At 41.3% G+C, this 52,822-nt stretch overlaps 4 protein-coding genes across 4 annotated transcripts; 3 read left to right on the forward strand and 1 right to left on the reverse strand.

The window, feature by feature from the left end:
- Positions 1 to 19,606: 19,606 nt before the first annotated feature.
- On the reverse strand, positions 19,607 to 25,777 carry LOC121183615 (fibronectin type III domain-containing protein 7-like). Its single transcript, XM_041040762.1, has 13 exons — positions 25,724 to 25,777; positions 25,538 to 25,553; positions 25,110 to 25,370; positions 24,268 to 24,528; positions 23,472 to 23,732; positions 23,047 to 23,310; positions 22,275 to 22,529; positions 21,889 to 22,146; positions 21,413 to 21,667; positions 20,827 to 21,081; positions 19,871 to 20,131; positions 19,755 to 19,784; positions 19,607 to 19,638 (listed from the first exon to the last, which is right to left on the reverse strand). Exons 1-13 carry the CDS (start codon positions 25,775 to 25,777, stop codon positions 19,607 to 19,609), a joined length of 2,463 nt encoding a protein of 820 aa, XP_040896696.1.
- Positions 25,778 to 26,566: 789 nt separating this feature from the next.
- Positions 26,567 to 35,325, forward strand: stxbp3 (syntaxin binding protein 3). Its single transcript, XM_041040216.1, has 19 exons — positions 26,567 to 26,625; positions 27,597 to 27,646; positions 27,889 to 27,970; positions 28,119 to 28,195; positions 28,362 to 28,434; positions 28,559 to 28,659; positions 28,973 to 29,118; positions 29,634 to 29,727; positions 30,064 to 30,188; positions 30,316 to 30,414; positions 30,502 to 30,559; positions 30,653 to 30,718; positions 31,178 to 31,258; positions 31,532 to 31,667; positions 32,010 to 32,116; positions 32,251 to 32,346; positions 33,821 to 33,906; positions 34,390 to 34,538; positions 34,725 to 35,325. The coding sequence occupies exons 1-19, from the start codon at positions 26,580 to 26,582 to the stop codon at positions 34,826 to 34,828; spliced, it is 1,776 nt and encodes a 591-aa protein (XP_040896150.1). The 5' UTR covers positions 26,567 to 26,579; the 3' UTR covers positions 34,829 to 35,325.
- A 1,931-nt stretch (positions 35,326 to 37,256) lies between these two features.
- Positions 37,257 to 46,674, forward strand: ankmy1 (ankyrin repeat and MYND domain containing 1). Its single transcript, XM_041040428.1, is given in 18 exon segments — positions 37,257 to 37,505; positions 37,775 to 38,221; positions 38,612 to 38,850; positions 39,007 to 39,223; positions 41,224 to 41,385; positions 41,485 to 41,630; positions 41,811 to 42,318; positions 42,413 to 42,594; positions 42,689 to 42,872; positions 43,097 to 43,237; positions 43,332 to 43,439; positions 43,789 to 43,896; positions 44,001 to 44,120; positions 44,510 to 44,611; positions 44,931 to 45,096; positions 45,225 to 45,327; positions 45,515 to 45,669; positions 45,921 to 46,674. Coding segments are annotated over 18 exon segments (3,540 nt in total). The 3' UTR covers positions 46,124 to 46,674.
- A 339-nt stretch (positions 46,675 to 47,013) lies between these two features.
- On the forward strand, positions 47,014 to 51,382 carry LOC121183239 (E3 ubiquitin-protein ligase RNF14-like). The gene is made up of 7 exons (XM_041040215.1): positions 47,014 to 47,410; positions 47,676 to 47,806; positions 47,959 to 48,972; positions 49,190 to 49,268; positions 49,437 to 49,649; positions 50,512 to 50,684; positions 50,838 to 51,382. The coding sequence occupies exons 1-7, from the start codon at positions 47,257 to 47,259 to the stop codon at positions 50,979 to 50,981; spliced, it is 1,908 nt and encodes a 635-aa protein (XP_040896149.1). The 5' UTR covers positions 47,014 to 47,256; the 3' UTR covers positions 50,982 to 51,382.
- Positions 51,383 to 52,822: the final 1,440 nt, after the last annotated feature.

A 52,822-nucleotide genomic window follows, 5' to 3' on the forward strand; every position in this document is an offset into this window, starting at 1 on the left:
TCCACAGCTGTGACCACATACATGTCAGCGTACAGGGCAGGGTTCCAGGTTACATGGCCCACGTTACCAACACACTGAAGGGACACGTGAACATTTGTTGGAGGACAGGGGCCTGTGGGGGAGAGATCAGAGGATCGGAGTTTGAGTTGAGTTAGCATCTAGCAAACATAACTGTTAAAATAACCACAGAGAAACACTCTAGAAGAAGTGAAATTAGCTACTGATATCCACAAGTGAAGAGTTTGAAGCTAGAAGCACTGAAACCACTTTGTGACTCCCGGAGACAATGACTAACATCCACAATGGGCAGTAATGACCTTCATATCTTGCTGTCAGTCTCCAGAATTTGATTTCCCTTGGTGGATCTATGTAGTGCTGATTACACAGGATGAGAGTCACCGAAATTTTACCTGTCAGGGTTACCTGTCAGTCCTTTTTATGTTTTTTCATCAGCATGAACACACACACAAATGAACTAAAGGGCAACACTGTATTATCATCTTTGGTCTGAACAAAATACAAAGCAACCTTTATTTACCCCATTTAAAATGACATCATTAAAACATATACTGTTAAATACAATAATATTGTAATAGATGACAAAGTGCAAATGTTAAAGTGCATTATTGTGGTCTTCCTCACCTGCAATGAAGGAGTGTGGGTAACTGTCGAAACCCTTGCATTTACTGGAGAACGGAGTGATGGTGATCACGTAGGTCTGGGCGCAGTGCAAGTTGGGTAGGTGACAACTTGTGTCATTTGTTGTACACTCTTTGGCATCGCCGTTTCGGGCAAGGGCTGTCACTTTGTAGGAAATCGCACCGCGACTGTGCTGCCATCTCACCGCTGCTGTGTTGTTGTCGCACACCAGGGAGGCACTCACATTCATGGGAGCACAGGGGGCTGATGGGAGAGCAAAAGGGGAAACGTCCATGCATGGAAGTGTAAACCCACAGAAAGTTTTTAGGTTGAAGTTACCTACCTGTATGTATCTGTGTTACGCCAGGCACACTGCTGTTGCAGTGGTCAGCCACAGCTGTCACTTTCACGTCATATGTGCGACTGCAGAGCAGCGACGGCAGGGAGCAGTCGGTTTTGCTGGTGTTACAGGAGGTCATGTGCTCTCCAGAGTGGACGTGGACGTAGAAACTCTTCCTGCCCAAAGTCTCGTCCCATCTCAGGAAGGCGATGCCAGTGTCACAGGAGTATGTGTACTCCACATTTTTAGGGGTGCAAGGCGCTGAGTGAGAGAGGAGTACAGTCAGTTCCTGAACACCTAGTTCACCTAACGATTTATTATAATCCAATCTTAACCTTAAACCCAGTCCTGAATTCTAAAGTAGCAGGTAAAGGAGGCTGTGAGCAGCAGAGTGCCCTCACTTTAAAAGACTGTCATATTTGTGGTGTATTACCTACATTAAATAAAACAATGTGCCAGATTTGTGCAGGAAGTAAAGACAGTCTCACCTGTGACAATCTGAAAAGTAGTGCTGGGTTTGCTCAAACAGTGGACTCCTCGTGCAACAGCCTGGACGGTGTAGGTGTGTCCACACTGCAGTTCATCCAGGACACAGCTGCTGTTGGTGGATGAGCTGCAGGATGTTGAGTGTCCCAGGCTGGAGGTTGCGTTGACTGTGACACTCACGGCATCCTCGTCCTTAACCCAGGTGACCAAGGCGTGGTTGGAGACACAGTCCAGAGAGTGATCCTGGATCACAGGAGCGCAGGGAGCTGGACACAGGATTGTCACACATGACAAATTTGTCTCGCAAGAAAATTTTAGTCTTTATTTTTGTTAAGGTCTTGGTTAAGGCTTCTTTATTTACTTAATTTTATGTCTAATTTATTTCCTAATCTTCTTTTGCTTGTTCAAATATCAGAGTATTTTCCCTTTTTCTGACCATTTAATTAATTAAATTGTTCACTCTAAAAAGGCTTCCAAATTCCTGCACACTGCTGTTATAAAATCAGTTCATCAAAAGTTTTTTTTTTCTTCAGACCCTCATCAGAATATGAGTTCTTTGTCAATATGACAAAGATTAGATTATACATAATATCACTGAAGAAGGGTTTCAGCTTCCACATGAAGACATAAAGCTCTGGGGTGTTTTTTGTATTCTCAGTGGAGTTTACATTCCACAATTAAAAATGTGCACCTGACGGATATCTCATTAGCTGATTTCTGTAGTTTTAAACTTAACGTGTTTAAATTTGTCAACTTTTAGGCCAAGTTTTTTGTGTTTCTCCCCCATAAACACTATGTTTATGTATTTTTAAAAATTGTAAACACCTTTCTTTTTAGCTGTCACAGTGTCCAGCTGAGAATCCAAAACTGTAGACACAGTAACTGATAATAACAATCTTAAAATTGGTGACTCAGTATATTCAAAAGGTTCAGCTTAAAGGGTTTTTTCCATGTAAAGTTAAACATAAGAGCTTTTTGCTTCTATCATGTCTTTCTTTACCTGTGGTTACGTTCGTTTTTGCGAGCGCTTTGGAGCTGTTGCACTTCCCGTCCCCTGCAAGTACAGTCACAGTGTAGTCCTCCCCACACTGCAGCTGGGTCAGTTCACAGGACGTGTTGGTGGAATTACAGGAGCCAACGTGTCCACTGGCCTTGGCCACGACTTTGTAGTAATCTGCTCCGGCGCTGGCCTCCCAGGTCACAGTCACCACATCGGAGAGGCAGTGCAGGGCAGCGGTCACGCTTGTAGGATCACAGGGTGCTGGAGAAGGACAGGGAAGATGAGCATCGTGACTGTGTTTATTTCACAACTTGACAGAAAAACATTATTTTCAACTAGTGGAATTCAAAGTCTGAGTATATTTTGGCAGTTCTAGTCTGACTGAAGCATGTGCTCTGCTTTGTTGACTGTACTCAGACAAAGGTATAGGCATTAAGTAAACATCCATCCAAGTACCAGATTCGTAAAAGTTTAAATTATGAAGAACTGTAGTTTAGTGAACTTTTTCACTGCTGTTTTATATTTTGAATACTGTGGGGAAAAAAATCCTATGGAAAGAGCAAAACTAACATCAGTCTGTCTCTGTATCCCTTCCTTCTGCAGGTCACAAATATGTAGTTTTATTTGTTTTTAAAAGGGCTTCGTAATAAAAACAGCTTGGAACTGTAGTTTTCAGTAAATGTTACTCAAACAGGAGGAAAGTATGAATTTGTTGGGGACTGTTTTCAATAGTGTATAAATACACCTTTTTTTTTTACAGCTGCAGGAGGGTGATAATGGACAAATCACCATCTTTATCCTTTAATGTTTGCTTTTTTTTAACATGTTCAAAATAACAAGTCTCAGATTTACTTGTAACCAAAATGTAAATTTACCAGTTCTTGCTGAGATTATGGCGCTCTTAGAGCTGTTACACCTGTCGTTGAGGGCCACCACACTGAACATGTATGTCTGAGCACACTGGAGGTCAGGGAAGAGGCATCTTTGGTCAGCTGTGGGGCAGGAAGAAGAGAAACCTCCTGCTCCCTTCAGTGTGGAGATGTAGGACACTGCTCCGGCAGCTGCATCCCAGGACGCCTGCAACGTGTTAGTGGAACAATCCACAACACCTTGGACGTTCACAGGAACACAGGGAACTGAGAGAGAAATGAGGAAGGAAAAAAGCAGACAACTGTTTTAACTATTAAGAGAATTCACGTCCTGTAAAATCCAAAACTTTAGTTTGCTGCATTTTCTGTTTTTACATCAAACACCTTGCTGTGTTGGGTCAATGGACAAACTTACCAGAATTAACAATCACTGGGGCACTGCTTTGTCCTTCACATGTGCTGCTGATGGCTTTGACCATCACGGTGTACTGCTGTCCACACGTTAAATTAGTCAGCGTGCAGCTCGAATTCTCTGTGACGCAGCGAAGTGCTGTTCCATTTCTGGCCGTGGCGGTTGCACTGTAGTTCACCGGCATCGACCTGGATGTCCAGCTGATGGTTAGTGTGTTGGTGCTACAGTCCAGGGTGTTGAGCACATTCTGAACGGCACATGGGGCTGAAACAGGAGGCAAAGAGTTAGACTCAGTGGTAATTTGATCACAAATTTAAAAATAGAACCGGAGTAGTTGTTTAATTGCTTAAAAATGCATGAATTGACCTTGAAAACAGCAGTTTACAAAACAATACACAAGAGACGAAGCCCATTTAGTCGCTGTTCTAAACTGCATCACATCAGCAGCAGATAGACTTTTTGGATTTGGATTTTTAAGGAGGAGGGAGAGAGAGAGAGAAGAGAGAGATTTTAGGAAACATCCAGGAAGAAGCAAAGGAAGAGTTAAAACAGAAGGAGGAAGATGAACAGGTAATGTTAGCGTAAAGGTTAGAGAGAAAAGTAAAAGGGAGATGTAGACAGGGATTAGAAGGAAAGTGTTCAAGGAAAGGAGTAAGAGTAGAAAGAAAGAGGAGATGCCACTCCCTCTCACCTGTTGTACGGACGACCGGCTTGCTGTCAGGAGTCTGACAGTCGCCATCTGAGGCTGACACAGTGAAGGTGTACTCTTTGCCACAGTGCAGACCCTCCAACTGGCAACGAAGCTCCGCTCCTGTGTTACAGGTAACATTATGTCCATCTGTGCTCACTGCCTTGCCAGTGTAGGACACTGCATTGGGGCTTCTGTTCCAGGTTAACACTGCAGAGTTACTGCTGCAGTTCACCGAGGCAGTGAGCTGAGAGGGAGGGCAAGGTGCTGCAGAGGAAGGACACGGAACATTTGGATGGCGTGAGTTGGCTTGTGAGACGATATACGTATGTCAGAGTTTCAAAACACTGATTTCTGCTGATCTTTACCTGTCGGTCGTTTCACCACAGGGCTCCCTACGCTGGTGCAGGTGTCGTCCACAGCGACCACGCTGACATTGTAAACCTGTCCACACGTGACGCCCTCCAGGCTGCACGATGTCTTATTGGAAACACATTTCAAACGACTGCCATCCTCACCCACGGCGGATGCGGTGTAGTTTTTGGCGCCACGGCTTGCTTGCCACGTCACTTCCACATAACTCTGGCCGCAGTTTCTCTTCGCCGTGACATTAGTAGGCACACATGGCACTGGGGGAAGGAAAACCTCACATCAGCTCGGTAAGTTTAGTTTAATCTATCATATTATGAAGGAACTGTTTTTTGTCAGGCTCACTGGCCAATTTTTCCCAACTAAATAGTGTCACATGAAAAACTGAAAACTCTTCACAAACTTAACTTCTCTTACCTTCCCTAACAGGTAAGACTGAGGGAAGACTGACACAGGTGCGATTGAAGGACATGACCTTCACTGTGTACTCCAGTCCACACTCCAGTGTGCTGATGTTCAGCTTCGGCTGTGTGGTGTTATAGGACTTCTTCATGCTGCTGTCTGAGATCACAGTGATGTAGCCCTCTGCGTTTCTGGATGCGTTCCAGCCGATGGTCAGTCCACCAGACGCACAGTCCACCTTGGCCTGAACGTTGGCCGGTCCACAAGGAACTGGACAGAGAGAGGAAAGGTGGGTGAAGGCTGGTGCCTAAGAAATCAGTTGGTTATTCTGGCAATGTGAAAATGTTCACAAAGACCTTGCGTGTAATTCTATATTTAAATCTTGTGCTGGTCTCAGATCCTGATGCACAAACTGTAAAGAAGAGAAAAAGACTACACATTGGTAGCCGAGCTGTGGGTGTGCTGAGGAAACAATTTGTTGTTACAGTAAATCAGAAGGAATCATTCTCTGTCAAGTGGCCTTTTTAGGACTTCTCAGACTGATTCTACATAGCTTTCATCAGTGTGGCTGCATTTTGTTAGCTAATGCTGGAACTAGCCTGAGCTGGGCTTTGAGCTGAATTCCAGCTTGTTAAATTTCAAGTTAGGCAAAGTAAAATGATCAAGTAAAATTTCACACAGGGCCCATCTATCAGGCAGGGTTTCATGATAAGGTAATAAAGCAAAGCTTAGGGTCAGTTCGCCCAAATCATGAAAAACAGATTTTAGGATTTACCCAGGTAATTGTATTGGCACACAAAGTTATCTAGGAATGCTCCTCAAGTCAACCAACACACTGAGTTTGGGGTCTGGTAGCTGCTAGTGATCTAAGAGGCCATTTTCTAGACTATTTGTGCTGTTTATAGCTTTGAACACACAAATTGCATATTATAAGCAGAACATGTTCCTACCAGAGTCCAAGTAGATGGCCTTGGATGGGAGACTGGGACAGATGCCATCGTGGTGGCGGACAGTGACAGTGTAAAGCTTGCCGCATTTCAGATTTGGTACTCTACAGCTGGTTCTAGTGGAGCTGCAGCTGAGAAGTCCTTGTTCTTCATCCACAATGGTGGCAGTGAAGGAGTTCAATTTGGGCTGGCCGTACCATGAAATCAGTGCCTCATTGGCTGTGCAGTCGAGGAGTGCGGTAACATTGTCTGGTGGGCAAGCAGCTGAAATGAAACAAAAGAAATGCTATGAAACACTGGTACAGAATTTAATTATGAAAATCAGCAGCTTAAGATTCAGATTTTAACCTGAAGATATCTTTAAAAATATTGACATTTTAATCTTTATCCTGACTCAAAACCTCCTACAGATGAAAGATGCATAGTCCTGCTTCCACCTGCCGTAAATTTGAAAGGTCATCTAAACAGCTTTACAGTAAAATAACCCAGAGGAAGGAAAACAAGTGTCCTCTCAGTACCTGTCTCAATGGTGACCGTCTCGCTCTCAGAGCTGTTGCACATGAAGTTGGAGGCAATGACGTACACTGTGTAGTTGGTGCTGCACTTCAAGCCGCTGATCTTACAGTTCAGACCAATGGAGTTACAGTTGTGAATGGCGCCGTTGCTGTCCTTTGCTATGGCGACGTAGAAAATTGCACCATGGGACAGGTCCCAGGTGGCGGTGATGGAGTCTGCTCCACAATCCCTCACTGCTGATACGTTCTGAGGAGTGCACGGGCCTGAAAGAGAGGGAACGAATCAGAATGAGAACAAATCCAACCTTTAAACCCTGTACCAGTTAGATGGCAGCAAGAGTCAAGATGGGCAGTCGCTTCAGAGGTAAATACTCACAGTCAGCTTAATCAACTTACTCACAATCATACCTGACCCCCCCCCCCCCCCCACACACACACACACTGGTAAATAGACAGTTTCCCTGCATCTGGATACTTTTTCCACCACTCACCTGTCTCAGCCACAGGTCCCAGTGTCTTCGGACTGGCACATTCATCATCAAAAGCTGTGATGTAGATGGACAAGTGCTGTCCGCAGGAGATGCCCTCTATAGCGCAGCTGTTGGACAGTGAGCTGCAGTTGTAGTAGCTGTGGTTTCCATTGTTACCATAGGCCTCCACAGTGTAGCGCAGGGCCCCCTCCGCGAGGTCCCACTTGCTGAGCAGAAGAGCTGATTTGCAGTCGGACGATGTTTGCAGATTCTGGGGAATACAGGGCGCTGGAGAGAGGCGAACGAATCGAAAGATTATGTCATTGTTACTTGAAATGAAATGAAACTAAATGTTTTTCTTTTCAATTTGAAAAGAAATGTAGTTATATTGCAGTGGCTCCAGAAAATATAGTTTCTATTCATCAGATTGTAATTAGAAAGACATCTTTGCTGTTGTCAGTGAGGATCTGTATTTATCAAACTCTGTGTAGGAGTAAAAAGAAATAATGGCTAAACTGACACATTTATGAAGCAACTTACTGTCACATCACATGCCGTATGCACTCAGAGCAGTAACAGCCAGTCAGAGACACAGATTTATCTTACATCTGTCATACTGTTCATTTCTTAGGAAATCCTTCCATTTTACTTAGTAATAAGTTATTCTGCAAAAATTTATGTAGTTTCATTTTTTAAAATGTTCATTTTACTTGTGTGAAATCTTTAAAATCTTCCGCAAATAGGGATTAGAATAAGCAGCCTGATTGGGTTTTTACAAAAGTGTCCACCAGAGGGCGCTCATGTGAGAACGGACAACTCAGTTCAGCTCCTCACACATCAAACACTAATATTTTAAATTGTATTGCACAAAGGTTGCAGCCACTTTAAATTATGGAAATGTGATTATAACCAATGACATTCATATTCCTACTGTAAAGATATAAACTTAGAATCTAGCTTTTGACATAGCTACAGAGAGGATGTACTGTAGACACGTGGGGTCATACCTGTGCGAATGTCAACAGTAGAGCTGATCTGGCTCCGGCACTCCCCTGTGATTGAATATACTGTGAAGTAATAGTGTCGTCCACACACTGTGTTTGTGAAATAACACGAGTTGTCTTGAGTCAGACAATCCTGGACCATTCCCTGGGTTCAAAGAAATCACACAATATTTAACACACACACACATATATACATTAATTACAGAGTGTAGTCACCAAGTGTTGTTCGATCCCTCTCATGTCTGTACAGAAAATATGAAGCTGGCAGTTTGTCTGACTGAAAATGAGGGGAAACAGCATGTCTCTGTCTAAAGATAACATAATCTGTACCAGCTTTACAGTGACAAAAAAAGAGTTTAAGCCCTGGACTAACCCTTCTGTCCATCTCTTATTATCTAACTCTCAGCAAGTAAGTGAATAAGTGTATTTTCCAAAATGTTCAAAATGTATTTATTTTTAGCCCAGAAAAGCCCAGTACCTTGGAGTCCACAGCTCTGGCCAGGTAGTGGTCTGTGTTGTTTGTGCGCTCCCAGGAAAAGATGATGACTTCGCTGGAACAGTCTCGCAACAACTCCAGATTCTTGGGAGGACAGGGGACTTGAAAGAAATAGATATTTATACATTAATGTAAACCTGTTTTCTAAATGTTGTAGATAGACAGATGGATAGATAGATCTCATTAGGGACAAGAGAGGCAAGAGAAAAAAAGCAAGTAAATGGGGTTAAATGTCAACATCAAAGGGGAGCGTCTCAATTCCCATTTCAGGTTAAAACGCCCTGATACAGAAGATTACGCTCCAGTGTTGCTTTTCACTGTATGAGGTTTCAGGTTTAACACAAACACAGGCTCATTATAAACAGCCTGAACTCAACACAATATGATATAGACAGTGGAGCTCAATAGGAGACCCAGTTTTCAAAGGAGACACCTAGTGATGCACTCAAATAAACGTGTGAACTTAGGCGCCAAACAAAACTAGGGAAAGGAAAAAAAGTTGTAAACAGCTATTCCCAAATGATTGCTGACTGACATGACCTCAGTAATCCTTACCCTGAGGTAAAAACAAACAGATTTAAGGTGTATTATATTAAAATAAGAATTTAAACTTGACAGATTGTGACCATATGACCTTGGGCATTTCAATTCTGACAAATACATCTTTATCTTTTAAAAATCCAATTTTTTTTTTTTTTTTTCAAATCTTGGATTTAATTATCAGCTTTGTGTGATATTACTGCCCAAATGTGAGATATATCTGAGAAAGAGAACTGTGTAAAATCTTCTTCAGAAAATAGTCACACACTTTATTCCAAGGCTATAAAAGCTCAATGAGAGCTGTGTTATTACAAAAACAGAATAAAATCATCTAAAAAATGACACTGTTTTCGTTTTCCTGTATCTATAAGCTTTTCTAAAGAGTTTTTCTTAATCACCAGATTGAGTTATTTATGGTCTTCATTCAAGTATTGAATGGCTGTAGCCTATACCTCACATGCAACAATTACTTGTCATAAAATCATATTCAGCATCATCCAAGTCACAACAGCTGAGAAGTGCACAATGTGGCCCCGGGGGTGGGATTGAATGGAAATCTCAACCAGGCTGTTTAAAAGAATAGAGTGATATGTGAGATGAAAGGATTAACTGCCTGCACAAAATAGATGGCAGGGTGGAGTGGTAAAATTGTTCGTCATCCAAAAATTTAATAGACCAGTGCCATTCAGTTACCAGACTGGCACTGAATCACAATTGAATCTAGAACTGAGTTTGAGTTTGTTTGTTGGTATTTTTCTCCTGTGTAATCTGTTGTTTTCCTGCACTTTATAGAGAGCTTAGTCTTAAGCTTTGGCTGGAGTTCAGGCTTGTTTTGTGCCAGCCTTAGATTTGAAATGTCACTCTGCTGACTTTACACATGACTTTCAGTTTGCTCTGTGAAAGCTGTTGTATAAGGTCCTCTATGGCTCTGGAGGAGCCTTGGAAAATAACACTGATGATATTAAAGTGCTGTCATTGGGTTTTGTCAGTGTGGGTTTGGAGACAACAAATTGAAAATAGTAAGTGTCAGCTACAAGCTGGTAAGTGTAGAGTTTCAAAGATGTGGGCGTTCATCAGGCAGTGAGGGTCTAATGAAAGATGCTAGTGATAATATACAATTTGTGGGATCGTTTTTAGAGCTTTCATGATATCCCGGCCTCTGCTGCTTTGATTTTGACCATTCGTTCTTCTTATTAATGTGCGTGTCACAAGTCACAGTATCTCTACTGAACAAACTTAATCAAAATGGACTTTGGAGAAGATGCCAGTGTGCGTGTGCGTGTATTTGTGTTTGTTCTTTTTATATGTGTGACTATGCGTGTTTATGTCTGATAGGTCTCCTAATGAATAAATTGATCCTTTTTTTCTCCTTTTTTTTGTCTCACCTGTCTGAAAAGTGGCCGAGGTGTTGTTCAGCATGTTCTTGCAGTTCTGGGTTATGGGTATTACGTGCACCACATAGCCCTGACCACAGCTCAGTCCAGTGATCTGACAGCTGGTGCGCTGGCTGGTGCACGTCAGCTGCGTGCCGTTTTCGCTTGTCGCCGTGGCCTTGTAGGAGTCGGCCCCTACCACAGCCGACCATTGCACCGTGGCAGAGTGAGTGGTGCAGGTGTAGTCCACCGATATTGATGAAACCGGGGTCAGCTCTGCAAGTAACACAGCACATCTGAGCATTATTTTTTTACGATTTCAATGTCATTGTACAAGACAAAAAAAAAGGACAGACAATTTCTATACTTGATCAAAAAGTGTCTAGATGGGAGATACACATGCTAAATAGAGATAATTACAGACTATACTTTGCTTGCAGAAATGAGAATTTCCTCAAACTAAATTTTGAAGTCTTCATTTGTTCGGTGGTGATTGGATAGTTGTTTGTGTCTGTTCAGAAGTATCAAATTAACTCTAATAGGGGCTAATGCACAGTATAAATGCTGTGATAAAAAGCAGATACATGTCTCATAATTAATATATTGTAAAAGGACCCAAAAACAGCTTTGATTTCTATTTTTTCTCAGGTTTATGTTTACATGACCGCCTCAACAACAAGTAGGTTGTCAGGGCATCTGAATCCTTTTCCCCTGAAGATCGTATTCTGCATGTCTGAAAGGAACGCCTCAGAGAGAATAGCTGACCTAGATCCTAATCACCAAGTTATTGATATTGTTTTGGCTCTGCTGACTCACTGTTGGTGGTGTATGTGTGGTCTGTGGGCTCGCTCGGCACCAGGAACTTGCTGAGTGAGGACACTGATATCAGATAGGTGGAACATGGGAGGATGCCTTGGACATCCAGCTTGGTGTCTGTGACGTTCTGTACAGACAACAATTTGGTGGGTTCATCGAGGTTCCGGATAGCAACTTGGTATATCAGGACGTTCTTCACCGGCTGCCACGTCACCCTCGCCGTGCTCGGGCCAGTCTGTATGGCTGTAACGTTCAGTGGAGGCTGCACCACTAAAAGCAGACAGGGAAATATCACACAGTATAACAGTGGACATTACTGATTTATTTTGGACCAAAAAAAATCACTATAATAACTAAATACATTTATGAATGCTGTTACAGGAAATGACAAGTCAAGCAGTATGTTAAAGGATCAGTTCAAACAAATCACAAAATACAAACCTCTGGAGGTAACTAGATTAGCAATTTAAAACGTGCCATTGAGCGTTGTGTTGCCAACCCAATAAAATGGAGTTGAAAGGAAATTGGTTTGTGCAGCTTAAAGTGAACAACAACAGGTCTTTCCAGAAACCGTGTCCCTGTTACTGATAATCCAAAACACCTCACAGCAGACAGAAGTTTTTAGAGAAACTATTTCTTCTGAAGAAGGTAGATCAAATGAAAACTGTCCACAGTCAGGTCTATATATATTGTAAATGCTGGACATATTGGAAATGTCGCTGTTAAGATTTTCAGTGTAATTTTTCAGTGTTTTGAGCAACACAAACATATATCCAGTCGCCTCTGTTAATAACAAAAATCTGATATCAAAGAACCAGATATCTCAAAACCTGGACAAATACACCCAAAACAACCCAAAACCAAAATCCTGGACAGAAAAAGTGATTTGTGTGAACTGGCCCTTTAATAAAACATGGCAGCTGTAACTTTCCCAGAGTAAGAACCAAGAATCAATTGGAGAACAAGAAAGGTTTGTCAAAGGAAGATACTCTTATGCCTCATACATCAGTGACCCCATATACAGTCCAACCCTAAAATCAAGAACTACTTCTTGTGGAGCATTTGACACCAGGACTAATACTAAATTGAAAATTGTAGTACTTTTAATTTTTATTACCCAGTGTACTGTAGGTATATGATATTTCAATTGGAATTTTTTGTCACATGGATGTAATTTCAGTATCGTCACAGTAACAGTAAAATGAAGTAAAGCTCGAGAGCTTGAGTTATTTGACTACCTGTAGCTTTTTCAGCCATAAACTGATTCAAGAAATAATGTTTGAATGGATGAGTTGTCATCTCAGGTAATATCATTTAAAAATCAGACCAATAACATTGTTTATTGTCCACATAAATTTAGAACATAAGAAGTTTTGGTGTCAAGTGCGTTTTGTTCTTGCAGAGACATGTCTTCAGATGAACACACCGCTGTGGGTAAAACATCCACCCGTCCTGTAAAGTTTTCAAAGCTCCAAACAGACTGAAGCTGCTCACTCACAGGTCGTGACGGTCTTCACTTTGCTTCCGCTTCCCTGGCCCACCTGGTTAGCTGTGAACACGTAGCAGTCGTAGTTGGTGAAGGGCTGCAGGTTCCCCACCACGGCGCTGCGGTTGGTGGTGGTGAGATTGAACGTTTGTCCAGTGACCTGAGAGCGCACCTGCAGGTAGTAGTATTGCGCCGACGGTACCTCAGTCCATTTTACTAAGATTGAAGAACTCGACAGCGCCACGCCAACTTCTATCTGCGATGTGTCAGGGACTGCGAGTAAAAAGCAGGAGGAGAAAACGTCGTTTAGGATGCTACAGAGCTGCGTGCAGTCCGTGCGTAAAGTTGTGAGCGTAAAGACGCAGACTGATGGGACTATAATTCCATGCAGGTCGTATCATTAATGCTTGGCTATTCAAAGTCTTTTGGGAGCATTTTACATACATACATGTGTTCTACGTCTATTTCGCTTACTATTTGTTTATGAATGTGTGTCACAGTTTGACCCCTGAGGGCGAAGTTCATGATGATGCTGCCAAAACCAAAATTACAATAATTCTGCTCACTACCGCGGTTTGAGAGATGTCACTACTGTTTTACGTGAATGTTATGTTAGCTGTCTTCTTCTTTACCTGTGGACGCCAGGGTTTTATCCATACACACCACAAAGTAGAAATGGAAGACTTTGAGAGTCACAGTATACTCGGTTCCTGGTCTCAGACCCTGGACATCCTTCTCTGTCTCTGTCGCTGGCAGTGTCACCACAACCGGAGCAAAATTTGTATTGTTTTTCACCCGCAGGTCCAAAAAATAGTTTATAGCCGCATCGTTTTTTTCCCATTTTACCAGAATCGATGAGGGGCCCGAGGGGGTTGCTGACAAGATTTTGCACCCTGTAAGAGATGGAAACACATGGCACTGAAAACCTCGTTTAAAAAAATTAAATTTGTTGTTAAAGTCTGAAAAAAAAGTTATAAGTAAAGTTATAAATAAATTATTTTATCTTGTCTAAATTACACACAGTGACTTCCATTTAGTGTGACATCTTTAGCCTCAGTGATCCATTCTGATTTATACATACTGACAATATAATTTTTACTTATTTGAAATAAATCCAACTTATGCAGACACATGAATGGGGCCTAAAATATTATTTCAACTAAATTTCTTGGTTTACTTACCTTCTGCACTATTAGGTATCTGTAAACAGCAAGAAAAATATAATCAGTAACATGGTGAAAATATTTTGAGACCACATTATATCCATATTCTTGATCAGTTTTGCAGATATTGCCATAAAAATGATAATTACCTGAGTTAGAGATACCAATGCTAAAGAAAAGCCTATGGCTCCCAACAATCCCATCTTTGACATTGACTGCGGGATTACATTTAGTTTAGTATACAAGGGAGTCAAATACAAAAGGTGTTCTGGATTCTTTTGAGCTTTTTAGCCCAGTGTGCATGGGAACCAATCAGTATTCCCCAAATGGGGACAGGCTGTCCCACCAACCGCCCCAGGCAGCCAGAGCTGCCCTGAGAACAGGAGGGAGGGATGGAGGGCGGGATGGATGGATGGATGAGAGTTTGGTGAATTTACCTGACGTGAGAATGACAAGAAGATCTCTCTTTCTGCCCTTCTCTCTCTCTCAAACACACACTGCTTGTCACACATCAGTTTGCATAATTTCCATCGAGGCAGTTTGGTCTCATAACGGATTAGTCTTCCTGTTTGTAGTATCTCAGTGTGAAAGTGGGTAATAGTCTCCTGCAGCGCTGCCATGTGTCATGTGTTACTGTTATTTCTGACTTTTTAAAAACCTGAACAACTCTTGTCTTTGTGTTTTTCACTTGGTAGTCTCGAACAGATTAAACAACATCTCTATCAAGAATGTAGAATAAGTCTATTATCTCAGATCGTTAATAGTCTTCAAGAAGTTGTGCACTTTTCCGTTTTACCCTAATGTTTTGAGACTCTGGAGATCTATATATGCTTAATGGTCAGTTCTGCATTTTGTTACCTTCATCAGAGGGAATGTTTACCACTTTAATTCTTTTTTACATACTGAGGTTAACAGATCAGATGAAAAGAAGAACATTTTTACACATCTCAACACCAGAGTCTGTGGAATCTCAAATAAGGAGGAAGTAAAGCCAATGTTAACAAAAACACAAGGGTTAGTGGGATTTTTGCTTGTAAACAGACTTTGAGATAAGATTTTATCATCATAATTATTATTATTATTTTTATCTTTATCTCAAACTTCTGTTTCCAAGGTCAAGAATGAACTCAACACTGAATTTATAATGAGCATAACAGAATGTGGAAATAGATGGTAACAAAGTCAGAATTTGGGGTCCAATTCTCTGTGTAGGCCCGTGGGCTGTAAATATCCCTTCCTTTTATTTTTATCCATAGATATTGTTGTGACATTTTGGTTCATATATCAACAACTAAAGTTGTGTTAGGTCATGAATTCTTGGTGTTGAATTTATGGTTGGGCTACAGTGTGAGATGGAACATTTTTCCAGTCTTAAAGTCCCCCCCATCACCAAACTGTGAAATGCAGTTTGTTGAGCTTTACTGATCAATAAATGTAAAGCTGGTGATGACAACAAATGACTTAAGAGAAGAAAATCTGAGATGATCCACGTTAAACTTCAGTAATTCAGTTCAAACTGATCACAGGTGCCTGACCAACATTGATCTTATCGCTGTAACATCATTACTTTTGTAGCCAGAGGCCACAGTTTGTATGCAACTTGACTTTCCTGACCCACTGACACAACCTACCCGCCTTGAATAGAGACGTCATGTCACTCATCGCGTCAACCCAAGAGTGTGTCGCATAAAAACTGTCAAGACATTAAATATGTAGTCCATCTGTTTTCTGTCTGTTTGTGATTGTTCTCTGTAGTCGGTGGTCCACATTTTGTTTCTTTCTCTTTCTGGCCCTCCCCCACCCGAGTTACTGTAAAAATCAGAAAACACGCTGTGACTCAACACATGGACATGTTTCTGCGTTAACTGTTTTTTTCATCCCTGTAACAATACATGAGAACACAGTGAATGACCTGAATCAAAGAGATAAAGGCTTGGGAGGGGCCATCCGAGCAAAGAAGACAAGTGCCACTGAAACCAAAGACAAGAATGCAAACTTGGGAATTGGGACTTTGTCTAAATGGGATGTGCTTACAAAACACACGAAGCTTGGCACTGTTACTAAGTTGGGTCTCTCTTAAACTGTTAGCTTTCGAAGGTTTGAACACGTTTGGTGATGGATTTCATTGAAAAATTAGAAAAAAAAAAGTTAATTTCAGTCCAAGATAGACTAATCCCTAAGCTGGTTTTATGTAGGCTGAAAGGGATCTTCTATCACAGGAGAATAAAAGGCTATCACCTTCTAGATCCTCCATCGTGTATTAGAAAGAAGGAAGTCAACATGAAAGCGGATATGGGCGCAGTGAATAAGGACAAGTGATGTGAACACCTTGATATTTCATTGTATTTTTATGCAGCTGTGATATTGTCCTGAAGTAGACAGTGTTACAGGTCACAGGTATTGAACATCTTATGATGCAACTTCCCACAAATCTCTCAAGTCATTCAGTTCCTAAAAAATGATATTACAAAACAATAAGTTTAAGTTGTTTTTTTGCTGCTGACTCATCTGAAGCGTTATTACAAAAGGCATCAAATATCTCCCTAATACCTGAACCTTTCAAACAAATTCACCAGCTTTTAAGCTAAATGTCTCAAAGTCCTTTGACCTCCAAATCACAAAATCAGTGCTTTAAGGGCAAAATTACTGTGTAAATCCATCCATCCATTTTCTATACCGCTTAATATGTCAGGGTCCCAGCTTCCTGTATAAATCCTCTAAAGTAATTTTACAAGGACTGCTGCTGTTTGTGTACTATCCTCATAAAGACCAACACTCCAAAATTAATCTGAATTTATAATGAGCCTAACAGAATGTGGAAATAAATTTTAACAGAGTCAGTGTCTGTGTAGGACTGTGGACTGTAAATAACATTTTATCTGTATCCGTTTTTAAGGTAGAAAAGTGGTCACACTGAATGTTGGTTTGATTCAGTTTTTTTCAGTTTGTTACACTTCGACTGAAATTAACTGAGATTTTTTTTTTAAATAGATGTTATTGTTTTGAAAGCACCCTTACTTTACTTTTAGTGCTTTTGCACACTACTGTTTTACAGCACAGAATGAGATGGGGAGCGTCACTTTTCCAGTGCAAATACAGCTGCACTTGAGTTTCCGGGCAACTGAGTGGCTTACATGACTGTTATTGTCAAAAGTGATTTGGATTGAGAAATTGGGTGATGGTCAGCTTAGGTGAGATTTCAGCTTTAATACCTCCACCAAGGAGGTTATTTTAGTTTAGTCAGCAGGACGTGTCAAACTGGGATGTGTCAAACACTGGTAGAGTTTTTCTGAAAATTTGGTGGAAATTTAAGGTATGTGCAAAGGTGCCATCTAAAGACTTGTTAATCGACATCTTTACATTGTAAGATAGGGCATTTTTGAATATTATTGCTGTATAATAATCTATAATAATACTACACTCACTTGAATGGACAATCTGGCACATGTACCCATGATTGTCTGTCACTGTCTATTGAATTGAGGAGCCTCTCTAAACACAACTTCATGAAAAGAAAAAAGTTATAGAGACTGCTCAGCCTCATTATAAATGAGGGGGGGGGGGGGCTGCGTTACCAGAATTTACTCCTGAGATTGTGTGGCTAAATTAAATAAATTAACTTGGGGAGGTGCCCACTGACATTAAAACCCACCCTTCTAAGCATCCAAGTCCTGCCTTAAACATTTCTCCTTTGAGATCAAAATGTTTGAAATGAAACTCAAAAATTCAGTTTCACAAGAAATGCGTCGACATTTTCATGCCATACCAAAAAAAAAAAAAAAAAACAAGCAAAACTTGAATGTGAGAGGCATCTGATCAAATTACTCATTATACTGTGACAAAGCATCTTTCCAGCTTACCATGATGGCATGAGGTCAGGTCAGATCCTTTCAATCAGCTCTCAGGAGACTGACACTTGTATAAAGCATGAGTCCACTCAGCTTTGAATTGTATGATTTTTCCTTTTTTAATTGTCTGAAATTGTCCTATCATTCTGTAAAATCTATTTCCCAGAAAGGCAGAGACATCACGCAATAAAAAGAAAATCCAAACAGGAAAGGTGTTCATGTGTACATACATGTGTCTGTCCTGTAAAGACACCAGACATTAAGGTGTTTTGTTATCCAAAAACTCATTTGGTAATTCTTCCTACAGTGGGATGTTACGTAAGCAGCTGAAAGAGCTCCAGATCTGGGTGTGGAGATCTCCAAGGTCTGTGTTTGTCTCACAGAAATGCCACTTTGGTTTAGTCGTGTTCCATGTTTTAGCTGTGAATGGCAACCATTCCCCACTGAGAGCCGCCACAGTATCATTATTCATAGCCTATACTGTTTACAGTTCACTGGGGATAATACCAGAACCATCCCTTTTGTGTTTTGAGGGACTTGAGCCAACTGAAACCTGTGTTGTGAAAAAAGGGGGGGTGCAGGGCAGCACATATTTCTGGTGATAGGTGCCCTGTGAAGCTGGTGTGTTGTAAAGTAAAACTGCTCTGAAACAACTATGCATATTTTAATTGTCAGGGGTGCAGTGAGCTCAGTGTAAAGGCAAATGATATGATGACCTGAGTGATGCAACTTTATATTTATGTCTGTGTGCAGAACAAACCACAAAACGCACAGACGATGCTGGGAATTCTTTATTAGCAGAAATATGCACAAGGTTTGCACAACCACAGTGACGCATATTCCACAGTGTTTAATTCATCCTGAGAATGAGCAACAGCACACTGAAGAAGACGGTGTAATTTAACAGAGTGATGTGTCTCCCACAGGAGGCTTCCTACTTAGGGCCCGAACTACGAAATTTATTTAATTTAGTCAATTCTCAAATTAAAGCTTCTTAAAATGAATGGCCTAAAGGTTTCATGGATGATGTTAAATGTCTTTTGGGACTCTACTACTGTTTTGTTGATTTTTTTTTTTTTCAATCAGATCATTTGTTTGTAATGTTTTAAATCCAGCAGGTTGGGCATGAAATCAGTTTACAATTACCGAAATTAGACTGTCACAACTTTATTAGTACAGCATGTAAATTTAGTTTTGTTTGTTTGTGGATAAAATGTTTTATCATCAAAAGGCTTTTCCACTTTTACAAATTCATACAATCACACATATTTTGAACAGCAAACACAAACTGTGCTCCTGTGCTTGTCTTTGTTTTTTCTCATATTAAAGTGTTTGATCGTGTCTGTTGAGGGCACAGTGCATGAACATAATTTAAAGGTAGGTTTACAACACTGAACAATATCTAAAACATTTATTTTATCATCATTTTATATCATGGCCAACAGACAGGTATGTTTCTTCTTGGTTATAAGTTGTTCTTCTATTTATTTATCAGACTGGCTTCATCTGGGTGAGCAAGGATGACGCAGGAGGAAGAGGAGGATGAAGAAGATGGAAGTGTTTGTTGTATCTGTGGGGAAGAGGCTGTGAAGACAAAACAACAAATATTACAGTAAGTTTGCTGGATGGATTTTTAGTGTTGGCCATTTACTTTTTTATTTATTTTTTTTTTTTGATATATTACAACAATTAGGATGATTATTTCCATCATTTACCAGGTGCAGTATATTCACTCACCATATGCTAGTCCACGCTTCTCTTCCCTCTGTAAATCACTGAACAGATTGATAGTGATATTAGAAAAATCATCTGTCTGTAGGTGGAAACCACTCATTTTAACGATCTAAACTTCAAATAACCAAATAAATCTATATAATGGTAACACACTCACCTGTGCCAATGCTGCTGTCTGAGCAAGTTACTGTAAGAACAGAAACAACAACAACAAAAGTCAAATTACATCAAACCATTGTTCATATTCATAATGTTACAGCTGGATTGTCATACCTGAGTACAGCCTCTGAGGACAGAACAGCACATTGCTGCCCTCTGGTGTGAGTGGGGCCACCACTACATGATAGATGTCCCCGCACTGGATGTTGTCAATATCACAGCTGTTTTCCCCAGGTGATGCAGTGCAGGTGTAGTTGTTGCTGCCACCCACTATCTCTGTGATGTAAGTGTGGCTGCTGCCGGGGCTGCGCCAGTACACCCGCAGGGAGTTACCGGCCATCCTGTAGAGCCTGACACCCGAGGGACAGCAGGCACCTACGACAGAGGGTGCACAGAACTTAGAGAAGGCGTTTGAAAGTGATGGACAAAGTGTAATAATCTTCACTAATAGATTTCATGATGAAACTTAAAAATGCAATAATTAGCATGTTTCCAGGACAGAAATCTGGAATGAAGCCAGGCTCAAAATTCTTGTTTCATTTTGTTAACGCATTAGAGTCAAATGTTTTTACAGAGAGGATTTTTCTTTGCTAAAAAGACTTTCTTTTTGTCTTTCTTTTTTCTCTCTCTTTTTTTTAAAATCATGCTCTGAATCATAAAATATTGTCAACACCAAAAAAAAATTTTCAAATAAGATGCTACATAAATCGGGCTATGAATAATGTATGAACAAACCCCTCAGTAAAACCTTTAGAATATAAACAGGAATAAAACTGGAGAGCTCAGTGTCTGTAAGTGCTACTGAAGCAGAGATGGATCAATTAAACACACTCAGCAAACATATTTTAGCAAGCTTTGGGTAGATATTACTGTTCACTAACTTTCTGAATCTTATCCACCTGTGGTACTGTTACACTTTTTAATTTGACTCCCTCCTTCTTCAACTGTGGTCAAAATAACTAGCCTTGTTTGATTCTCTGTGGACGAGCTATAATTTGAAGTTAACTACTCCAAAAACTTTTATAAACGTCTCTCTTTCCTTCTCATTGGTGGAAAATATCCTCACTCACTGGACGAGAAGCCCTGATAGGTGCAGTTAGCTTTGCGCCCGCTGTGGCTGATCGCCTCCATGGTGACGGTGTAGTTTGTCCCACAGGTGATGCATCCCATGAGGCAGTGGGAGTCCTGAGTGTGGCAGCGGGCATGACCACGCGGTGATGTCAGAGAAGTGATGAACGAACGTGCCCCTTTGGCGTGAGACCATGAGACATTGGTCATTGCTTGAGTCACCTGAGCCACCGTTAGATTCACCGGGCAACAGGGTTCTGTAAGAGAAGATGATATGTGTGGATGCAAGGGAATATCACACAGCTACTGTCTGTATCTGTATCTGTTTATTTAACATAAATGTCTGTATCTGACTTTGGATTATACCATAAGTGGATGCAGCTTATACCAGAAGTTGTTAATAGTCTAACTGGTTTCATTTTCTGACTTAATCTGTTTACAATTGCTATTTATACTCCTCAACAGATTTGATCCCCACCTTCACCTTAAATAAAAGCTGCGGTCCAGATTATCGAGGTCCAGATTAAAATAAATTTTATTTGAAATGTCTGTTAAAAAGAAGATCAGTCCAAACCTTGGGTCACTCACCTGTTTCCAGAAAGTCAGAGTAGCTGGGTAAACTCTGGCCGGCGGCGCTGCTCGCTATGACACTGACTTCATATGTGGAGCCACAGGGAAGGTCAGTGAAGTCGCAGCTGTTTCCAGGGGAGGTGCAGGTGAGTTTGCCGTCACCGCCCATCGCGCTCACAGTGTAAGTAGCAGCCCTGTTGTTCGCTTCCCAGCTGACAGTGACGCAGGAGGAGTTTTTCGGATTCAGACTCAGGTCCGTTGGCATGCAGGGAGCTGATGGAGACGAGGGACAGGACTAATTACATCCAAATCATCCAAAGCAAACACAAACTATTGTTCAGAACTATGATTTCCTGATATACACTCTCTGGCCACTTTATTAGGTACACCTGTACAATCTAATGCAATACAATACAATACAACAGCTCTGCCACCAAGTCTGCTTGTTAAATGTAACTGGATATTAGCTGAATATATGAATAGATGTTTTCTACCTGTGTCTTTGGTGTGAGCTTTGCATGCACGGTTGCATCCGCTGATTTCATTGCAGGGTGTCACCACCACTCTGTAGGTGCTGTCACAGCTGAGGTCAGAGAGGGCGCACACCGGCGCCGTGTCGTTGCACAGGATGACCTCTGAACTGTCTGCAGCCCGAGTCTCATACAGCTCTGCCCCCCGTGAAGCTGTCCACATGATCTCCAGAGTGTCAGCGCTCACGACAGAGACGGATACACCCTCTGGACAACAGGGCACTGACAGACACAGGTGACACACGTAAGTAAACATAAGTAAACATATAACAATGATAAACAGGAAGAGAAGAAAATCCATCTCATGATTTCTCATAATCTTAAAGCATGTCACTTCCACTGCTCCTTACAGGTGGTATAGTTGAGATTCTCTCCTGGAGGACTGGCGCCAGCCTGGTTGAATGCGAGCACAGACATCAGGTATGTGTAGCCGCACTGGCAGTGGTAGGTACAGTTGTTGCTGGTGGTGTTACAGGTGTCTTCACCACCATCACCTCTCTTGATGAAGGCCACGTAGCTGTCAGCATGAGGCACTGTGTCCCACGTCAGTGTGCAGTTTCCTTCTGTTGACTCCACAAGGGCCAAAGACTCTGGGGGGCAGGGGACTGACAGCACAGGACAGCAGGGGGTTTAGTTACTGACAGTGCTTTCAGAGTTGCCTAATGCTGTGACAGTTTGGATCCATAACTATCACTGATGTGGTAATGTGTTTTTTTTTGTTTGTTTGTTTGTTTTTTGCAATCATTTCTCTCCAGTAAACATAAATTAAAGATTTCAGTTTCCATGAAAAAAATGAAAACTTGTCATAATAACTCTTATTGTAGCATATAACGCTTATTGTAGCATATGATAAAAGCATCCTTATTATTGCATCATAGTAATTGTTAGTTTTAATTTATTAAATTGATGAAAAAAGGATCAGAGAGAAGCAGCATGTAATTTTATCTGGTGAAGGATGTTTGGCCTTTTAAAAACATCCTCTTCTATCTTTTATCTTAGAAGAGAATGTGATGGTAAATTAAACTAACGGTTATCTAAACGTCAAAAATGCAATGTGTGCTGCAGACCATAGAGGTGTAGACATTTTGTTCACGTGTGTGTCTATGCAGAGCTACTACTCACAGGTGATGAAGACCTTGGGGCTGGATGGATAGCTGGGCCCGGCTTCATTTGAGGCAGTGACCTGGATGACGTGTACCTGTCCACAGCCCACTGGAGACAGGGTGCAAGAGCTGGATGTGGAGTTACAGGTGAGGTTCTGGTCACTCATCACAAAATACTCGATGGATCCGTAGACCTCCAGATCGAGTTCCCAGGACACTGACAGTCCGGCCAGACCATTACTCATCACCACAGAGACATTGACAGAAGATGGTGTTGGAGGTCCTGTTAAAAGACAAAACATAAAGACACAGCCAATGATGCATCAAACGCATACTAAGTGCACATAGGAACACACAAACACCCATTAAACCCATCAAAAACATACGCTTTGCTATGCAACATTTCAAAAACACACACAGAGAAGTGTCTCGATGCCTCCTTACGTGTTGTCTGGTTGATGTACAAACTGCCCTCTCCCTCTCGGCCCTCAGGGTCCCAGGCGAAACCCCTGATGATGTAGAGCGAGCCAGCATCCAGGCCAGAGATGGTCAGATTGGTATTGGAGGTGTTGTGCTTCATGTTGGTGTTTGAACCAAACTTGTATATGGACAGGGTGTACTGGACAGCGTGAGCTACGGGGGCCCAGGATACAATGATGCTGTCATTGCAGGGGGAGGAGGTGGAGAGCTGAGGAGGAGGCAAAACTGTGGAAGAGAGGAAAGTTTTACAAAAAATGGTGAAACTGCTCGTTGAATGTTTTTTTAGCTCATGAGGATCAGATTTTCCCCCTGAGGTGAGAGGTGAGCTATTTACTTGCGATGAGGTCAACTCTTTGTGTGTTTGACATAGAAGGGTCAGGTATAGTTACCACCAATACAGGAGAGGCCCTGAGGGATGCTGATGCATTTCTTGGGTAAGACAAACCTGGATTTGTACAAACACTGAAAGCGCATTTGACTGGAGATGATGCATGTGTACATTCACTCACAGTGCTATATATACTGTGGCTCTGCTATGGGACAATGAAGCAGATCAAGTGACTTCTGCAGGGCATGGGGACTGATTACAAAAGTTCTCAGTGTCTCTCAGTGAATGTGTGGCTCATTTCTTGACATAAACCAGCCCCTGGGTGGTATTTTCCCCACTGAATTCATTTTTGTTTCCCAGCTGTGGAAGAAGAAAAATGTGAAACCGTAACATTCTGCACACAAACACAGATAATGTGAGAAACAACAGTACCTGTTTTTGCTGTCACAGGAGAAGATGGCTGGCTGCGGCCTCCGCTGTTCACAGCCATGATGCTGAGAGTGTACTCAGTGTACGGTTTGAGGGACTGAATCTCAGTGGGGGAGAAAAACACGGTATCTTCTCTGTAGAAGCCATTGGAGTTCTGGATGCGTATAATGTATTGAGTCGCCCCGGTCCTCAAGGCGAACTCTGCCATCAAGGTCCTGCTATCCTTTGGCTTCACTGTCTCGATGGGATCCATCATCTCAGGGGCTAAAATAGTCACAATCCGTTCAGATCACTAATGGCTTCTAACAAGAGGACACATATTGTAATGGCCCCCAAACAATCTCCCATGTTGACTGTGGATTTTAGGTGTTAAAAGTCTCCCTCTGTAAATTTGGTTGAATCAAACACAAGATGTAACTACAAAGATTTTAAAAGATTTTTATTCTAATTGAAGAGTATGATTTTCTATTTTACCCTGTAAACCAAATCTAGGTAAAAGAGAGTGACTCTGGTCCTCTGCTCAGTGTACATAGGCAACTGCCAAACATCAGCCTTAGGTTCTGAAAGAAACATTTAAGTGTTAAATTAACATTGGACTATTATGCTGGACTCACTACAACCTTTTGCAGACTCCCTTCTGTTTTAACAATAAATATGTGTGTTTGAATATGGCAGTATAAACTTGTACTTTACAAATTTCAGAAGTCAAGCACACAACACCAGAATACATACTAAAAAAACAGCTTGTTCTTGAAATGGAAAATTAAATATCATTGAAGCACATAATAAAATATTCTGTTATTAAGTGCTTAAACCATACAGGTTTGAACAGACGTGTACCTCACCTGTTGATGACTCAGTAGTTGCATTGCTCAGTATTGCTTTGGAATCGTCCAGAGCTTCAACTGTGAAGATATAATTGACGTTTGGGGACAGAGAGTTGACAGAACCCATCACTGTGTTTGGACCAAATTGGGCAAAAGCGATGGTGCTGTCTGGTGAGCTTTTGGGGGCAACAGAGATCTTGTATGAGCTGGCTCCAGAGTACCTGGTCCATCTAAGAATCACAGTCTTGGATGTTGTTGAGAACACAGATACTTGGAAATCTGATGAGAGAGATGAAAGAAATTTTTAGCACATACTTGCCAACCTGAGACATGTTTTTTTTTTTTTTTAGAAATAAATGTATAAAGTTTTTGTGCCCTTTCATTTTCATATATGACAGCAATAAAACATCTACAGTGGAATGTATATAAAAGAGAACATACAGTACCTGATTCTGTTGCAGCCTGCAAATATTGACGAGAACACATCATTAATAATAGTTTTATGTAATTATACAAAAAAAGTTGCTACTAACTAGTTAACCTTTTTGAATGCCATTTTTCCACTGCATTATGCTCTTCCATTTTCTCAACAAAGTTTCAGTGAATGAAATAAACTCATTTCATTACTGTACCTGTGAGCATATGCCAAACAAGATAAAAATCACCAGCCACTTCATAGTGCCCATTCTTCACGTCTGTCTCTGGAAACACTCCTCTCACTGCTTCTCACTCTTTGCAGTTTCAGTTAGATTTTTTTGTAAATTCTTCACGCTACCTTTTCTTAAACGTATGTGGTGTCTGTGTTAGCTGAAATACCTGCATCTGTCCCCTCCCCCTGGGTGCAAGTGTCCAATCATAGCGAAGCCGAGAGATGTAACCTGGGGCAGGTACAGCTTGGGTAGCATGAGAAGGAAACACCTTTGTAGCTAACGGCATGATATTCTATATTCAAGGATGTAGTCAAGGAAGAAGAAAATGTGAAGTGTGCAGGGGCTGGCAAAGGAACTGGACTCAAAACTTAAAATTTAATAACTGACCTAATTAATCATGGGTCTCACTTAATACATCAAGACTATTACATTATTTTGACTTAAGTTAAAATCTTTACTTATATTTCATACTTGACATACTATCTCAAGATTATCTCATTATAGTACAGATAGTTTTGTCTCATTGCCCTATAATTAAAACTCATAATTTTGACCTGTTGTCTCATTTGGCTTAAAATTACCTCGCATAGTATTTTTATTTATTTTTTTTATAACTTTTTAATACTGATGTTTAATGTTAATCACAATATCTGCAGTTTTTATGAGACTAAAATTGAAACTACAGATGTTTTATCTTATGATTGTATGCACTCTGCCTAAATATTTGTAAACAAATCTGAAAAAAATAAAAAATACGCCAGACCGCGGTCGCACACTTGTTGACGTCAGAGTCAGAGGACATGGGACAGGAAGAGGCGCAGAAGGAAAAAAAAACAAGATGGCAGCAGGTTCGGATCACGGGCTGAAAGGAGTAGTTTGGAAAAGTAAGTTTAATCCAATGAGAGAGTGTTTGTTGTCCATGTGAAACAGCGTGACGCTTATTTTTCAACAAATATCTACGTGCTGTTTTTATGAACTGTTTATTCTCCTGTGACTTTGCATTTTGCCGTGGCACTGAACGTTTACTCTCATTCTGAAGTTTTGTTTTTTGTGTTTTTGGAAACGGAAGGTTAGAGATGTGTATTGAAGGCAAGAATAGACGAGGAATGCACCTGGGTGAACACTCGATGTTGTTCTTTCACCATAACTTTACATCGAGTAAAGTGAGGTCGAGGTTTCCACTGCCTGGTGCCCCGCCTTGGGTCTACAGGCTGTCTTTAACTCAGCATTGATAATGTTAAATCGACACAAACCTAAAACCAGCCTGTGTCAAAGTCTGTTTGTGTGTTCCGAGGTGTTGTCCTCTGTGGCTGGTTGGAGGAAAGCTGCCAACCGGGAAGTGTTTACTCCCGGTTGATATAACTTAATCAATGGAAATATTGTTTTAAAAAATGTACATAACTGAAGTAGAATAGCACTGAGTCCTTGTCTAAATCTGCTTTTCACACCCATTTTGCTTGAGTTTATATTTAGTTATATTGATTTGTTAAGGTATGCCTTGTCAAATTGCTTCAATTTTGTGTGTGTGCGTGTGTGTGCGTGTGCCTGCGCGTGCGTGAAGACGGTAACGGAGAAATAAATTAGTACTATTCAATTGTAGAAGGAATGCAAGGCTGCAACCAGTCTAACAGCTGTTTTCTTTAATAAATGATTGATCATTTACTGCATGCACCACATGACCGCTACTACTACCGCCACTACTACTGATAAAGTTTATTTATGTGGCACCTTTCAAAACAATGTCATAAAGTGCTTCACATTCCTCAAAAGTTCCTCAATCGAGAGTAGGTGGACTGACTTTTTTCTGGTTTCAGTCATGTTGTTTTTCATGAGTCATGTTCTGTGTTTCTTACAGGAGTAAAAGAAACAATTATTGCAGACTGCAGAAAATCGAACGTATGGAAGGTAGGACCACACTCAGTGGAGAGTCCTATGAGTTTAACTGCATGAATGGACAACTTCCACTTCCTTTATTACAGATCCAACTTTTTCATGACTGATGTCTGTCATGTGCTGTGACTCAAAACATTTTTGTTTGTGCTTTGGAAGTACCACTGCTTTTAAAGTGGAGCTCCATAGCCTAGCAACATACTGTAGCACAGTGTGATCTATAATTAGACTGACTGCTATCAATATCTTCTTCACAGATATTGATTCTGGACCCTTTCACCACAAAGCTCCTGTCATCATGCTGCAAGATGTCCGATCTGATGTCAGAGAAAATAACAAGTAGGCCATGTTTCCGTAACAGTGAAACACTTATTTTTACATCATATTGGTAATAGACCGAACAACTGAAGTCTGTGTCTGGATGCTTGTAGCTAATATCTTAAATTAGAATTTAAATTAAAGTGAATATCTTGTTTCACATATGTAGTTGTGGAGGACCTGTACAAAAGCAGAGAGCCTGTTCCAGAAATGAAGGCCATCTACTTCATGCCACCAACTGCTAAGGTTTGCCATTGTAACCCTGTAATGGTCATCTTGAATTTGGATTCAAGTATTCATTTCTTTTAAATTTACTTTTGTTTTTTTTTCCCAGTTTCATTCCAGTGGTTTTCTGCCAAACTGTTTTCTGTTTTTTGTTGTTTTTTTTCTAAAATTGCATTTTATCTTATAGTGTGTGGAGGCCTTTATTTCAGACTTCAAGACCAAACCCAAGTATAAAGGAGCCTATGTTTATTTCACTGACTGTAAGTAACAAACAAATAACTTCTCAATTCTACTTAATAAGCAAAATAACTCAACTAAACTGTTATTAATGATTTTTTTTATTTGGCGGTTTATCTTCAAACTAAAAACATTTTGGGTCCACAGACTGTCCTGATGACCTGTTCAACAAAATGAAGCTGTACTGTGCAAAGTACATACGTGTCTGTAAGGAAATCAACATATCCTTCATGCCGCAAGAGGCACAAGTGAGTGTTTTCAGTGTGTGCTCTTTTAGGGTTTTTGTAATGCTCCATTTCCTTTTTTAATGCAGGTCCTGTGGTTACTTGCTAACTCGGGGGAAATTCACTTGTTTTAGTGAGTCTTAGGAAATGTTGCTGCTGGGAGGAAGAAAATTGTAGCATTCTCAGTGATTCTTTAATGGGTGTTGGCCGCTTTAAGCTGTGATGTAATGATGTTATAAACCTTGTATTGCGCTAGTGGCTTGGGAACTGTAATTTGTTGTTCTCTGTATTTTGACGATTTCTCATTGTTTTGACGGCTGTGTTGAATTATTTTCAGGTGTTCACATGTGATAATCCAGGGGCTTTCCAAAGCATTTACAGTCCCAACAATCAGGACAAACAGAAGACACTGGAGACACTGGCAGACCAGCTCGTCACACTCTGTGCCACGTTGGATGAGTACCCAGGGGTCAGATACAAGAAGTAAGCCAGAGAAGAGTTAGTTTCTCAGCTTACAACAGACCACAGCCCCCAGGCACAGTGAGACTTTTTACTAGAAAAGCTTGAACTGAGACCATAGAACATTACCTGACTGTGACCGGGTTATACTAGAAGACAACTAGTTGGTATGATATATTGTCTGACCACATCAGAAATCAAATGTGTTTATACCTGCTCACATTTGAGAGACGGAGTAAAAAGTCATCAGTCACAGAGAGGGTGGAGACATGATATCTCTCCTGGAAAGCATTCATATTGTTGCACTCCTCGCTTGCCCTGGCCTAACGTGTAAGGTGACAGATGAAATTTATGAATTAAATTACTGTTTCTGTGGACATGTAGACTGACTCGAGTGATTTGACAACATCAGCATATTTCTCTAAAGTCAGTTTGATGTCTGATATGTTACAACTGCTGGATTAACTAATACTGGTGTCAGAGCAACCTCAATATGTTGACATTGAAAAGTCATGGAAAACTATTTATATCATAACTAGAGACAACAACATGGAGAACGCCAAGATCCTAGCAGAGCTGGTGGACAACAAGCTGGCCAGACACTACCAGCTGGATGACAGTGGCAAGAAAAAGGTGAGACACCTGCACCTACACCTGAATGTTGACAGAATAAACAAGGTCTTAGACCAAGGAGTGAATGGGAACCTGAAAATACAGTGTTTTTTTTTCCACTGACAGCTTAACAGAAGGTATCATGTAAAAAGAAAAGAAAAAATGTTCCCTCCTTTGCCTCAAGCAGATTAAAGCGTTGCCCTTCACCATAACCTTTGAAAGGGGAAAAGTTTGCGGTCATTGCTCGGTAGCAGCGAGGAATAACATCTCACTGACAAGCAGTGATCACTGTTTTTATAGCAAAAGTGAATTGTTATAGTTCATGTTTTTATTTGTGTATTTCCCACCCGTCCCCAGGGAAAGACCCAGGCCCAGCTGCTGATAGTGGAAAGAGGTTTTGACCCGGTCAGCCCCATCCTGCACGAGCTGACCTACCAGGCCATGGCCTATGACCTCATTGATATCCAGAACGACACCTACAAGTAATACAGGCTTTTCTTCATATTCACATTTATCCATCAAATATTCATATGGCATATAAGCTTTGTTTCAAATTTAGGCAGTACATCTCTGGTTGAAACCAGTTATCTGGTTATTTTTTGTGGCCAGGTATAAGTCTAAAGATGGCTCAGAGAAGCAGGCCCTGCTAAATGAGGACGACATGCTTTGGGTTAAACTGAGGCACAACCACATTGCTGAAGTCTCAGCGTAAGTGTGCAAGATTTGAAAGATAGATGTGTGCCATTTCTGTCTTCCTCACCCCAACAATGACCTTATTTTTTTTTCTTACAATAGACAAATCCCCAAGATGGTGAAGGAAATATCTGCTAGCAAGAAACAGCCGGATGGGAAGGTACAGTGCTGTGATTTCTTCACCTCATGAACTGTGCATTTCATTCTTTAAATGAATTCCTTCAGCAAACATTTCATTTAATTTTCTTCCCAGATCACAATTAGCCATTTGGCCCAAATGATGAAGAAGATGCCTTCATTCCGTAAACAGCTGACTGAGGTATGAAGCACCATTATAGTTACTGTTACTGACTGTTGGAGTGGTATCTCTAAGGCCTTGCAATCATTTGCCTGTACTTTAAAGTTATCTATTCAACACGAGCCAACTTTCAGGGTAAGAATGGGCAGTTTTTAGCAGCACCTTTTGGAATCTGACAGGCCACAGGTTTAAGGACAAATGTAACTAATATTATTTTCCTTCTACCCGTAATTATAGAGCTAAGTGATCATTATGTTGTGGTTGGGTGTGGTGCTTTAAAAGCCTGTTATTATGTGTGGTTGACTTAAGCATGTTTTTAGCAGCGAAACTGAATGTGAAATAATATTTTTGTATTGTATGTATATATTGTATGTATATTTTTTTTTATTTCTGGCTTCTACGGCTATCCTTCAGTATCTCTGTAACAATACATATACATTATTGCGGTTGTACTGTCTTTTTTCTGCGTCTGAATTCTAGAAAACCGTTCATCTGCAGTTGGCCGAGGACTGCATGCATCATTACTCAAACAATGTGGAGAAACTCTGCAAAGCAGAACAGGTCTGTCTGTGCTCTGTCATCTGTTTTGGTGGAACAAGTGCTTAAACATGTTTACCACTCAGCCTTGATTGAACAACTGGGCAAGTGGGTGGTCGGTTGTTTAGTGAGTAGGGGCGACACTTAACACTTTACAGAGTATCCCTGAGATGGACATTTGTTTCCAGTCTGACCTCTGACCATTTTCATTCATGAGTAGATGTTAAAAACATACAAAGATTCAGGGTATTCCCAGCCTAAACAAGATAAGATAAACAATGATTTGTCTCTGTGTAGGACCTAGCAGTGGGGTCAGACGTGGACGGGGTGAAGGTGAAGGATCCCATGAGGACCCTGCTGCCTGTGCTGCTCCACCCATACAGCACCCACGACAAGATCAGAGCTGTGCTGCTCTACATCTTCAGCCTCAACGGTACACCTTTCTCTACTTTGAGCAGACTAGTCTCCTTTCACCGTCTGAGCATTAGCAGTCTGTAAAATAGTCTCCTGCTTTGTAGCAGTATGTTTGTGGCGAACACTCAGAGTGCAGACTGTCAGAGATCCAGATACACTTAAAGAGCATTAGTGAGTCAGCCAGGATATAAATTGTTGCGCTATCCTATCGTTTTCTTGTTAAGACTAATAGATAATTCCATAAAATGGATGTTAAACCTACAGTTTCCCAGACTCACAGCCCATTTAACTGAGAAGATACAGCCCTAATTAACTATTAGAGATTTTTACACCACTTTGTTTGTTTGTTGTGTGTAAACAGGAACAACAGATGAGAACTTAAGCAAACTCATCCAACATGTAAAGATCGAGGATGAACGAGAGTTTATCCTGAACTGGAAACAACTGGGCGTCCCTATCATCACATCAGTATGTGGAGAAAGGAAAAGATTGCAGAGTTCTTTATCCCATGTGTTGTCATGTTCTCATCTTGTTCATCTATTCAGTTCTGTCATCAGTCCCAACTGAATCCTGCTCATTGTTTGTCGTATTTTTGTTTCTAGAGCTCCGGCTCTCGCAAACCCACCAGGCGGGATCGTTCCCAGGAACAGACGTACAACCTTTCCAGGTGGACTCCTGTCATAAAAGATGTGATGGAGGTCAGTGAGGGGAGATTACTTTATTGCATAATTTATTTTTTTAGCAGTCATCATTTCTGCTTTTTCACACAGCCTTAATACCTTTATTTTATCCAGTTCACATACTGTGGGTCTAGATAGGATGTAGACAAGGAAAACAAAAAAGTCAGACATAATGTATGTTATGTGTTACAGATCATACATGCAGCTCGATCTAGGTCACTGTGCTACCCCCAGTCTACCTTTAAATGGAATTCGTGAGAAAAAATAATGAACAGAACTGTGAAAGCCCCACAAAAGGAGGTTATCAGATTCAGGTCATGCGATAGGCAGTGTTACATGTATGTTTGTGTTATGTACTTCTTTATCCATTTGTAAAAGGCAGCATCTTAGCATCTATAAGGTACAATAAGGCACCACTTGTGTGTTGATCCCTTGGGATGATCCTTGTTTCCCTTTGTACTGATCCTCAAATGCTTTTATTGCATGTTAAATGCATTCCATATAAGAGGCTATTATAATAAGGTGAGGTTATGTTTTGTGTGAAAGGGGAGGTAGGATGTCACAGTCGCCTCCTGTTTTGTTAAAGTCATACAGAACATGTAGATTTCTCACTCACCTTTTCACTCTGTCTTGTGATTAAGTTTGCTTGTGGCCGTTTGTTTTGAATCAGGTAAGTTATATGAGCTGTAAGCCACAAAACATGGAAGAAATAACACATCTGTATTATTTAAAACTCTGCTGTTGAGTCCAGTTCTCAGAAATGGAATAGGGAACTGAGATACTTCAGTGCCCTTTGGTTATAAACTCAATTTTCTAAATCTCAGTTCTGTAATTCTTCAGATTTGAAATTCCACATGCTGGTATCAAATGAAACCTGATGAACAGGCTAGAACAGAGACTCTTGGCCTCAAAGAAGGTTAAGGTCGTCCTGCTTTTTAGAAGCAAAATCTGAAGTCTGTGGCTCAGCAGCTGGCATGGCTCATTTGTTTTCTTTGCAAATGGGATTCGTTGGCACTAATTTTAATGTTATAAAACAGGTCAAATTAGATTTAAAATCATCATTCAAAACGAGCGAACTCTTGTTGATCTGTGACATAAAAAGTTCTTTTATGTCTCCTCTTCATTTTTATTTTCCTTCCCTTTGATTACCTGAACAGCCGTCTTTGCCACCTGAGCACCTGGTTTCCTAAGTGGCAAAAAAATTTTTTTAAAAGAGCCTTACAGCTGAGAACCAGAAGTAAAAATCCTGGAGACTGAGAAGTGCTTGACAGCAGGTTGTTTTGACTTCCCCTGGTGCATCCTGTAGTTAGCAGCAGAAACTTTCATATAGCTTTGTACTTCCTCCATAGTTTTGAATGTAAGTGGATGCCTCACAATATGTACAAACAAAATCAATGCCCAGATCTATGATAGTGGCTTTCCAAACTGATTTGGTCTCAGTGGGACTTAACTTCTACAAATGACAGATAAATTAAAGATCTGTTACTTTCAGGATGCTGTGGAGAACAAACTGGACACCAAAGAATGGCCCCACCAGTCTGAGTGTCCTGCTGCCTGGAATGGCTCCGGAGCTGTCAGGTGGGTTTTTGAGTGATCACACGAGACCTGGGTCAGTAAGTGTCTGGAAAAAATTCTGCCAGAGATGTTGTGATCAGGGTTGATCCCAGTTATGAGTTTAATTTCAAATACTCAAGATTATGTGACAAATACTTAACCTTGTGACGAAGAACACTACTGTTAGAACACTACTTTAAAATATCTTCACAATTTTCTATATTACCTATCACTCAGGAGAAATAGGCAGCCGTCTGAATGTCCCCATTTGATTTTACAGACAAATGCAAACAGTATGAGGGTGATACGTTTGCGCCCTCCGGTGATGATTTGTGCTACTGCATTCACCTCCAGCTTGGCAATGTGGTGTGTTTGGGACCCAGAGTTGTTTCTGAACATCTGTTCATCACCCTTTCCTGATTCTTTTCACAATGTGGACATGCAGCCACCTGTTTTTCTTTTAAATTTGTCTAAGTGAGTTTCTGCTGTCCATCCTCTGCTCCACAGTGCCCGTCAGAAGCACAAAGCCAGCGCTCAGGACGAACGCCGGACCGGCTCACGCCTCATCATCTTTGTTATAGGAGGAATCTGCTTCTCTGAGATGCGCTGTGCCTACGAGGTCACCCAGGCCGTCAAATCCTGCGAGGTCATCATAGGTGAGCATTAACACATGACGACACAGATTATGGGTTAAATCACCTTTTTCACCCACTGAATTGTAAACGGTCACTGCCTGTTTTCATTTCCAGCTGTTTCACACCCACTGCTACAACCAATAAGAATTGTGGAAGAGTTTTTTGGTATAATTTGGGATCTAATAGTTCCTTTTACTTTGATTCCAGGGTCCACCCACATTTTGACCCCCACCAGTCTCCTGGATGACATCAAGGCCCTGAGCAAGGGCCCGATGGAGACTTTAACAATAGAGGAAAGGAGCAATGCCTGAGAAACTTGGCCCTCCAGCTAACCCCCCCGATATCTCATATCATTCAGCACAGTGCACTCAATTCAACTTCGTGAATCGAAGACTGAAGGGAATTTACCTTATACTTATCTTTATGTTTTAATACTCTTTTCAAACCTAATTTACAGTTGCAGTAGGAATGAGAACAAATTCTCTTCTAAGCCTATTTCATTATCGAAAAGCTTTTGCCCAGACTGTCTAACCTCGCCTCAGTGTGTGTGCCTTTGTCCTTAAGAAAAATGCTGGCAGTGTTACAGTGTTACATGTTGAATGAGCTCTGAGAAACTCTCAGACACAGAATGTTTGGAGGAAAATAGCACAAAGCTAATGTATATATACTGTATGTAAGTCCCTGCAATGCCCTTTGACTTTGTCAGTCACTGCTGTTTATAAACACTTAATATAATTTTGAACAGTGTTTTTAATATAGAATATTTACGTTTTCCTTGAACAACTGACTAATAAATGGATGAAGTGGTTCAAAATTGTGGACTGGGATGGAGTGAAAAACAACTGTTTGTTTGATGGTTACAGAATCATCTCTGTCACTTCACTTGGTTCCATAATGCAGTAGACAAAACAATATATGGGAATTATTTTAGCATTGGAATGAGCTTAGCAGTGGCTTACTTAAAACCTGATTCTAGTTATTGCTTTGACTTTAATCAACAACACACTAAGAACTCAGGCACAGTAAAAGCACTTAATCATCATGTCCGGTCAGAACAGTACTAACTTAATGTTTCTCACTGGAAAAATCTCGATCAAGTCCTTTTATTCACAGAAAAACATGTTCATTAGACAATCAGCAGGAGCATCTGGTGTCCAATGAATATGCTGCACTCATACCTGCTGAAGAGACAATAGGTGAAACAAGGGCATTATGGGGTTTCTGGAATGTCATTGATCACATCTAACCTACTTTTCCTACATGGATTATGCTTTAGTTACACAGAATTGAGATCGCTAACTACATACTGAGGACATTACACAATACAGGAAAGTACATATTTCCTGTGTGTTTTCAAAAGGCTAAACATGAGACGGGTGTTGAATCTTTAGGTTGGGAGGAGGCTTTGTGCTATTAGCAGTACATTGGATTTATAAAAAGTGAATAGAGGGATGTTTTACTCCAGTTTGTGGTGAGATTCAATAACAACAAATGAGAGGTGAGGGATGAATTAAGATCCTTATTTAACTTAAAAACAAAAATTACATTGGTGGTTAAAACAGATTTTAAACAAACATATTTTTCATTGTGCTTTAAGAGTACAGTTGTTGTTTTTTTGCCACATGATTCACCAAAACTTCCAGTTATCCCAAAGAACAGGATTTAGTCAAATTCAGTGTTTACAGCCACGCTGATGTATGTTCAGTCTCATTTCCTTCATGGAGTTTTTAAGGACACTTGTACATTAATATTCTGAAGGAAGAAACATTTAACAGAAATAAGTGTGCCGTCCAGCACCACCCTCACTCCCACAACATTAAGCTGAAACCAAGTGCACCAGTGTCAGTTACAGGAAAAAGTATCAGGTAACATACTGTGTGAATACACACACTCACAGGGTGGTCCTGCCTCGTTGGTCCTACACAGAAGAGCACTTACCTTTAACAAGGTGACCTACTGTCACTCTTATCTCCCATTTATATTTAATCATCCCACTCTGTTACTCTGTTACTCCACCTCTAGTCTTCATTAACAAACTTTAACAAATGTGACTGTTTGTTACTTTCAGTTTGTGAATGCTTAATTTTTGATGTTAAAAAAGCAAGGCAGCAACTTCCCATGAAACCTACTGTTCTCTGAAAACACCCCATGTCTTGGCATGGCTGGATCACCAAAGAGCGAACCTGCCCAGGGCCCCCAGAACATCAGGGGCCACAAAACCCCCAGTTTTACTTTTCTCTATTTCTCTTTACATATTTTTTATTATTTGCAGATGTCTAAGAAAATTGCACCATTGAAGTACAAAAATCATCTACTCTATGTGAAATCCTAGTTTAAAGACTTCAAGACTATATTGAACTCATTTGTTGTAAAGTTGTGCTTTATCAAATTTGTCAAATGTGTTAAGTAATTAACAGACAAAACACTTGCATTACATTACATTACATTTATTTACGCCCTGCGCTCGAACTAAAAATCACTTGTTTTAAAACTTTTCTTGTACTTTGTTTTACGTCTGCGCATGCGTGAGAGCTCAAATCCACTGCCCAAAGGTTTCTACCGTTGTCATGACAACCTTTTCTTTAGGTTACGGCAGGTTGGAACTTAAATCTGGTTCAAACGGTTATAGTTTTCTCCTCTAACTAAATCGTCTGCTGTCAAGTTAACTCTAAAGTAGCTGTAGCTGTACTCATATGGATTCAGGTGTGTTATTTTCAGAGAGAAAACGCCCCGGTTGAAATGCAGTCGACGACCTGCATAGGTATTGCTGCAGCCTCGGTGGCCGAAAGAGGGGGGCGAGGAGGAGGAGGAGCAGGTGCGGAGCCGGGAGCAAGGAAACAAAGCACCGGTCACAGAGGAGCTCAGAGCGGGGAAGAGAGACGAGAAGGGCTCGGTGTTCAGGAGTGGCCCGACGGATCCAGATATGAAGGAGAATTTGTGAACGGATTGAAACACGGCAAAGGAAGGTACACCTGGAGAAATGGAGAGGTAAGTAATGTGAAGCCAACACGCAGTGAGAGTAAATATACTTAAAGTACCAAAAATAAATATGTAGTAGAAGTATCATATCGCATAACATGGAAGTACATATACAATAGTGTGTATAAACGATGGTAGGATGGTCATCCTGGTATTATATGTCCTGTGTGAATGGCAGAAATCACTTCTATAAAACATAACATTTTTTCACTGTCACCTGGAGTCACTGCAAATTAAACAAGTCACTATTTGATTTCCCTTTCTGCTCCTTTGTGTAGTACTACGAGGGCTCTTTCTACAAAGACTACAGGCATGGGGTTGGAGAGTACTGCTGGTCCACAGGCCACAAGTTCACTGGCAAGTTCTACCTCAACAGAAAAGAAGGATACGGACAACAAGTGTTCCCTGATGGAACCACCTTTCAGGTGAACTGGATCGATGCATGGTGACAGATATTAGGATAGTTTGGTTTGTTTTTTTTTAGTTTAGAAATATCAGCAAATAACAATGAACCTCCTCGCCCCCCTCAGGGTTTGTACCATGCTGGCCAGAGGTTTGGTCCAGGAGTGGCTAGTTATCCAGATGGGTGTCAGGATGTGGGTCTGTGGGTCAGGGAGCGCCTGCTAAGGCTCTGCACCACTGTAGAAGAGGGCTTTAGCCTGAAGAACTTTCCTGAATATGCTGTCTACGTGGACCCAGCTGCCACCACAGAGTCCCAAACTCAGGTACATGTTGATCACTGTGTCACCCACAGGTGAACTGGCTAAAGCACCTACATTTAGTATTTGGTTACAAACCATGTTTTATTGGTTTTAAAACAATGAGGTCCTTTGCCCCAGCCAAGAAGATGTAAAACATCTCTTTTGACCATAGGTCCAGAAACATAACATCTTTGAGACTCTAAATCATTGAATTTGGAGGATTTTTTTGTTTGATACTCACACCTACTGTAATGTAAGCAAAATAATATTTTACCATGAAGAATATGCTAAATATTTTTTCTTTCTACAGACAGATGCCAAGACACACTCTGAGGTAAAGTGCCCCTATACTGAACAATTGTTAGCTTTGTGACTTAGCTCGAAACAGATCAGTTAATTCATCATCCTCTTCAGGTGCATATAGACAGAGATCTGATGCCAGATGAGAAATTTATTTATCCACCTGGCATGGAGAGTTACTCAACAGATGGCGACCACTTGCCGCTGCCCCCCGGCCGAAGAAGAGAGTTGGATCAGCACTTTTATGGCGAGTTGTGGGAGCCAGACGATTATCCGTACCAAGGCTACGAACGAGACCCACTCTCCAGATTGCCCCTACAGGCGTGCATGCAGGCTCACATACACAAACACAGGTCAGATACAGATACTACATCAAAAAGTGTTTGAATATTGGTGCCCAAGCAGATTGTACTGAGAAAAAGAGAAAGACCCACACATTGCGTACAGATATTACTGCAAACAGTATTGCAAGCGACTAATATGTGGGTATTTGTGTGTCTGTCTCTCAGACTGCAGGCTGAAAGTGTGGGCTGGGATGTGGCTGCTGTTCTCTCTCTGAAAAGGGAAAGTTTTGGTCCTAAAGGGCCTTTGGAAGTCAGGTCAGAGCAGCTGATCCAGTGGGCCTCCCAAGGGGAACTGCAGACTGTTTCTCAGATCCTCCGGACTGGTTTGGTCCACCCTGATGTAGCAGATTCACAGGGACACACTGCACTGATTGCTGCCACAGTAACTATAAATAACTAATTATTATTGTTTATTCATTATTATTCATTATTACCAAGTACAGTACAGTTGCAACACAATAAAACATTTAGTTTTTAGTCTTATTCTTTGTTTTTATGTCTGTGAATGTTCTCATTCATCCAGGTCATAGTTCTCTCTTTGAAAATTGAATCGAAGGCAACTGGACATATGTTTGTCTGGGAAGACGTTTCGCCTCTTATCCAAGGGGCTTCATCAGTTCAAAAATTACAACAAGATGGAGTAATTGACCGACCTCAGTACCTCCGCCTCTACCCTCAGGATACCATTCCATGCCTATATGGACTCCCCAAAGTCCATAAGGAAGGGACACCACTCAGACCTATTGTTAGCAGCATCAATTCAGTAACCTACAATATCGCTAAGCATGTAGCCAACATCTTAGCCCCCCTGGTTGGAAACACACCACATCATGTTCACAACTCATTAGACTTTGTGAACAAAATCAAAGGTTTGAAAATGACACAAGAAGAAACCATGGTGTCATATGATGTGACCTCCTTATTCACTTGCATTCCAACTAAGGAGGCGGTGGAAACAGTGAGGAATCACCTGAAACAAGATAACACACTACATGACAGAACCAATCTCACACCAGACCAGATCTGCCAGTTACTGGATTTGTGCCTCAACACCACATATTTCCAGTTTAACAGCAAATTTTACAGACAAAAACACGGCTGTGCTATGGGCTCACCAGTGTCCCCCATTGTGGCTAATCTATACATGGAAATGGTAGAACAAAAGGCCCTCAACTCATTCAAAGGTACACCTCCAAGTCACTGGTTTAGGTATGTGGATGACACATGGGTAAAGATCAAAACCCAAGATTTACAAGCTTTCACTGAACACATCAACTCTGTGGACAAAAACATCAAATTCACAAGAGAAGATGTCAAAAGTTCCTGGACTGTGACGTTCACCTTACTGAGGACAGGAGCCTCCACATTGGGGTATACAGGAAACCCACACACACCGATCAATACCTACTTTTTGACTCACATCATCCACTGGAGCACAAACTGGGAGTTATCAGAACCTTGCAACACAGGGCTGACAACATACCAACCTTCCATATGTGTCTGGGGTCTCAGAGAAACTCAGGAGGATTTTTAACAAACATCAAATTCCTGTATGTTTCAAACCCAGCAACACTCTCAGACAGAAACTGGTACACCCCAAAGACAAGATACCACACAATCATAAAAGCAACCTAATATATGCGGTCAAATGCAGTGAGGAATGCAAGGACCTATATATTGGGGAAACTAAACAACCTTTGAACAAACGCATGGCCCAACACAGAAGGGCTAACTCCTCGGGTCCAGTCTCAGCTGTCTACTCACATCTAAAGGAAAAAGCACACTCCTTTGAAGACAGCAATGTCAAAATCCTGGACAGGGAGGACAGATGGTTTGAGAGAGGAGTCAAAGAAGCCATCTATGTGAAAGTGGAAAAACCATCACTAAACAGAGGAGGGGGTCTGCGACACCACCTATCCCCCATTTACAATGTAGCCCTTTCATGTGTACCCAGGAGAGTAAACAACTTAACCTCAGACGACTCTCAACGAGCGTCATCCACCAGGGACTCACCTGACCCTAAGGACTGTCGTTCACATGAGACACAAACTAGGTCACATGAGCCTGACGACTGTCGTTCACTGGGGACCACAACAAAGGTCAGGTGAAACCAGTACTTTCACAGGTACTTTGGTGGTCCCACCCACAACAGGTTAAATACCTGGGTCTTACTCCACTTTCTTGGTCAGACTAGTGCGGACTAGATAGACCGATGCGTATGAACTGATGAAGCCCCTTGGATAAGAGGCGAAACGTCTTCCCAGACAAACATATGTCCAGTTGCCTTCGATTCAATTTTCAAAGAGAGATCTTTGTTTTTAGTTTTCAGGTTTGTCCCTCTGACTGCTTTGTGTACTTGCTGTCTTTCCTTTTGCCCGTCAGGTAAACTGCCATAATGATGTGATCCATCTGTTGTTGGATATGGGTGTTGATATCAACAAGCTGAACTGTGAAGGCATGTCTGCCCTGGCTGTGTGTCATGTCCTCTACTACCCTTTTCACTGTCTGCACACCACTTGGGCTGAAACCCCTGCAAAAACTCAAGTAAATCTGAATGTCGTTTTTAGTCATACAATAAGCATGGCTTTCTCATTAAATTGAGACAATTGAAATGAAACAACTTGCACTGCAATGTCTCATCAGGTTCTGAGGTCTCCCTCTGCATGTGGCGGCAGTCCCCAGATCAGCCAAATGGGCTTCACTACAGACACATCTGGGCTTCACAACAGACCTCAGACCACTAACACAACCCTGAGCTATCAAACCAGCCAGAGCCACCTCTCTGACCAGTAGGAATCAAGCTAATATCAGTTCTCTTATCAGCTCTCACATAATATTGAACAGAAACTGTGTATATTGTGTTGTCATGATAGAAAATGAATAAAAATGTTTTATTTATAGATTTGTGACTTCTTACAACAGTTATGAAGTGTCTCTCTAAAACAAGCTATTTATTGTGTTTTTTTCAGGACAGCAGAAGAACTAATGGAGCACGTGTCATATCAGAGCAGTAAAGTGTCCAATCACAGTGAGCTCATCACTGAGCACTGGCCTGGCTTAAATGAACCTGAGACCCCCGCAGACACTGAACACCTGCAGGAGGCGAGACAGGAAGACAGCAAGGAGACAGAGAGAGAGGGAGAGGTTCCAGAGAGAAGGGAAAACAGCCATAGGCAGGATGAGAGAGAGAACAAAGGGGAGGAAAGAAAGATTGTGGAAGAACTTGGTCAAACTTGGGAAAGTGAAAGTGAAGTAAAAGGCCGAGAAATAGTTGTTGAGTCAAGAAAGGAAGGTGTGGAGTTGAGAGAGGAAGGTGTAGAGGAGAGAGTGAGACTTTTTAATGAAGAGGATAAAGAGAAGAGAGAAAGTGAGGATGTGCCCAGGGTGGAGCGTTCCATTCAGGTGTTCGATGGTCACATTGCGCTGGGCAGCGTGCAGTGGAAGGAATGTCGAGCTAAGGCAGCAGCAATGGTTCAGGTATAAAGCACAGAGGTCCCATCCTATAATTGCTTTGATAAGCTGATATTTGTTTGAACTCACTGTTGTCTACTCATCTGTCTCTCTGCAGCAGGGCAAAGACAGAGAACTGAACCAAAAGCAGACCTTTGACTCTGCTCGCTCTGTCAGCAGCTATAACATTCAGGTCACAGAGGAAGTGATGCAGCGCTCAGCAGAAGCTCTGAGTCGCACAGGGATTCCTCAATGCTCTGACACACAGGAGACTGTACGCAAAATGGCTGCCATGAAAATTGAGTCAGTGCTGTTTGTTCTGTTCTGATAGTACTTGATTTGTTTACATATATGTGTCTCTCTGTGTAAGTTTTGTGTGTTGTATGTATCTGGCCAGACACCGTGTTCGTTTGAACACCCTGGAGCTGTTACTGGAACGGGGAGCTGACCCCAATTTATCCAAGGTTCCCATGCCTGTCCTGTTTTTAGCAATTATGGCAGCGGACGCTGAGGCTGTCAGGAGACTGCTGCTGTGTGGAGCTCGTACTGACATTCCCCTTCCACTTGAGGTGGGAATTAATGTTTTATTTCCTGTGAGGGGTTTACTGTGAGGGCTTACAAGTTTGTTAAGTTACAGAGAAACCAAATGATATCTCAAAATTCAAACAAACAAAAATATGTAAACACACACAAAACAAAATGAGAGCATCTGCTGTATGTTGCACCCCTCCCTCTCTCTCATAACCCTCTGCCCATCACTTCCTTAAACCCTAAAATTCCTCTCAATCTCTCATCCTTTTTGTAGAAGAAAGGCCTTTATCCCCTGCATGTAGCTGCAGCACTGCCAGGTTCAGCAGGTCCCATAATCACAGAGCTGCTGCTGCACGCTGTCACCGACCCAGATGCACAGGCATGCGACCAGGACGAGATCTATGAACGTGATAGGGTACATGTGCTCTTGCACATTAAGCTTCATTTGAGTAATTGTTTCGGTGATAGTTAACTGAAAAGAAAAGAGTTTCCCTCTTGGTCTTTTACAGATTTTTATGAAGGCTCGAGAACCACTGAGCACCGGTGAGAGGCCACATCTCAAAGAAGGAGGCAGAACAGCCCTGCATGTGGCCTGCCAGAGAGACAGTGACTACCAGGTCAGTACTTACTGTGCATGCACACCATCACTAATATGAAACATGGTGCTAAAAGACTGTTCTGATTTGTCACATGTTGCATGCATAAATACAAGCAGAGCTCAAACAGTGTGTTGCTCTCAGTATATTATGTTGTTATGCTTTGAACAGCATGACTTCCAGTGTGTCTGGGAAATATTTTATAGCTTTACTACTACAATAAAACTTTGCATGGCTGTTGCCTCTCCAAAACATTAACCTCTGTGGGATATTTAGTGCAAAGCCGGAAATCACAGATATCATGAGGTTTTCTTGCAGTAATATTCTGTTACATTTAATGAATCAGTATGTGTGTGTTTTTTTTTGGTAGAATGCCAGTAAGGTGGTAGCCCTTCTGCTCTCCCACAGAGCCAGCACAGACCTCCTCTGGAGTGGACACTCACCTCTCTCCCTGGCTATAGCAAGTGGCAATGACTTGGTAGACCACATAAAACACACAGATTCACACATACACATACACATACTGCGCACATGTGCACAAAACCTTATTTTGACCTGGACCTTTTCCTTTTCCCTGCTGAGGCGGTGGAGGAGCTGTTGAAAGGAGGTGCAGATCCTAACATCCCACTGGGCTGTGGGGTGGGCAGTGCACTCTGTGCTCTTGCCAACATCAACTACCACTTAGGCAACAGACCTAAGCTGGTACCTACACACACACACACACAAACAAACAGATAGCCATAAATGAGCATTAGAGATCTGAAAGGCATACTGTTATAATATACATATTATTCCTTCTAAATTGTCCTTTTAAAATAAAAACACAAAAAATCCAAAACGATCTCATTACTGAGAAAGTGAAACATGCAGATCTAAAGTCCTTTTCTTTCATCTTGCATCCAAAATCAACACAGATTACTATGTTCTTAGTGGCCTCAAATGAGTCTCATTTAATTCAACTCAAAATCTGTTGCTATTTTGAGTCAGTCAGTCAGAGTGTGTGTGTGTGTGTGTGTGTGTGTGTGTGTGTGTGTGTGTGTGTGTGTGTGTGTGTGTGTGTGTGTGTGTGTGTGTCTTTGTCTTTGATGTAGCTGGACATATTAGCTAAGGCTGGTGCCAACATCTTGATGCCAGTTATGGTGGGTGATGTTGTGGGAACCGCAGTTGACTATGCACACTACTCCTTTAAACAGGTAAAACACCTTTTCTACGAACACTCTATGCATTTCATTGAATTCAGTGAACTTTCTTCATTCTTAGCAGGCAATTAAAATGTTTGCAATGGAAAAGCATAGATAACATATTATATCTATATTTTTTCCCCATGTGTGTCACTGGTGGAGTTGAATAAACTCTTCTCTGACACACTGTAAATAAAATTGTAAATGTATACAGGATAGACTTGCGCACATACACAGACAAAAAGTGAGTAGTCTTTTGTTTTGATTACTTATTTCTTTGCCACAAAAATCCATCTGATGAGATGCCTGTATGTTATATGTTACTATCTAGGACTTACGTATTGCCAACACTCCCTTCCATGCTCTGAACTTGCGGGAAAGGGAAACATTCAAAGCACGACGCCAGCTGCTGAGCATGATGGGAGATCTGCTGAGACAGACTGCTGGCCAGAGGGAGACAGAGAATTTAGAGGGAGAACAACTGCTCACACTAGATGGTCAGTACAATGTGTTTGTGTTTTTTCAAAGGCAATAAATGTGTTTTTTTATGTTTTTGAGTATGGCTGTAAATCACTGTATTTGTGTTTGTGCGCCTGTGTTTGTGTGCGCTGTACTAATCTGAAAGGTGCCAGTAGCACAGGGAACTTTGTGCACACAGGGTCAGGTGCCATGTCCTCAAATGGGCCCCTCCTCAGCTGTGAAGGTGAACACGTAACAGAAAATCACAGGTATGCATACACATTCATATGAGGAACCTGCATATCATCCCTTTTCTTTTTCTATTCTCTGTCATACCTAGTGCTAACTCAAATCAAATTTTAGTCTGAGAGTGGAGAAGGAAAAGTTGAAAAGGAAAAGTGAAAAAACAAATCTTTTAGGAGCCAGTGTCCAACTCTTTGTGAATTTTTTTCTTAGGAAGCCATTGTTTAAGTTCTGCTATCACTGTGGTCGCTCTGCCTCTGTGAAGCTGACGGTTTGTAGTCGCTGCCGCAAAGTCTTCTACTGCTCCAGGGCCTGTAAACTGAAAGCGTGGGATGAAAGACACAAGGAAGAGTGTGTCCGGGTGTCAGGTGGGAATCCTTCCAACAGTTACAACCCTGCAAAGCCAAACCCCAAATCCTACCACAGGAGCACTGAAAGCTCAGACCAGAAATATCACAAAACAAGCTTTTAATAAAATAACAATGTGTAACTTTGTCGTAGTGTTTTGAATCTGACATATCTATAAGATAAATTAATGGTTTGGACGAAAACTGGGAAATTTGGTTTTAGACTTTGGATGAACAGAGTATGTAAATAGTTTCTGTCTCTCTCAATCCAGCAACTGCTGATGGCCTCCAGAAGAGAGTTGTGTTAAAATCCCAAAGATGCCCCAGGCCCTTGACTGTCTCGTTGAAATCCAAAACAGTTCCCAGGCCCTTGGGTGCAAAGTTGAAATCTGAAAGAGTCCCCAAACCCCTGAGAATGGCAGAGAAGGTCTTGGAGAGCCAAGTCAACCTGGAGGAAAACTACAGCTGCAACTGATGGATACTTCTAATACTTCATTTCTTTCTGTCGTATCTTTATATTTTTGGCTGAATTGTGATGACAGTATTTTGTGCCATAATAATTTCTCTTTCTCATATTTTTACCTGTAGTTGTGCAATAATGTCTGTCCCTGTCTGTGCTACAGTCAAATTTTACAAAGGCTTAATGGTTGCATTCATAAAATAATTTAAAAAAATATAAAAATTATATCAATTACAATTTTATACAAAATTAATCCAGTAGGAACCAGCACCAGATTTTGGCAGTTGTATCACCATTTCTGATGCTATTATTATTGTTGATCTTCATTTCTATGAAATGGTTGATAAAAGTATGACAAAATATGTGAACTCAAGTTCCACTTTCCCAGAACTTTCAATTGCATCTCGTAGTCTTCATCAGAAAACATATTCTTGACCTTTGGAACAGCAGTTTGACACACATATAAAGTAGTAGTATAGAAGGAGAAGTATAGAGCATATCATGGAATTACTCAAGTAAAATACCTCTCAATTATACTTGAGCACAGTACCTGAGTAAATGTACTGAGTTACTTTCCACCACTGTTTATTTTATACTCTTCTGTCTTGTAGTGAATCAGTTTATCGAATGCACAACTCAAATAAACTCAAACTACTATTATTATTATTATTATTATTGTTATATCTTATTCTTGTTGATGTATCACCCAGATGTGGATTACAGCTCTATGTCTTTGGGCTTTTGTAAGGTGTGCTGAGCAGCCTTGGTTACCGTAAATGTTTCACGGTAAATAACCTAACGTTATGAGCAGGTGTGACCACAGCAACGCCACAGGAGGGGGTTGCTGCTGCATCTCGTGTATTGGACCATACGCTGATGAGTCAACAGTGGGACAGACAGCACCGGACTCCCTCCCTCTCTGAACAACGAGGATTTAACGAGCACTTTAACATTTTCACATAAAGAAGAGTACGAAGCATTGTTTGAACGAGACGAAGCCGCCGGTTCAATTTCAGACGTTAACTGTAAAAGAGAAAGCTTTAACTGGAAACGAACCAATTTTAAAGGAAACGCTTCCAGACAAGCAGCTTCTCAGACAGGGCGAGGAGGAAGTGGAGTTTGTTAGAGAATTCGGGACATTCAGGAAAATGACTGTAGACTTGGAGGAACAGGAAGACGAACTACTCGCTCTCCATAGTATCTTTGGCTCAGAGGAGTTCGCCCGGAAAGAGTCGAGCCCTGCCGGAGAAATCCGAGTGTCGGTTGAGCTTCCTGCAGACTTCAGTGTGGCTCTGAGGGAGGGTAAATAAGCCAATTATAGGAAAATGAGCACGTTGATATTAATATTAACTGAGGGCTGTGGAACACAACAGCATGATGTTTGGGTGCTGTACAAAATATAGCTGTAAATTTGCTTTGCATGGGAAATTTCCACAGTTTGAAGTAATCCTATCAGTGATTTGAAAATGAAAAGTTTAATATGAAACAGAAATAAAATATAAACAGTGGTATTGTTTATGTGAGGTAACATGTATTTTGGTCATATTGTCTTGTTTTACTTTCTAAGGTGAAACGGTGAGGCAGTATGAGATATCGTTCCTTCCACCTCTGCTCCTGACCTTTGAACTCCCTGAGGACTACCCATCCTGCTCCCCTCCCTCCTTCACCCTCAGGTGCAGCTGGCTGACTCACACACAGGTAATCAGTAGAAGCGATATGGGTCAGTTAAAACATTAGTGGTGACATTTACAACAATTCTCTGCAATCACTCACGCCCACTGGGTGGAAGTGATTGCAGAGAATCTATAAAGATTACATCAGTCTACAGTATTGGCGTTCTCCTCCCACAGCTCTCTGCACTGGCTGCTCAGCTCACTGATCTCTACCAGGCCACCGGAGGCACTGTGGTGCTCTTCTCCTGGGTGCAGTTTCTTAAAGAAGACGCCCTCAGGTTCCTGGACATCCATTCTCTGCTGGAGCTGCCCTCTGATGAACACAGCACTCAGCACGATAGCCAGGACTCACAAAATGCTTCCCTCTCAGAAACAAGGAATAATCTTGACACTCCAAACTCAGGATCCACAGATGACCAAAGCTCTAATGTCTCAGGTCTCTCCTCACCATCCCTGGAAGTTCAGCATCCAGCAGTGAATCTTGCTGATGGACAAAATCCCTCAACCTCAGACGGGAGCAGCACAGACTCTGAGGGAGCTGTAGAATTACACCAAAATAATTTACCCTCCCACCACAGTAGAGTCGGCCAGAATGATCTAAACTCAGAGCCTTCCCATGATTCGAACGAAGGTTCACAAGCCTCAGATGCAAGGAAGGCTGAACAGACCTTCCAGATCTCAGAGTTTACGCCTGACAGCCAGAAGGATCTGTCTTCAGCGGCAGGCATCTCCAAGCGTCTTCCTTTTGCTGAGTCTGATCAAATTGGTCAGGAAGATTTCTTAAATGAGGGCAATGTTTCAGCCTCAGTGTTGCTTCCCCCGAGCTCCTCAGGCAAATTAGATGAAAGTGGACAAGGAGCTGCTCCTCTGCCTGTCCACCCAAGAGAATCCTTTCAAAATAAAGAGCAAACCCTCTCTAGACTCTCCCTAACCCCTTCACAAACTCTCCTGTCCCAGCTCTTGATCTATGATGGAGCCCAGAAACAGAAAGTGTTTGCCACATCTGTGTTTGACTGTGGTGTGTGTTTTGTGGGTTGGCTTGGATCAGAGTGTGTACAGTTGCCTGAGTGTGGCCACATCTTCTGCCAGGCTTGTCTAGCTGAGTTCTGTAAGCGCCAGATAACAGAAGGGAACGTTCGGGGTGTCACCTGTCCTCAGGCAGACTGCACGGCCAGTCCTACACCTGCACAGGTACAGACCTCACCTGTCTGTCTGTCTTTCCTCACAGCCAGCTTCTTTCTGAATGTCTCTTTGGTTTTGAGGCTTTGGGGTGTTGGGCAGGGTAAGCTGATATCAGTCGATATATTTGGTCTAGCTCAACAAAAGCAACCTGCTATTTATATTATTTAATTTCGACTACCTGACTTTTCTGATACACTCTTTACTTTCCTGTTTTCCTGTTTCGAAGGTGAGAGGTCTGGTTGGGGAGGAGCTGTTCAGCCGCTACGATCGTCTCCTGCTACAGTCTACGTTGGACCTCATGCCTGGTGTGTTTCCCTTACATTCTTGTAAAACCAAGGATGCATTCAAAGCCTTTATACACCAGAAGAACCAGAGAACCTAACAAAAAGAACATCTTTAGCACCTTCTTTTAAATAAAAATTCATTTAAAGTGGGTTCGTGTCTCTTCTTTTCTCCCCTTCTCTTACGTGCAGATGTGGCGTACTGTCCTCGGCGTACCTGTGGTTCGGCTGTTATTATGGAGAAGTCCAGCAATGCAGCACTGTGCTCTGTGTGCGGCTTTGCTTTCTGCATCACCTGCAGAAAGACCTACCATGGAACAGATGACTGTCAGGCAAAGAAGAACGTGGAGAAACAGACAGAAAAAGACTCGCCTGATTGCCACGTAAACCTGCCACAGTCCCAAGGTACACAAGGATACATGTATGTAGGTGCACAAATTATGCACTAATTTTACAGTATAAGTCACAGTCACAAGGCTGTGGCAGATATAGCCACTACAAAAAAGCCAGAAACAAGGAGCTGTTATGTTGTTCAGGATGAATCAACAGAGCGTTAATCAGCAAATTTTTTGGTGTTAGTTTAAGTCATTTTTCCTAGTTTCAATATTCATTTGTCAGGATTCGCTGCCATTTTCTAATGTTTATTTTTTCTCTACATCGGACAAATAATTTTGATCATTTGAGGAGACAGATTAAAGAATAATATAAGTATGTGTTAGCTGTAGCCTTCTTGAAAAATCTGTTTTATGTCTGTATTTTACAATGACAAGATATGAACTGCTCTGATTCAATGTCTGAACTTTTGCTTGTGTTACAGTAGAGTATTAAAACGGACAACAGTGGTGACATTTTTAAATACTCTAAATCTCTAAAATTAGACGTAAAAGACCAAAAGCTGTAAAGCATGAGTTGTGCCAGCAATGAATATTGAAATCTGATTTTATCTTAAATTACAGTCCTTTTAATTTGCAAATTCTGAGCCCAAAACTCAGAATTATTCAGCTTTTCCAACTCTGAAACAACTCAATGGTGTAGAATAAATCCATTATTGAGATTAATCAAGGCTGGGTGACCTACAGCTATTGTGTGCTCGTAAATTACGAATTACAAAGGTATAGAAATATTACATAATTATTAAAGGTAAAAAAATTGTTTTGGCTAACCTTTAATTACAGTCCCATTACTGGATCAAATATACAGTTTGTATGGATGCAAATGTGTCTCTGTGTGTCTGAAGTGGCGCTCTGTGTTGCTGTGTGTGTCTCAGAGGGGATAATGGCTCTGTGGAAAGACTACACCAGTGGCAGTAAGATGAGGCAGCGCCTCCTGCAGAGCAGGTATGGCCACAAGTTATTGCAGAACACCGTGGCAGACTGTCTGAGCGAGGAATGGATTGGAATCAACAGCAAGAATTGTCCTCACTGCTTCTGTAGAATACAGGTATTTATTTATTCATTCACTGGCTTTTATTTGCACATTTTTATAAAGTGCAAATAATAAAAGGGACGTAGCTGTACTTTTCGCCTTTTGTTTTCGTGACTGTTTTAGAACAATGTGTCTTGTCTAAAACTTATGTTGTGTTTTTTGCTGCAGAAAGACGGAGGATGTAACATGATGACATGCTCTCGGTGTAGACAGCTCTTCTGCTGGGCCTGCCTCACCAGACTACCAAGGGTCGGTGCAGGCAGTCACTTTCAGGACAGCCCCTGCTCTGCCTACCAATGGCGTCCGACATAGTCCTTAGCCATTTTTACCTCCATCCATGTCAGCACATTTTGCACGTTATGCTACCTTAAATGCACAGACATAAGTCAGTGCATGGAAATTCTGATTTAATGAAAAAAAAAAAAAACTAGAGTCTAATCACTATAAACATTAGGTACCTTATGGTCTTTTGCTACAAATGGGCCAACATTGAAATTTAGTCACAGGTTACACAGTTTACAAAAAAGTTATTCAGTTATTCAAAAAAACAACACCATACGTCATACTGAGTTATGACCAGTAGAGGGCACCAAATAACAGGAATTACAAAACAGCTCTCAAGTAACTTTCCAAGAAGTTCCCTTTTGGTTGGATTAAGGATTAAGGTACCTAGAAGGTCTGCAACTCATGATTGTTTTAATTTGTAATCAATCTGCCAATTATTTATTTGACTGACGGATTAATTGTTTTGTCTATAGAATCAGCCAAAAATGCAAATATAAAAATAATAAATTCTAAAAAATATTTACATTTGAGAGGCTGAAACCAGTAAAAATTTTCTCAGTTTTGCTTAAAAATGACTTAAGCAGATGAGTGATGAGTGTCACAATTGCTGCAGTTTGCCTTTCTGTTGATCTCCGAGTGTGTAGGGAGTAATGACCCTTATTCTTCAGAACGGGACATGTTTTAATTCCCTTCAAAGGACACTCTGCAGGTAGTGTATGGGGCATTTCGCTTCCACTCACTGACTAACTTCCTGTTTTTAAAACACTCCCCTCCCTTCCTCCACTGTTCTGTCACAACAGTGGAACAAAGACCACTGTTGCATGTCCCCAGGCTGTCTGTGACACGATCGAACATCTACAGCTGTCTCTCATATTAAGCCAAGAAATACTGGCCCTCTCTCGTGTTATATCTCTTTGTGTGTGTATGTTTGTGTTCCTGTGTCTCTTCCAGGAAAAATCCAGTTTCCACACAGGGGTCATCACTTCTTCATAAATGTCTAAACAACTGTTTGCCTTACTGACCCACAGTCCTCTATCAGGGCCTGGAGGACTGGTACTGGGTTGGACGTTTTTTGTCAAGAATATTAACTATATGGCTCAAATATACAGGGCAGGTTGGAAAATAACTATCTCTAAGTTAAATCTACTACACAGTAAAATGTGCAAAAAAGGAAGAGCTCTGAATCCTTTCTGAATCCACTGTATATCAAATTTTCAGTGCAAGATTTGACCCAAGAAGACACCTGACACCTAAACCTCCAGGTAGGTGTCAGATCAGCAGACCTTCTTCACATGAGACGTTTTGACTTTAACAGTAGAAAACAGCACAGGTGTTACTGATGAAACGCTTCCTTTAAATCTTCTTGACCTAAAACATGATTTGGGATTAAATGAGGAGCTGCCTTTTAAAATTGCACATTCGCAGTTTAACGAAATGTGACCAACACTGTGACACCTTCGCACCCAGTGGTTAATTTTATCTTTTCCGTCATTGTTTCCCCTCACATATCAGCTAGAGGTTATATTTAATTATGTGGTGTAGTACTGTACAGTACTACCCCCCACATACTCTCCGTACAATGTGTTGCTTTGTGTGTTGTTAGTGCTGTATAATGTTATATTTTCCCTTAATATCCATCCTGAATAAATGTAAAAACGTGTAATGATTCCATTCAGGAGCTTCAGTTTATGGTCCTGGTGTTGCGAATTCTGAATTCGCAACACTAATATATATATACTAATATATATATATTCTAATATTTTAGTGACACCTGTGTTTTTTTTTTTACTGTGACAAATCAAAAAGTGTCCCATTGATGGTGCTAGTCCTCATGAGCTTTGGGTGTAGAGGTGCTTTCACACAGACGT

Source organism: Toxotes jaculatrix, chromosome 6 (genome assembly GCF_017976425.1).
Source record: "Toxotes jaculatrix isolate fToxJac2 chromosome 6, fToxJac2.pri, whole genome shotgun sequence".
In the NCBI taxonomy this organism is placed as follows: domain Eukaryota; kingdom Metazoa; phylum Chordata; class Actinopteri; family Toxotidae; genus Toxotes; species Toxotes jaculatrix.

Coding starts and splice junctions, on each gene's coding strand:
- LOC121183615 (XM_041040762.1), bottom strand. CDS start 25,777: ATGGGCACTATGAAGTGGCTGGTGATTTTTATCTTGTTTGGCATATGC. Junction 21,668..21,888: donor AGCTCACACCAAAGACACAG/GTAGAAAACATC, acceptor CGTCTCCATCAG/CTCCCTGCATGCCAACGGAC. Junction 21,082..21,412: donor CTCTGACTTTCTGGAAACAG/GTGAGTGACCCA, acceptor CTTCTCTTACAG/AACCCTGTTGCCCGGTGAAT.
- stxbp3 (XM_041040216.1), top strand. CDS start 26,580: ATGGCAGCAGGTTCGGATCACGGGCTGAAAGGAGTAGTTTGGAAAA. Junction 28,196..28,361: donor TCATGCCACCAACTGCTAAG/GTTTGCCATTGT, acceptor TTTATCTTATAG/TGTGTGGAGGCCTTTATTTC. Junction 28,435..28,558: donor CTATGTTTATTTCACTGACT/GTAAGTAACAAA, acceptor TTGGGTCCACAG/ACTGTCCTGATGACCTGTTC.
- LOC121183239 (XM_041040215.1), top strand. CDS start 47,257: ATGACTGTAGACTTGGAGGAACAGGAAGACGAACTACTCGCTCTCCAT. Junction 48,973..49,189: donor CCAGTCCTACACCTGCACAG/GTACAGACCTCA, acceptor CCTGTTTCGAAG/GTGAGAGGTCTGGTTGGGGA. Junction 50,685..50,837: donor ACTGCTTCTGTAGAATACAG/GTATTTATTTAT, acceptor TTTTTGCTGCAG/AAAGACGGAGGATGTAACAT.